Raw genomic sequence first — 72,089 nt, forward strand, 5'->3', positions numbered from 1 at the left:
TGGCAGGCATAACTGTGACACAATCATTGGAATGATGAATACAAAGATCTACAGAATTATGGTTCTTACAGATAGTTCCTAGGACAAATAAAATACTTATATGGACATTTTTCATGCATGTACACAAATATACATACACAGGGTATGGTAGCTAGTTAGTCAAAGATATTGCCCATTAAAAGCTTGGCTGATAAAGCCAGGCTTTCATCTATTTCCTGAATCAGAGGCAGATGATCATGCAGCATTAGTTTATTTTTTAACCAAATGAATAATTTTTTTTCCCCACCAGAGGTTCAATTTCGTAGGCTTTACCTATTAGAGCAAACTTTTGTGTGACCATGGATGGTCCAGCCAAGCATTTTGCTGGTTCGATATGTATCTTTCTGTAGCCCCACCTAGGGGTGTGGCCTGCATAGTAATGAGTCTCCCCCCCACCCATCCCGTCCCTGTAAACCAACCCACTGAAAAAAATAATTTTATTGACACAGGGCGGGGAGGCTGAGGAATAAAAGGAAACCCCACCTGCACCTGTGGGGCAGAGTGGGGGGTTTGTGGATGGTGTAGACAGCACTAGAGGAGATGAGTGCTGTGTCCAGGATTCCTGGCCCTCTCCGCATTCAAAGAACCCCCCTCTCTTATTTGGACACACCCTATCTGATAAACAGGGTATCCAGGAAATACCACACCATTAACGTAAGTCAAAACTTTTACTGTCAACCAGAAAACTAAAAGAAATATAAATGGGGTAGGGAGGGCAACAAACAAACAGGGCTCTGAACTAGGAGCAATGATATGGCAGCATATATCAAATTAGACAGTGTAACAAATAGTATTTGTTCAGGCATAAATATTAGGCGATGGCAAACAGCTCATGCAATATAGTAAATAACCTTGGACTGCAAATGCATAAACTTAGGCAGGTAATACTAATAAGATAATTAATCAGCCCTTTTGTGATTGCTATAGCTTAAAATCTGACTACTCAGGAATTCAAACACCCCAAAAATCCCCAGTCCTGTGCACATAACAACTGGGGTCCGGCTTGCAGGGAGATTGTAGACACACAATGGGTGAGTGTTGTAGCTTGCACGTTGGTTATCTCCCTAGGAGAAACCTCAACCTTTTATTTTGTCACTACAGCCACCAAATATAACTCCAACTTCCCTCAGCAGAGCACTGGTCACCGAGACCTGTCTCTGGGCTGCCTGACACAGCAACTTGTGTTTCAACAGAGTGTACACTGGGCAGCTGGAGCAGAAAAGTTGAAAGACACACTTACCTTCTTCTCAGCATATCTCTGTGGAAGTTTATTTTACTTATCTCTGTCTTTCTTTGCAGAAAATTGAGTTCCAAGGTTTAGGATTTCCTGGAGATATCCAAGCCTACCCACAGCCCTTCTCTCCTCCCGACGGTTTCTTGACTCCCAGGATGTAGCTCCTCTCTCTCTCTCTCTCTCTTGAAAGCTAGCTTCCTTCCTGCAGCTCTCTTTTGCAGGCTGTACTGACTGGATTGACTGCGCTCTGGTTCTCTGTTCAGACCCCTCAGTCAAACTCTCCTGCTTCTCTTTCTCCTTCGTAACTGAAATCTTTCCTCAGAGAGCCCTTATAGAAACATAGAAACATAGAAATGACGGCAGAAGAAGACCAAACGGCCCATCCAGTCTGCCCAGCAAGCTATGCACTTTTTCTTTTCCCTCTTACTTGTTACGCTTGGCTCTTAGTACCTTTTAGTTCTATTTCCCTTCCACTCCACCATTAATGTAGAGAGCAGAGTTGGAACGGCATCTAATTGAATATGTAGCTTAGTTAGGGGTAGTAACTGCCTCAATAAGCAAGCTACACCCATGCTTTTGTTTGCTCGACTGTGTAATTCAGTCCTTGTTGGTTGTTGTCTATATATAGATCCTCTTTTCTACATTGCCCCTGCTGTTGAAACAGAGAGCTATGCTGGATATGCATTGAAAGTGAAGTAACAGACTTCTTGTCCTTCAAATCCCATCTCCTAAAGTCAAGTGTTCTCTCTAAGTTAGCCACATGGTGGAGTGACAACAGCAGGGGAACAGCCATGTTGAGGTTGTCTCAAACTGTCTCCAACTCAGTAACGACCGGCAACCATGCTGTGGGTGCTGACTCAGCAGTACTGCCTTTAGTGTCCTGGCTGCTTCTCCATGCCAGCACATAGAACCAGGTAGGAGGGTAAGACTTTTGTTTTTCATCTCTTCTTCCTCCCCATTTCTGGGCATTAAGGATTAGATTATCACAGCTCCACCACTGGGCCTGTGACCTTTTCTTGGGAGAATAATGCAGAGGCTTATCAATGCCTTCTGTAGCCCACAGCACCTGGTCTTTTCCCTACCCATTTACCAGCCAGGTCTGGCCTTGTTTAGCTTGTGAGATTTCAGACAAGTTCAGACTCTTCCAGGTCAGTGCTGCTGGGGTTACATAGGTACAGGGTTACATAACACGACGATCATAATTTATGAATAGAAATATCTGCAAGGAAAGCAAGACACTTCCAAAAGAAACACTGCTTTAGCAGAGAAACATCAGGTGGCATTCTCATGCTCCATTAGTTCTTCAGCTGTGGGTTGCTGCAGGTGGCCTCTGGCCCTCATTGAATAGCTGTCCAGGAAAAATGATTAACGCTTGGAGAAACATATTATTTTAAAGGAACATTTTTAAAACTAACAGATTTTAAATGAAACCTGTTTTGAACATCCAATTATATACAAATGTAAAATAGAATAGTTACAGAATCTCAAAAACTGTAGCACAAAATTGTCAAACTTTTGCCACATAATCTGTCTATGGAGCGTGGGGGCCTTCCTTATACTCTAGGATTGAATTATTAATGAACCAACAATGGAACCTTCCGGAAGGCAAATATAACAGCAACCACAACTTAATAACTAATTTACAGCAGTTCACTTTCTAAAATACACAGAGGATATCTTTCATACTGGCGTGCTGGTGCACATGTACGCAATTATGCCGGCTCGCACTATTGGACGCGGCCATTTTATAACATATGCGCGTATATGTGCATGTGTAGGCTGTACGTGCGTACATGTGTGCGCAATTTTATATGGCCGCATGCATGTGCATGCAAATGCTGCCTCTACCATGTAAATAGGATTTTGGTAGAAACGCATGCCAATGCAATTACCAGTTTTCCCAATCTGTTCCCAATTTGCCCAGTTAAAGGATAGGACTTCCTAACTCCCCTAATTAATAAGCTTCCCTTTTATATTTTTAGCCCCCAACCCTTAAAACCTCACTAACTAGCCTCATTTTTTTTTTGTTTTATTAGTTACACAACATCCATAGCAGAAGTAAAGTTTTACGGATAGGGACCCGATGAGCACTGGTACACGTAAATACTTATTCTCTGGTTTCATTCATATTTTTTGGAATGCCCATGCTCTGCCCCTTTTTTTGTAAAAAAAAGTTTTGTGCGTGTTCTAGAAAATTCATGCGTACTCTATTGCTCTTTAAAATCCACGCAGCATGGATTGACCTGACTTCTACGTGTATCTTTCGGCTTCGACGTGCATAGAGCTTTTAAAATTTGCCTAACAGTCAATATTGTCAACATTAAGCCAACAATATAGTACATAACGTACCAATGTTTTACACACTATGGGGTAGATTTTCAAAGGATTAGGTGCATAATGTACATGCATAACCCTTTAAAAAAAACCCTGTGCGTGCCGAGCCTATTTTGCATAGGCTTGGCGGCATGCACAAGCCCCGGGACACATGTATGTCCCAGGGCTTTGAAAAAGGGGCGGGAAAGGGGCAGGGCCATGGGCGTGGCTGCGGTCTTGGGGTGGTCTGGGGGCGGTCCCGAGTCCTCTGGCACAGCGGCTGTGCTGGGAGATGGCGCGCTGGCAGCTGGCTGGCACGCGCAAGTTACACCTGCCTCGGGCAGGCGTAACTTAGAGAACAAAGGTAGGGGGGATTTAGGTAGGGCTGGGGGGGTGCGTTAGATAGGGGAAGGGAGGGAAAGGTGGGGGAGGAGCGAAATAAAAGTTCCCTCCGAGGCCGCTCCAATTTCGGAGCGGCCTCGGAGGGAACGGGGAAAGCCATCAGGCCTCCCCTAGGGCTCGGCGTGCGCAAGGTGCACAAGTGTGCACCCCCTTGCGTGCGCTGACTCTGGATTTTATAAGATGCGCGCGGCAGCGCGTGCATGTTATAAAATTGGGTATACATTTGTGCGCGCCGGGTAGCGCGCACAAATGTACCCTGCGCGCGCTCCTTTAAAAATCTGCCCCATGTTACCTTAGACATCACAGAAAAAGGGTTGATCTAGTGGCTAAATCCAATGCTGAGAGTAAAGAACTCGGATTGCTATATTAGATCAATCATTGATGCACTCTCTCCGACTTTATGCAAACTACTTTACTACTTTACATTTTTTAGGCTCACATTTCAAAGCAAGTATATTTCATAGTTGTAATCACCTTCACCAATACAATAAAATGAAAAGATTATAAGATATATAGTATAATATCAAATCACAAAAACAATATTGTATATTTTAAATATATCTCTTGGGACTGAAACTGGAGGACATCAAGACCTGAATGCAGCTAATGTACCAATTTGAAAGATCATATCTGAACTTGCTCTAGCCTTCCTGCAATACCAAAAGCAGCAAAACTAGTGCAGTATAGCACTAATGAATTACACCAGGGAGGGTTGTGAATGGAGTTCTGTCATCTCATATAATAACAGATGGAAAGCCATTATCAACAGAACAGTAATTTGGGGATCCCTTGATATCTTAGATAATGCCAGCAAAGCTCAAGTTGTCATAAATGATATAAAACCCCCCACTGATAACATTATTTCATATTATTTTTATAGCAATGGATCCACAGTGCTCAAAATGCTCACATATTTAGAAGAAAAACATGTACAGAGCTTATTACATTGTCTTACAGTCATTATTGGTGTTTTTAAAGTGGTATTCTCAATGCACATCAATAGAAAACTGAACATATTTTTTGACATCAGAAACAAGGCTGGAAAAGTGTACTCATGGAATATACATAAAGCCCCCAACTCAGTCAACTTTTGGGCATGGGGGAGGAGGCACACAAGGTGGGTCATGGACTGGGCATGGCCCCAAAACCTCCCAGGGTTCCCACATGGTGGTTGGGAAGAAAGAAGCCTTTCCAGGCCCTTAGGATTTTTATTCACATTGGGGTTCTTTGACTCTCCACTCATTCACTCCAAAAATCACCAGACTGATACTCAGATTATTGTTAAAAAATAAAGTCTTTACTGAATATGATGAGCAGATGTAACACAAAGTCCAAAAACGGTACACCAGTTGATAGAGCACTGCAGTAACAAAGTACAAAAAATAACTTCAGTCTCTTTCCATACAACTCCACAGACTTCCCAAGGATAATCAGTTCTTAGGGGAAGGTACCTGTAAGGGATTTTAGTCTTTCTATTAAGGCTGTTACTTCCTCACTATGTATGTTTGTACTCAATAATCACAAAAAAGGTGAGGAATAACAAACTACTCTCATTATGTTAAATTCTATTTTTTAAACACGGGAATTAGTATCAGAATACTCTGTGCTCAGTCGTTTAGCTCTTGCCCACGAAGGGCTGCAACCAACTTCTTGGTAGAAAAGCACTTTATTTAACCTCATTTACTAGTTCCCAGTTGCAGATAATTTTTAAATTTTTTTCTTTCTTTTTTTCTTTCTTTTTTTAAATTGCGTGTCAATTCACTTACCTTAATAAATGTTCTACGAAGCTACCATCACCTCCATTTTCCTCTTATCGTGACTCCAAATCACACTTCAGTATACTCGCGATTAGCCCAAACATTGATTCATACTGTTCTTTTTATTTTTGCGGCATTAAAAACCTCTCCGACCTCCCAACATTGCAATGTTTCGGCGGCTAATATCGCCTGCTTCAGGGGATTCTTCCTAACGATAAAAACAAAGCACACTCAATAGTACTCTACCCCCTCAAGTTATTTTATTCTTATTATATATTATATGGCATCATAACAAACGAGACTCACTCATTTTTTCGGCCGCTCCCTGCTCAACCCTGCAGCACAAAGACAAACGGCGCTCCTCGCTCAGATTTTTTTCTCTCCCGGATGTGCCGCTTTTAAACAGCCAGCTTACTTTGGCTTTGCACCAATCAAACCTTTAACATTACCTTTAGACCAATCAAATCCCTCATTGCATGTATACTGACCACTCTACTTCCTTATTCAAACCAGCCGGGTGCCTTGTCTGTAATTTGAAAATCCACTTCTGTTCCCTCTGCATTAATCTTAGATCTAAATTGCCACCTCACTCATCTTCCTTCAAAGCCTCTAACACTGTGCATTTCAAGCTTGTAAACGCATGGCCCTTCTCCATGCAATGTCGCACCATTGGAGCTTCCTGCCTCATACATTTCAAAGCGCTTTTATGTTCTATGAAATGGGTTTTTAAATCCTCACAGTTTTCCCAATGTAGAACAGATTGCATGGGCACCAAATCGTGTATACTGCTGCATGAGTGGTGCAGGTTGTTCTTACCTTAGGTGTATAAGATTTTAACTTAGGAATCGGGATATCAATATTTGAATGTGCATTAGCACACATGGTACAGGCATTACAGGGGAAGTGACCTTCTTCTTCGGTAATCTTCTGCTGTGGTGTTTTAAAGAGAGCATGGACCACCTTATCCTTAATGTTAATCCCTCTTTTAAATGCCATCCACCTGGTGCCGTTGCAGAATATGCCAATGATTTTTAATACTGGTCACTACTTCCCCTATGCCCACTGAATATGGTAAAACACAAGTTAACGTGTTCATTTTAACCCTTTGCTGGGGGGTTAACAGCAACTCCCTGTTGTTCCATCGGGCCCTTTTCATGGCTCACCGTACCACTTTTGCTGGGTACCCTCTGTTCAAAAACTTTTCACTCATTTCTTTAGAGCGTTCTTTGAACTCTTCCATGGTTGAACATGATCTTCTTAACCTTAAGAATTGTCCAAACGGTATACTGTGGATTAACTGTTGAGGGTGATGGCTCGAGTAACCTAACAGAGTATTTCTATCTGTCGGTTTTTTATATATTGTAAAAAAGAACTCACCGGCTGTAACAGAGATTAAGATATCCAAAAATGGTACCTCTTTATTACCAAACGTGTACGTGAATTGGAATGATGGATCACAAGTATTTAACCAGTTTATGAACTGGACAAACAAATCTTGACCTCCTGACTACACTATGATGATATCGTCTATAAAACGATGCCAAAAAAGGACATTAGTTTTATCTGCTACTGGGAACTAGTAAATGAGGTTAAATAAAGTGCTTTTCTACCATGAAGTTGGTTGCAGCCCTTTGTGGGCAAGAGCCAAATGACTGAGCACAGAGTATTCTGATACTAATTCCCGTGTTTAAAAAATAGAATTTAACATAATGTGAGTAGTTTGTTATTCCTCACCTTTTTTAGGGATTTTAGTCTTACATGGTTCATCTGACATTTAAATTAGATAAAATAAGGCCTCAAGTTAATTTTAAGAGAGCAGAATGTCTACACCTTTCTGAAGGTTGAAAATGATAGTTGCAACAGTTTAGGCATATAATGGTTTCATGCCATAGATATAGTTTTAAGTTTCTGGTTTAATTTTACAGAGTAAAGCACTGTTATAGCACAAGTTATGCAAATATTTCTACATTAATTCAGATTCATCTTGCATTTGTCAATATGCAATGCCAACTAATTATCCCAGTTTATCTCACCCTCTGCCGTTGTGGTCACACTCTCTGAAGAGTTCAGGATCCTGTCTTAGCTGGAGAGCAGCTCACCAGCTCATCCTCCATGCAGGCAAACAACAGGTATCGTCACATTCTCAGGGAAGCAAAACCCAGAAGACTCACATTTGTCTCTTTGAACTATGCCGGCATGAAAAGGGAGAACAGCTCACTTTACCAGGGTTTAGACGGTGCAAGACCATCAAGCACTCCACAATTATGGAGCAGGGCTGGATCGAACTTCAAACCCAATCTTCAATGCTGAACACCAGCAAGGGAATAGAAAGAAAGTTTCTTAGTTTAAAAGTAAACAGCAGCAGTTGTCCTGGGAAAAGGTTCCACAGTCTGCGTGGTCCAGAGTCTTTTTCTCTGCTCGGGACTTCATTGTAAATTCAGATGCATAGCGCCCAAATGTTGATCTTGATTGGCTGTTACCACCATCCATAGACATGTGATTGGCGAGCTTCGGGTATGACTTCATCTCAGTCAGGATGCACATGCATATTCTCACCATTAGTAATAAGGGTATAATTGGTCGTTTGCTGAACAATGCCCACTTCATGGTTGGATACAAAGTTTCTGTGAAGGCCACAGCTTAGCAGTCCATTTGCCCATTGTACCAGTTAAACTGTATGGGCCAAACAGTACCTCAATGTAATACTCTTTGAAATGCCTGAGAAGCAGAATATAAAATTTAAAAAAAAGGTGTCCAATAGAAGACCAATAAGTTTCTTCTTGTTGTCTCGTTTCTCTGTAGAAGTCATCATATAACTTGGAACTCTCTTTTGTCTTGCCACTTAGGCCTGCAGGCTTTTGGTTCTGTTTGTGTCACTCAGGCCTATAAGGTTAGGTACAGCAGTGCAGATCCTTTTAGGATGCCTGCTTTATGCCCTGCATACCCTTCCTCCCTGTGCTATCCCAGCATCTGGTTGGTAGAGCAGGCTCACTTCCTTTTGCAACGTCTATTTTCTTTTGGATAAGCTTCAAATTGAAAACCCCTCCTTGAATAGCGCTCGCACAAAATTATTTTTCCCAATAGCAGGACAGCTTCTTCTCTCAGTTCTTCCCTGGGATAATTGAGGTTTTTCTTTTATTTCCAAGCTTCTCTGTAAGGTAAAGTCTGAGCACCTCTGTCTTTGGAGCCATGCACCCACCCTGGTCCAAACTATTTCTCTTCCCCAGGCAGAATCTCCTTTCCTCGGCCATCCCTGTGCAGACACAGGCCCAATGGTGCCCCTTTGTGAAAAGGTAGACATGCTGGACTCCCAGATCTGGAATCCTCCTTCTCAGCTGTCTCTGCTCCTCATCACATGGGTGCAGGAGTTTATTAATTCAAATGACCCTTCCCAATGGGGAATGCCACACTTCCCTAAATATGCCTACCTACCATGAACTCATAAACAGAGACAAGGTCTGGATGATATCGCTGATGCATACTGAGGGACAGGGTACTCAGACCAGCTGAGGCCACTGCTGCCATAACAATAAGAGGCAAAATTTCATACCCCTTACAAAATTTTCAAAGGTATTCTTTACTTCTAGCACTCATCAGGAGCAAAATGCACTCACCATGTACTCCCACCTTTAGCTCAACTCCTCCTATTATTTTTTTAAGGATATGGGTAGCAGGGATACATGATGAGTATCTTTCTTCCCTGGTAAGTGCTTATAACCCCCCCACCGCCCACACACACTCCATCCAATTCTGGTGCAGTCCTCTTCTCTCATGCAATCTCTGATACAGTTATCTCCCCACCCACTCACTCACCTCATTTCATTTGTTTTATTTATAAACCATTTTTATAAATTATAGAATCTAAACAAAGTGGTGTACACAACTTAAAACAAAACATAGTGATCATAAAAACATATGTCTGGATTGGACAACAAATTAATGCCTAAAAAATGAAACTTTTATATATCTCCAATCTCCTTCCACCTAGCCGCATACAGTAACAGCCTCTTTCAAATATTTCCAACCAAACAAGCTCAGGGACCTCTACAATCCATCAACTTCCTATAGCTTCTGCCCCACTGGCTGATAGAGGTAGGAAGACCATGTTTGCCTGGTTTAGTGACATCCATTGGTGCTACGGGTCCAGGTCCATGTCCGGATGGCACAATAAGGCACATTCATAGTCACAACTCACACTCTAGACAGAATATCAACAAAAGGTGCCAAACTGTCCAGAGAAGGAGCAAGGAAGCCAAAACCAAGACTCAAACCAGTTTCCATCCTTATAGTTCTTGCACTGGAAGAGTAGGAAAAATCAAACGAGAATCCAAAAATGGTGTTCAAAATAAGGTTTTTACTGCAATTTAAAGAAAATGATCCAAGCCAGAATCACAAAAATCAAAATTGGCATAAACAGATTAAAGTAGATGTCCTCACAGCTCTCCTACCTATTGCACCATCATCCATAGAAAATATATCATCAACTGTGAGAGTGGGATAACTAGAATGTAACTCCAGCTTCAGCATAAAACAGGTCAGAGCAAAAAAAGTAAAAAAAAAAAAAAGTCAAAATACTTCAACTGTAATCCAAACTCTCAAAAATCCAAATTTCTTGAGTTCTTGGCTCAAAAGCCTTATTCCTTCTCTTCACCCTGCCTGTTGACTGGTTTTCTAGGCAAAAATGATTTTTGCCTAGGCAACCTTCCCTCTGGTACTGGTCAATCAAATCCAAAAAATCTTTCTCAATATCTCTATAATTAAATTACATCATTGAGATCCTGTGGAAATCTGCAGCTTTCCACCCACATGAACATAAGAACATAAGAAGTTGCCATGCTGGGTCAGACCAAGGGTCCATCAAGCCCAGCATCCTGTTTCCAACAGAGGCCAAACCAGACCATAAGAACCTGGCAATTACCCAAACACTAAGAAGATCCCATGCTACTGATGCAATTAATAGCAGTGGCTATTCCTTAAGTAAATTTGATTAATAGCAGTTAATGGACTTGTCCTCCAAGAACTTATCCCAACCTTTTTTGAACCCAGCTACACTAACTGCACTAACCACATCCTCTGGCAACAACAACATGGCTTTGAGATCTTTGGAGAATCTCTAGCTCTCCCATCCAATTGCTTGAAATCTTGGAGGAATCTCTAGCTCTCTACTTCCTCAACTTCTAACTCACTCTCCAACCCACTCCTTGCCCAGTGAATTACTGGGCATGGTCCAAAGGATGTTATACCCCCTTAAAGTCTTTCTCCCCCCAAAAGGTGGGACTATAGCAAGGAATAAAAAATGTCAAAACTCTTCCTTCTGCCCCTAACTAGCAAAACAATTCACACGGAGTATTGTTAGTGACTGGCATAGCTCCATCACAAAGGGCTCAGATACTCACTGGAGAATGCTGGGGTCACATTCTGACCCATGAGGCAAAAGGAAAGCTAGATAGCTTGCTTTGAAAAGGTGTGAGAGAAGTATGATTGATCTGAATAGGTGTCAAAGTTGTTAAACAGGAACAATAGTTGAGGGTCACTCTGGCAAACTAATTGAAGTGTGTATCATCAGAGGGGGTTTGTTAGTAGTAATTTGCTTTTGAAGAGCTCAGTAACTCAATCCTGAAGAGCAGAAGAAGATTTTGCGGGTGGCTTAAGGGGACTGGTGAGTATTGCTTTGCTGGGTAAACTTTTGGGGACTTAAAAGTTTGTGGGCGAGGTAAAATTGTGGGTAAATTAACTTTTATTTTGTGTACTAAAAAGGAAAGGAAGATTATTTTTAATTGTGTGTGTCTGATCAGAAGAAAGGTAGATAATTTTTTTGTGTGTATTTTTTTCCCTCCCACCCACCCCTAAGTGTATTCTTTGATTTATAGGCACTTATCTCTTATAAGAGGACAAGAGACATTCTCACACCAAAAATCAGAGATTTATCTAAAACAAAGAAATGACCTATCTCTTATCAACAGATTCATTATTGTCCCCCTACATGTCATTGCCAAATTACCATTAAATACACCACATAAATTTTAAGGACTTTAATTTACGCATCTCTACTTCTTTAGCAACCTAAGGGGGTCATTTTTCAAAATGCGATAAGGCGTTTTCGCATGCGTAAAGCCCTGTTAACGCATGCGAAAACATGTTTACTGCATGCAATCGCACCATATCGTATGGTGCGATGCAAATTCCAAAAATAGGAGGAGTTAGGGCTGGGTTAGCTATCACACAGCCATAATGCCAATTTTAACTACACCTCTTTCAAATGCATTAGGCTGTGTGATCAGGTTTCATTGCCATGTCTCCTGTAAGTCCAGCTTCAGGAGAGAGAGAGAGAGAGAGAGGCCATAATATCATGTCCCATAGGCAAGTATTTGTGTCCCTATGGTAGGCCCGCCTAGTAACTCGAGGTGGGGATTAGGTAAGAGTGTAGGGGGCTGGGACCACTTTGACATGCTACGTGACACCTACGAACAGTGGTCTCTTGTGAAGATTTGCTGGCCTTCGGAGTGAGGAAACTCACTCCAAGATGAGATTTGTGCAAGGTTCTCTCAACCTAGCTTGATGGACTCTCTACCTGGGTAACATCAAGCTAGGTTGAGAGAACATTGCCCAAATCTCATCAAGCTAGGTTGAGAGAACCTTGCACAAATCTCATCTTGGAGTGAGTTTCCTCACTCCGAAGGCCAGCAAATCTTCACAAGAGACCACTGTTCTGTTCGTAGGTGTCACGTAGCATGTCAAAGTGGCCCCTAACCCCCTACACTCTTACCTAATCCCCACCTCGAGTTACTAGGCGGGCCTACCATACGGATACAAATACCTGCCTATGGGCCATGATATCATGGCCAGTCTCTCTCTCTCTCTCTCTCTCCCTCCCTCCCTCCAGGAAATACAACAGGTCTGGCAGAATCTGAAATGGTATCATGCTCTTTGCAATAAATGCTATATTAGCATAAAACACACCCCTTTTGCTATCGCATGCGGTACTTACCGCATTTTGATAAATCCACCCCTACATTAACTAAGAACTCAACAATATGAAAATGCAGACAGCAATCCAGCAGCGAGATGGTGGCATTCCAGTCTTTCGCACCAAGGGCCACATGTATGATTATTATCTACCAGTTGCTGAGAGTTTGTATATGTGTACCCAGTGCAAAGAACTCATGGCCCTCAGAGAATGAGTCCAATCTCTGTAGGCTAGAATAGAAGACCTGAAGGAGCTGATGCAAAGAGGTATATAAAGGAGACCTTCAAGCCAAGTCCCAACTGCAGTTTGACAACCACTGTGCTGCCTCAGAGCTGCAAGATCACCTGGACAGAGAGCATCATCTTGGTGTAGCAGAAAGTGATCCTATAGTTAGATTTATCATCCTCTTGCACTGAAGATGGGTCTCCAAGGGCTGTACCCAAGAGGGAAGGGTTAGATAGGCCATCATAGATGGTGATTCAATTATTAGGAAAGTAGATAGCCAAGAGGCTGGCAGATGTGAGGATCACTTACTAAATGGCTTACCCAGCTATAGTCAGCCTTTTTCTGGCTAAATTCTAGCTGGCTAATAAGTTAGGGACCTATAATTTAATCAAATAAGTTAGGGGCAGTCCAGGGACATAACTGAGAGGAGTTGAGTAAGCCGGCTAAGTTAACTGGCTAATTCCGATATTCAGAGCTAGCCGGATGACTTAGCTGTGTTAGGATTTGTGAGTATGTGGGCCCTTGGGCCGAGGTGAGAGATGGTACCGCCCATGGGGAGGAGCCTCGTGAGCCTCACCATTGGGAGGCAAGGTCTCAGCTAAGGGTGCACAGAGCAACAGGTGCTGGAGAGAGAGAGAGTGGAGAGGAGAGGACTGGAGAGCTAGAGATGGTGACCCCAGGGGGGTGGAGCCACGGGACGTCAACCCGGGAAGCTAACATCAGTTCTAGCTAGAATGTCCTTGAGTCTTTATTAAAGAAACAGAGTGACACTGCCCACGAAGTGGGGAGTGAAGCAGAAAGTCACACAGACACTGAGGTGCCACAAGTCTGTGCAGTGGGGTATACCCACGGAGATGTCCGCAGTAGAAATGAACGGTGATGGTCCGAAGAGAGGGGTACACTGGTGAGGGTTCCTCAGTAGCACAGTTACGACAATGGTCCACAGAGCGGGGTACACCGATGAGGGTCTTCAGTAGCATTGGTATGGCGTGGTCTGCGGAGCAGGGTACACCGAAGAGGGGTCCTCAGTAGAGACGGTGCAGCATGAATCAGCAGAGTGAGGTATACCGGTGAGAGTACCTTAGTAGCGTTGGTACAGCAATGGTCCGCAGAGCGGGGTACACTAAAGAGGGTTCCTCAGTAGTGAAGGTACAGCAAGGATCCGCAGAGCGGGGTACTCACTGTAGCAGAGTGAAGGTTCCAGAGGAAGCCTGGGGATGGGGCAGGTGCCAGTCCAAGATGCAAGGCCCTCTGAGGAGTGAATAGCCAGAGACAGGATAGGGTCCCTGAGGAGCGGGTACCTGGACATCTCTCGTCAAGGAAGCAGGAGCTGGAACACAGGTCCGAAGTGAGTGGATTCAGCAATGAGGGAACTTGTTGCCAAGTTGTAGGCAGGCAGGGCCAGCCGGCTTAAATGTCCAAGAGAAATAACTTCATCTGGGGGGGACGCCCCTGAGGTTCCCGCCATGATGTGAATAAGAATGGCCCGGGGGCGTGCGTGCGCTCCTAAGGAACTCCCAGGGCAAGATGGAGGTCGGTAGCGTCCATGCCGTGCGGAAAGGCCCAGGAACTAGGGCGTGCAGGCCGGCGATAGCTAGTGGAGGCCGCCAGTCTCCCCAGAGGAGTCGATGCAGGAAGGCATAAGGTGATCAACAGCGGTCACAGCTGTCTGCTACTGAAGCGCGTATCAAGCTGGCTAAGTCTGGTCGCGTCATAGAGCTGTCCTATAGTTAGCCGGCTAACTAATTAAGAAAGCCAGCTATATTCAATAGTGTGGCTGCATTGTTGAAAATGCCTCCAAATTTAGCTATCCAGACTGTATCTGAATTTGGAACTCTTTCTTTCTTCCTGGAAACCTTACAAATCTCAGTTCAGCTCTAATTTCCTTAGTCAAGCTGTGCCATAATATAGGAGATGCCACCAAAAGGGCTCTGTTCCTATTCACAGCACACCAGATTGTTTTTATTGTTGGAACTCCCAACCACCATTCACCTCTCCCCCTCTCTCCCCCTACTTACCTCTCCCATCCGCCTCTTCCACATCCTCCTTTGTCAAGCCCACCCTCTGTCTCTCTCTACATTCTTCTCTCTCTCCCATTCATCCCCTTACCTGCCCTCTCTCCCTTACCCTCATCTTCTAATGTTCATTACTCATTCCTTTTTTAACTTCCACTCTCTCCCACCCCATTCCTCTATTCGTCTCCTTCCTGTTGCAGTATTCTCCCTGCTCCTTCTCTACAGCTTGCGCAGCCTGTGGAGACCTACCAGCTTTGCTGCTCCTGCCTGCAGCTCCTCCTCCTCTTCATTCTGCAGGGCCTGGGGGATCCCTGCTGCCCCTGCTGCTTCAGCCTGCTGCTCCTTCTCTCCAGCTTGCAGGACCTGGGGGATCCAAACCAGTTCTGCTGCTCCAGTCCAAGCTGGTTTCTCCTTCTCTTCAGCTAGCAGGGCCTGGGAATCCCTGCCAACCCCACTGTTCCATCCACTGGTCCCCTCCAATCTTTCTTTGGCTGGCGGGGCCTGGGCCACCTTGCTAGTAGCCATACTGATTTTGCCTCCCGCTTCTCCTGCTTACTCTCCATTTGTGTCCTTGTACTGACAGTTTGCATGTGTAACTTTCATGCTGCCCGCATAACAATATGTTGCCAGGAATGTTATGTGCATAAACTGTCCTTGCGTGCATAGATAAAAAGTTAGATGCCATTGTGAGGAGGACAAGATGTTCCCACAATACTTTACTGTAAAGAATGACTAACAATAGGAGAAAAAGACATGGATGACCCTATCTTGTTATGGGAATAAACGATCATGCATATACAATAATAATATATCTACATTTCACATTAGGCAGACTATCAATCATGCCTCTTAAATGTCTTTTATCAGAAGTGACATTCTTCATTTCAAACCTCATTTACCTTCACCCCATATCTTTTTTTTTTTACTATAAATTGCCACCAGCAAGGCTGATTCATGACACCCAGGTTTTGGTGGATAGTATAGGATTCGCTGTGCCCCCCTTATCATCCGAAGCTTCCTCCTTCAGCATTTGAATTGTGCGCTGGGATGTGCACGGAAAAGAGTTTTAGTTTGTTTCATTCTTTCTATTCTTTTGGCTTGGCGATTCATTTCTTTCAGTTTGGGCTCCAAAACGTCATCCGTTTATTTTGCTCATTCATTTATTTTCCATTAGTCGACGGAAGAGGCAATGCATCCTGTTTTGGGCTGTAACCTTGGGGGTTTTCTATTCAAATTTAATGAAACTTGCAGACAGGCATCAGCAGCAGAGGGAAGAGCTCTTCAGGGCACCAAGAATGGAGCAAAGAAGCGCCAAGAGGGGCATGACCAGCACAAAGCACCATGACAGGGAAAAGCAGGAATAGCCCAAGACACTGTGGACAGGGCCGGTGCAAGGGGATTTGGCGCCCTAGGCGAGCCTTCTCCCTTGCACCCCCCGGGTCGCGCCGCCACCCCCTGGTCTCGGCCCCGACTCCTACCTCATTCTCGATCACGCCCGCCGACTGTGTGGTTTTCCGGGTCACGAGCAGGTTGGGCACCGCTCGCGGCCCGCCAAATCTCCACTCCTCTTTGCCCTCGCTTGTGGCCCCATATGGCTCGCACCCAGTGGCGCACCAAGGGTCTCCAGCGCCTGGGGGCCAATGCATTTGTGTGCCTCTCCAGCATCCCCCGCCCCCCGTAATCCTTCTTGTACTAATGCTTAAGGTCACAGAAAATCAGTGGCGCTCTCTAGACAGAAGAATTGTTGGGGGAGGGGGGAGACAACATAACATTTCTTCATCACACCCACCTCTATAGCATGGATCCTACTTTAAAATTGATTATAAAAAAAAAGTGTTAATAAAAAAGTCCAAAGTGTCTTCTGCGTAATTTTAAAAAGCTGGCCAGTTTCACACTATAAAATTATTTGATAGCCTCATTCAACTAATTCTATATGGCTATGAGAGTGAAGTCTGGAATATATAGGAAGGAACAGAATGTCAATACAAATCCTGCACCTCCAGTTCTGTAACTCTGTGCATCCACTGAAATTCCCCCAAACAATGGAGCTTGGATGTTTCCCTTACAGCTCATCATACTAAAAGATATTTTCAAATTCTGGTGTCGCCTCACAGTAACAGCAGCACAAACACCTTCCACTGCCAGACACATTGTGAACCAACACAAAATCCTGCAAAAAAGACACTCAAAATCTATACTGCAATCCCATCATAATAGATTTCCAGTCACCCTGATATTGTCGAGGATTAGGATGCTATCCTCTCTCTCTCTCTCTCACACACACTCACATTTCCATTCTCCCTCACACATACACTGTCACATACATACACATTCATGCACTTATACCCACCATAACCTCTCGCTCTCACAGACACTGACACACTCTCAGGCTCTCTTTCCCCCTCCACCCCCCCCCCCCACAAACTCTTACTCCCCTGGATTTTCTCATACACACTCATGCTCTCACTCTCACTGGCTCCCTCACATACACACAAACACACACACCCAAGCAAACTCCCAATCATTCTCACACAAACACACACACCCAGGCAAGCCCCCAGTCATTCTCTCACACACACACACACACACACACACACACACACACGCACACACACACCCACACACACTGACCCCCAGGCAGGCTCCCATTCATTTTCAGACCACTCCCTCTCCATCCCCCAGGCATGCACACATTCATTCTCACACATACAGGCCCCCAGGCAGGCACCAATTCATTCTCTCACACACATACACCACAAACAGGCAGGCACCTATTCTCACACATACAAACCCCAGGAAGACACCCATTCATTCGCATACACAGACACACCCTCAGGCAGGCACCCATGCATTCACACACATACACCCCCAGGCAGACTCCCATTCATACACATGCACACACTAAAGGCAGACCCCCTCTCTTTCTTTTGCCAGCAACCTCGGAGCCTCTCTCATTCCTCTGCTGCCACTGTCACTGCTGCCACATGACTATTGGGGAGGCACTGATTGCTGCTACTGGCACTGAAGCCCATTCTGCTGCCTCCTCTGTGCAGGTCCCGTGGGTTTCCACTTCCTCCATGCTGATCTCGTACATTGTGAGATCCGCATAGAGAAAGTGCTATTCTTGCACATTACCAAAGATTACATGTGCCAATCAGTAAAAAGTAATTTATTTTTTTTTTACCTTTGCTGTCTGATCTTAGTTTTCTAATCGGTTGGTCACAGGCTTTTTTGTTCCACCTTCCCTTTCTTATTGTTTTGCAAATTCCTTTTATATTGTCTTTTTTTCTATTTCTTTTCTCTCCATCTATCTTCTTCCCTCAAATATACAGTCAGGTTCTCATTCTCACATGCTTTCTCTCTCTCTCACACACACACAGACTCTCACTCTCACATGCTCTCTCTCATACAAACATTCATACACACAGTCTCTCATTGGCACATGCTGTCTGACTCTCACACACACAGGCTCTCACTCCCACATGCTGTCTTGCTCAAGCACAGGCTCTCACTGTCACATGCTCTCTCTCATTCAATCATTCATAAACACAGCCTCTCACTGGCACAAGCTATCTGACTCTCACACACACAGGCTCTCTCACTCCCACATGCTGTCCTGCTCAAGAACAGGCTCTCACTGTCACATGCTGTCTCTCTCACACACACAGGTCCTCACTCCCACACACAGTCTCTCAACTCACTCTCACACCACACAGTCTCTCAACTCACTCTCACACCACACAGTCTCTCAACTCATCTCATACACACACACAATCTCTCAACTCATCTCATATACACACACTCTACAGGCCCTCAGCCTCTCTCTTGCCTCTGGGCCTCCTCTTCTACGGCAACGTTTTCTTCCGGGGCTACGTGGGCAGGAAGGAGGAGGAGCACCTGCAGGTTTGGACACAACGTTTTCGTCGGGCCGTGATGACATGAGCTCCACCACGGCCCTGCTGATCTTCCTGCTGTGTGTGTCCGGCACACAGCACAGCACAGCGGTAGTTCACTGCTCAGCCGCCAGTGGGATGAGGTCCACCGGCGGCCGCATTGGCTCCCCCTGACCTCCCCTCGGTATACCGCTGCTCGGTGCCCCCTAATGCTCGGCACCCTAGACCCAGGCCTAGTGCTTCCACCAGCCCTGACTGTGGAAGGAGCAAAGTACCATAAACTGTGGCAAAGAACACCCTAAGCACATAAGAGGGGCAAAGAGTGCCAACAACATTGGCATGAACATCCTCAGGTAGCATGACAAAGGAACAATGCAGGCAAAATATAAACAATTTATGCAAACATATACCGATGACGCCTATTGTGCATTAGGGTATTTTGAATGTAGCCTTTGCTAATGGGTTCTTGAACAATATATCGTCATACAGATAAGGAGGATCATTTGCAAGTGTGTAAAGAAAATTTAGTACCATTAGTGGCAAAAAAACCACCAAGACACTGTGAAAGGGGTAACTCAGCACCAACAAAAGTGATATGAAGACCGCCCAAATCACCAAAAGAGAAGCAAATGGCACCAAATGTGACATACATACCCAAAGGCAGCATGAGAGGATGTGAGAGCGATATCACTGTTTGATTGGCGGCCTGCTGTCTTTCCTCTAGTGAATGAACATGGGTCCTCTAGAACTGCAGTGCTGCCATGCCTCTAGCGTCTTGTGGCAACCCCTCTCCCTCTGGATTCTTCGGTGCTGATGCAGGGACTGGAGCCGAGGGTCAATCCAACCGCGGGTTAACAGTGCGGTCCGCCAGAACGCACTGTACTGTATCGGCCTGTGAGTGCTTCCCTCTCCCCACTGCTGGTGCCGTCCACTGTCTCTGCCTTCTTTGGCCTCTGCACTACAGGGTACTATGGAGGTGGGAGTGGGCAGCTGCTCTTCCAGCTTCTCATTCCGTCTTGCATCTCTAGCTGGTTTCCACCTCTTAAAAAATTTCTCTCCTTATCTTAGTCAGGGGACTTCTGATCCAGTCTTTGCTATCAGTGCTGCTTGTGCTGGTCCTGTGGAGGGTCAGCTTTTCCTCTTCTGTTCCCATTGCCACGTTTGCCCTTAGTTGCCAGTGGCATGATGGAATTTGAAACAGGGACTCTTAGTGTTTCAGTGCACATACAATGCTAATGTGGAGATGCACACAGACAGCAGACCAAACACAGGCACTCTTGTTAGAAACAAAGCACATGCTGCTGTGTCTTTGCTGACTATCAGGCCAATTCAGTATGGTGCGCTCAGGCCGAGCGCACCGTTAGCCCCGTTTGGACGCGCGTTTTTGACACGCTATTATTACCCCTCATACAGTAAGGGGTAATAATGCGTGGAAAACGCGCGGCCAACCCTCCAGAAACAAATAGCGCGCATCACATGCAAATGCATGTTGATGAGCCTATTAGTTAGTCACGCTCAATAGAAAAAGTAAAATGTGCAGCCAAGCTGCACATGTTACTCTCAGAAATTAACTCCTGCCAAAGGAGTACTGCTTTTCTGTACACCCTCCGACTTAATATCATAGCGATATTAAGTCGGAGGCCCCAAAAATAAAAAAAAATAAAAAATCTTAAAAAAATAAAAAATCTGCCCGCAGCCCACGAGTTGGAAAACAGACGCTCAATTTTGCCGACGTCCGTGTTCCGAACCTGTGGCTGTCAGCGGGTTCAACAACCGACGCTGGTAAAATTAAGCGTCGGCTGTCAAACCCGTTGACAGCCGCCGCTTCCGCCAATAAGGAGGCGCTAGGGACGCGCTAGTGTCCCTAGCACCTCCTTATTAGCGCGGGCCCTCATTTGAATACTGAATCACGTGCCCAGGAGAGGGGCCTGGGCGCGCGTTGGGAGAGCCAGCGCTCGCCTCGGAGCGCCGGCTCTCCCGCGCACTTTACTGAATCGGTCTGTGTGTATGGACCTATACTAAGTGACACTTTGTGGAAGAGTAACACATACTATACCGAGTCCTTTACACAGAGAACAGAGAGTAAAGGCTGCTGTACCTGCCTGTTAGAGTCACAGTGAAACACGGATTTCTTTCTCTGTGCTACATATAGATTGTGCCTGTCTGCAGTGCTGTTACCCCTGTTTGCACTACAATCCTGTAATAGTCAGCAGAGCAATTACATTGTCTTCTGTGACATAGTGATAACAGGCAACAGCCCACCTGGCTCTCGCCTTCCTATCTAAATCTTTTTATACACATTTTCAAGCTATATCTCCTCTCTGTCTAAAATCCAAGAATAACTCTGTAAAAAGCACTCAGAGTTAAGTTTTTCTTCCAGTTTCAGGTTAAAAAAATGAGGAAGTCATGCTAGGATAGACTGGGTGAAAAAGTGATTCACCTCCTGCTCCTTGCTTGTTCGTTCCTATCCCTGTGCTAGGGTGAACCCCAGGCAGGGACTTGCACCAGGGTTCAGTACAGGAGTCCTAACCCTCAGACCAGGTGGGAACCAGAAGAAAGGGGAAACAGCCCCCAAGGCCACACCTCTAGGCATCATGGATTGGCTGAAACTCAGTCAAAAAAAGGTTGCAGAAGAACAGGAAGTTGTTTGCAGCAACCCGTAGGCTGAGTTGCCCTCTTGCTATCAGCGTTGTTATACACCGAACTCAAACCCTGTAGACTTTTTGTGTCAAAATTTTGGCGCCCGTCTATCACTACATTAAGTACATTCTGGTAGTGCCAATGTGCTTCTGTTGCAAAGATCAAGCCAGCGGTGCTGTTCGGGCGATAGTCCCCGAGATTGCCCGATGCTGACAGTTTTTCAACGTGTAACGTCTGCTTCAGGGGCTAGAGGGTATGTGCATTAATCCAATTGCTCTTCTTGGCCATCAAAGATCAGGTGCACCACTGACTTGACCTTTTCAACAAGTGGATTAGACAACAAATGAGTGATTGATATAAACATGAGAAGGAGACAATTACATTTTTAAGAAAACATTTTATTTGCAATAACATAGAGAACGGAGACGATCCTTCCACTCCATGTAATAAACTTCCCCCACAATTTGGGTTACTAAAAGGCCGCAGTTTATTATAACCAGTACCCGAGCCCGACAATTTAACAATAAAATCAAAACACCCCTCCATTTACCCCGCCCCTCCAAAGCCAAACGCCCCCCCACCACGCTCCAGTGGAAGGGCTAGGCATTGTCCATCACTCGGCTTACCCCGCCTCGTCCCAGAGGAAGTAAGCACGCGGCCTTGAGCATCGGCCCCCCCCTCTCGCACGTTGGCCAGCTCGTATAGCAGCCCCCAAACTACACGAGATTCCCCACACACACACACACAAATACCCCTTTACAGTAAATCACAATAACTTAATAACCTTGGGCTCGGGTTTACCGCCCTTTCTGCAACAAATTTAACCAACCAGATAAAACATTTAATCAAAAAGTATACAACACACAAATTAGGGAGGAGGGAGAGAACAAAAATTGCCACTGCTGCCTCAGCTTGCCCGGACCATCTGAGGCGCGAAAGTTGGCTCAGCCTGTCTTTATCGGCGTGCACCCAATCACAAGGGAGCATTTCAAAATGCCTCCCTGCCATTGGGTGCCACCGTTGGGCACCCATCGGATTACCTTTCCCCCCATCCCCCCCATCCTATGCTTAACCTGTTGGAGTCGTGGACCCTTGGGCCGATCGGAGCCAGAGGAAGAGCTGCTGTAGGTGGTTGCAGCAGCGACCCCGACCGGGAGGCGGCAAAGACAGACTGGTGGCTGGCCGAGGGTGGAACTCTGGGAGCCCTATGCGACCAAGAGCTCTGGCGAGGAAGGAGGTGATGGTGGTGCTGGCACTGTGTTGAGAGGACCTTCGCCCTGGAAGCCGATCCTCCCCCGAGAGGAGCTCGTAGGAGTTCGGCCGCTGGGACTTAGGAGATTCACCCTGGAAACCGGAGTCCCCCCAGGAGGAGCCCGTAGGGACCCGGCCGCTGGGACTTAGGAGGACCCGCGAGGGCTGAGGCTGTTGAAGTCCAAGTGCCGAAGAGTTGTCGCTCGCCAGTCCAGAGTCAGGAACCAATGGATCACCGAAAGCCAGTCCGAGGTCAAGAGCCGAAGAGTCAACGTAAGCCGGTCCGGGGTCAGAAGCCAGAGAGTCAACGTAAGCCGGTCCGGGGTCAGAAGCCAGAGAGTCGTCGTAAGCCAGTCCAGAGTCGAGAGCCAGGGAACGTCGTAAGCCAATCCGGGATCAGGAAGCACAAAGAACAAGAGGACAAGAGAACGCAGCAACTGGAAGCAGGAAATACCTGGGAACCTTGTTGCAAGGCCAGGAGCAGGTCTCGTAGCAGGGTTTAAATACCCTGAGTGCGTCTGACGTCATCCCGAGGCTGGGCTGCATTTTCCCGCGCTGGCCCCTTTAAGAACCGGGGCCTGCCTCGCGCGCGCGCGTCTAGGGGGCGGAGCTAGCCGCGGCTGGACGCCGGCTGCTCCGACGCAGCGAGGACGACGTAGCAGGGGAAGCTGCAGGCCCGGGCGAGGCGGGCAGACGCCGGGCCTGCGGCGGCAGGGGTCCCCGAAGGCCCGGGGACCGCGGACTCAACCCGGAACCGCGACGGGGTAGGTGGCGATTCCGGGAGCGCCCCGGAATCGCAACATAACCCTCCCGCTCCCGTGGCACTCCTCTTATGTTACTATCGGCGACACACCACGGGGGTGCACCACGTTGATTAACATAGAGAATGGAGACGCTCCTTCCACTCCATGTAATAAATTCCCCCCCTTTCCTTTACAAAAGACAGTACCTCAATTTGGGTTACTAAAAGGCCGCAGTTTATTATAACCAGTACCCAAGCCTGACAATTTAACAATAAAATCAAAACGCCCCTCCAAAACCGCACACCACTGCACTTGAAAATAAACCACAAAACCGCAAGACCCCGTCGCGTCCGAATACTGCCTCATCCTGCATAATACAGGCTCCATTAAAGGACTCCAAAAATGATGCCCACACTCCCAACTCATCTTTCACCCAACGGGTCACTCGAAGATAATGGTGACCTGCCCGCATACCTACGGTGCGGAAGACAACCTGCGAATAAATGGTCTACCCATAGGAATCACTCAACAGGCAAAATTAAGCGACCCTATCAGGGATTGCATCTGTCTCAGTGTCACCCTTTTTGCCTCTTTAACTAACTGCGCCAAACTTTTCAGCTTCTCCACTTTTTCAGCAGGCAAGCGTGTTACCATGTTAACTGAATTCAATTCAATGCCCAGGAAGGTGAGTTGTGTTACTTGACCTTCCGTTTTGTCGTGGGCAATGGGCACTCCCAAACTCCCTGCCACTCGTATGAACCCATCTAACTGCATCTCGCAAAGGTTTGACTGACTGGGCCCCACAAACAAAAAATCATCTAAATAGTGTAGCAACCCCGCATTTCCTGTGCATTGTTCCACCACCCAGTGCAGAAAAGAACTGAATGCCTCAAAAAAGGCACATGAAACCGAGCAACCCATGGGTAAGCACTGGTCGACGAAATAGTGTCCTTCAAAACGAAAACCCAACAAATGAAAACACGCAATAAATTGGCTTTTCGTTTATAAGCAACAAACGAAAAGCCAATTCAATGTCCGCTTTTGCTAACAGCGCGCCTTTCCCCGCTTGCTTGACTAACGACACTGCTCTGTCAAAAGTCGCATATCTCACTGAACAGAAACTAGGAGGAATGAATTCATTTATAGAAGCACCCTTCGGGGATGATAGATTCAGGATAAGTCGGAACTTACCTGGGGCCTTCTTTGGGATGACCGCCAGTGGTGACAGATGCATGTGAGCAAACGGCTGATGGAAGAACACACCAGCTATCCTACCTATCTGAATCTCCGATCAATTTTATCCCTGGCAATATCAGCATAAGAGGACGTTGACTTCACGTTCCTCCCACTTCCCCAACCCCCGGGCCCTGGTATGGAATGATAAAACCCTCCCTAAATCCCCAGTTTAAGAATCCCGCTATATCAACCAAAGGGTAATGCTGCAGCCACCTCCTCAATTCTAGGAGCACGATTGGAGATTCAGCTTTGGACAGTAGGATAGTCTCATTTGCCCCCTTTTGAAAGGGGCAATCCAGCCCCTTGCAAACATTTTGTGGCGGGATGTGACCATTGCATATGGAACAAACGTGTCGGAATTTACAGTCCAGAAACAGACAGGCGACTTTATTAAACCACCAACACACATCATTTCCCCCTGTTGTGGCTTTGCCTCCCGAGACCTGATTGGTGACCTGCCCAGCAGCTCGAAAGGAATTGGCTGCTCCGCCCCCTCCTACTTGCGCCTGTGCGCCTACCGAACCACTGCTTACCCCGCCCCCACTCTTGCTAAAACGCGCCCCTTTGATGGTCATTTGTGTGAGGCACAAATGGATATCCTGGCTACCCCACGACATGTAACGGTTGTCCGCCATCTTATCTTGAAAATTCTCATCATAGTTGAGCCAGGCCCAACCATCATAATCCCTGAAAGCCCCAACAATGTTATCCGCAGGGGCAAGCAGCGGACCATATTGTGACGGGTCGTAATGCCCAACTACGCTTGCCAAGCGTAAGAAACTCCGCCCCCAATTCACGATATTCTTAGGGATTTTAGGACCCTCCTTCTTCCCCTTCTTCTTTCCTTTTTTTGATCTACGTTGGCCCTCGAGGAGCCTGAAAATATGAACATACTTTCTCTTACGTATGCATTTTCTAAGCCGCCTAGGAACGCCCTCCTATAATTCCGACAAGGATGCAACTGCTGCATGCCCTGCCCCCTGCTTCGGTCCCTCTTCCAAAACTGACCTATATACTGATCCTGAATCAGAAGAACTGGATGACCCTGATGCGGAGGACGAGGAGCTGAGAACTTGTGCTGAACGGTGAATGCTTTCTTTTTTCTCGCGCTGGCATGGCACTTGCCATCTCCTGCTCATGCTTACCGAAATCTGGCGTCTCTATGTCGTCACCTTCGACGGCTGGCTGCAGACCGGCGATAACTGCTCCCTAAACCTCCGTGCCGGTCCACGGGAGACTCGCGATCCCTCCACGCTTCCTGTCGAGACGTCCCTGGCTGCTCATCCTCTGCTGTCTTTGAAAAAGAATACTGCCCCCAATCCATGCTACCTTGCTGCACCATGAATCCCACCCTTTGCCCTGCCTGCTCCCTAGCGGTGGCAGGGACCTTGCCTAGGTGCCCGACTGTCCTAGTGCCCTTGCTAAAACTTAATAAACCCTGGCTGGCCAGCACAGAGGGACTTGACTGACTGGGGGCATCCCAAACCGGCCATCCTCCAAAGCCACTCCGCCCATCTAACATACCTGCGTAGGCTGGGGTCTGCTCCAATGCATCTAGCTCACCTACCCCTCGGGCGCTGGCCTTTCTGCGGTTGGCACCTCCTCGGCTGGTGCCTCTGGATTGCTGGGCCAGGTGCACAAGTTGCTCGCTGGCAGAAACCGGCGCCCTGAGCGCAGGGGGCACCCCGACACTAGTGGGGGGGGGGGGGGCAACGCCGCTTGAATGGCAGGACGGCTGCGTCTACCCTTGCTTACTGGGCCACGGGCAAGCGAAGGGCAACGCCCTGTGGGTGCCCTCCTGCCCTGGGGGGGGGGCCACTTTCAAAACTCCTGGAGGGGCGCTAAATGCGAGGTCTTACGTTTGTTACGAAAGTGCACGGCCGCTCCTGATGCCCTGTTCCTTATGTGGGTCGTTGAAATGGAACACGTATCAGCCTGCCCAGCCGGGGGGAGATGTGTGTGGGGGGGGGCCACTCCCAGGACTGCTGCGCCCCGCCTGATTCAGGGCAGAAGCCCTCGAGTGGGAAGAAATCCCTGTTCGAGACATTCAAAGAGATCTCTGCCTCTGAGCCCGGAGAGACGAGGACGATGGGCGGGTGCTCGGGGGAGGGGGAAGGAGCCTCACACTTGACCTCAGCCGACTCCGGGCCGCTCTTACCTGATTCTGCCCAGACACGGGGGGGGGGGGGAGCGGGCTGCAGACGCCGGGGGGGGTTTGGGCCGCCGGGAGGAGGCCTACGCGGGGGGGGGGGGGGGTCCCGATGGGGTCATGCGGCGGAGACTGTCTGAGAAGCTGGAGGAGCCTGAGGCAAAGCAACAGGGGGCCCCGACGATGCGCCGACGGGGCACAGCACTCCAGTGCGGGATGAACAGTCCATGGTGCGCTTGCTCATGGTGGGCGGGAGCATCAACAATATACTTAATGCTAACAGGTAATGAGGGTGGGGAGGCAAAATAATGCTGGAATAGTAACGGGAAAGTGATGAGATAAACTCTTCAGGTAAAATATTTATTTAACTTGACATATGCGACGGAAAATGACGAGCAGGCACGCAAAAACAAAAATTGCCGCCGCTGCCTCAGCTTTGCTGGACCGTCTGAGGCGCAAAAGTCGGCTCAGCCTGTCTTTATAGATGAGTACCCAATCACAAGGGAACATTTCAAAATGCCTCCCTGCCATTGGCTGCCGCCGTTGGGCACCCATCGGATTACCTTTCCCCCCCATTTTATGCTTAACCCTCCCGCTCCCGTGGCGCTCCTCTTATGTTACTAACGGCGACACTCCACAGGGGTGCGCCGCCTTGATTTAAAAAAGAAAAAATAGTAAAAGAAATAAATGCAGTCTTCATTTGAAGCAGATTAAGAAGTTAATACATTTATTAATATGGTGCTTCTCCTGGGTTCTAGCTGAAGAGAATTCTGTGGCTATTACCAGATATTCACAGCACCAGACAAAAAAACTTTTGCCACAAATGGTTATTCTTCCCGTAGTTTGTGTTCTATAAATATTGTACGAAGGGGTTGATTTACAGGATTTCCCAACCTGTGCCTGACCCAGCTTATGTGCCAACACCTGGGGCTTGACCTGTCTGAGCCCCGTAAGTACTGCCTAAAGGGTGGGAACCTGACACCCGGCTCTACTCTGTCTGACTTGAAGAGAAAAAAACTGTAGCTTCCCTTGCCCCATAAACTATAGTGAATCCAAGAATGAATGAAATTAATTTTTTAAAAATATTTTCAGATGCATCAAACTGAATAGAAAATTGACTTATTTGTCAAGTTTTACCCTTTTGTTTCAAACAAATGCTGTGTTCCTCTATATTTTAAAATCTAGTACCCCATATTTGAGCCTTGGTAGGCTGAGATGTATATTGACAGTAGCTCCCATACAGGGGCAACTGCTCTTCTGTGCAGACCATATCTAAGGTTTTTCTACAGTAATACAGAGATAATCTTGTGTTAAACCACATGGCTTGCTCTAGTGCATGATATAGTGGAACAAGCCAAAAAAATAAAACAATAAACTAATAGAAAAACCAGTACTTGATTGTGCACCAGTGTGTCTCCCCTCTCACTATTTCTCTTCTCCTATTTAAGTCCAATTTCATCACGTCTTCCTCATTGCTTGTGGGTGCTCCTTGCGGTTCTGGCTGTTCACATGCCTTGGTTTGTTGTATTACATTTTACTTAGCCTGCAAAGCGTTCTGGATACATAACTGAAAGGCATTGTAAATTCTAATTCCACGGCAGGATTGTATTCACAGTGAATTAAAATAAGTTTGACTGCTAGGTCTAGAGCTGCTGATCCCATTAGCATTCTCTTGGCTGCAGTAGCAAGACAAAAGAAGTCTAACCTTCATTAGTACACTTCCTTGAGGCACAGACTTGGTACAGCACTTTAAACACTAGGCTTGTGGAACGTAGAGACAGAAAAAAAGCGGCTTAACTTACTGGTCTCCTTTAAGAGACTTATTTGCTTTTATTTTTAGGAGGCTTTCATAGTCTGGTCTTTTAATCAGGTTTTGGCTGACCCCTTGCTTCCTTTATACATGCTTATTTTAAAATGATGGATGGACATAGTGGACATGGACTCTTTTTTAAGTTGATATCTCTTTTGATTTTATTGTTTATCTGTATTTCTTTATGGTTTTTTTAAAATGCTTGTTTATTGATTCAAAAGTTGTATGCTCTTTTAGTTGTCTTGAAACTCCATCACACTTCGCCTTCAGCTCTAGAAGGGCAAATCATAAAGACGCTAAATAATTAATTAAATAAATTCAGAATAGTAAATAAATAATAGCAGCATCCGCCGTTTGCCACAGATACATAATTTGGCAAGTCTTTGCACCATTAAGGGTAAATGTGGAATGGGCCGCCTAATTGGCAATGTTATGCCCAATACTTCCCAGCCTGCCCAAACCCAGCCAACTTTCAGACAGAAAGTAGCCGCGTACATGCTTGGAGATCAGCTCGTTGTGTGGCTAAAAGCGCATGCAATGCAGCAAACACATAAACAGAGTGACATCATAGCATAAAATTAAATGCATCAAAAAGCACCTTTTTTCCTATGTGGTCAAAAATCTGAATGTTAAACTACACATTTAGAGGTTAATATCCAGCCGAGCAGACACCAGATAAATTAACTGGATAACTTATCGGGCTATCTTATATCAGATATTCAGCAGTGCAGGTGTGCCACTGAATATACCCGGCTATTGGGAAGTTAGCCAGATAGGTTTATCCAGCTAACCTTACGACTGCTTTCAGGTAGTCCAAAGTTGTCCAGTTACGGAGTAGCCTAGTGCTTAGAGCAGCAGGCTCAAAACCAAGGAAGGTAGAATTCAAATCCCTTGTGACCTTGGGTAAGTCACTTCACCCTTGGTTGCCTCAGGTACAACACAGACTGTAAGCCCTCTGGGAATAGGGAGAATACTTACTGTACCTGAATGTAACTTACCTTGAGCTACCAATGGAAAGGCATGAACTAAAGACACAATAAAAAACAACTACTCTGCCTCCAGGTTATCTGGCTAAGTTTTATCCGGCTTGCTACTTAGCCTGATAACTCAAAGGCATTCAGCGCGCGGCTGCTTGTCTGGCTATGTCCTGAAATTAGCTGGGCAAACAGGCTGCATAATGACCTCATGCTTCCCAGTGGCTAAAAATGCACTTAGCTGAATATGGCAGATTTAGTAAAGGCTGCCTAAGCTTTGGAAAATATAACCTTTAAAATACATTACAAACAGTATCCGTGCCCAATTTAGTCTGTCTGCATGTCAGCGGCAGAGATAATGTTTTCTCCTTTTCGCAACATGAAGAGCTTGAATGATTGCACAGCAAGCAGAGTACAGGAGGTTTGCAACATGGATTCTATTAGTGCATAGAGTGCAGTAGTTATGAGAAGTGGGCAAAATAAGAGAACATAAAACATGATTCTTCCTCTCCACGAAACGGAGATTTGGGTCAGTAAATTCAGATTCTTTGCAGACTGTGATACTTTTTACCTAAATAACATAGGGGTAGATTTTAAAAAATTGCGCGATCGCGTACTTTTGTTCGCGCACCAGGAGCGAACAAAAGTACGCTGGATTTTATAAGATACGCGCGTAGCCGCACGTATCTTATAAAATCCGGGGTCGGCGCGTGCAAGGGGGTGCACATTTGTGCAACCTGCGGCGCCGAGCCCAGCGCGCGCTGCCTGTTCCCTCCGAGGCCGCTCCGATTTCGGAGCGGCCTCGGAGGGAACTTTCCTTCGCCCTCCCCCCACCTTCCCCTCCCTTCCCCTACCTAACCCACCCCCCCCCCCCCGGCCCTATCTAAACCCCCCCTTACCTTTGTTGGCAGATTTACGCCTGCTAAAAGCAGACGGAAATCTGCGCGCGCTGTCACCCGACCCGGGGGCTGGTCCGGAGGCTTCGACCACGCCCCCGGGCTGGGGCCATGCCCCTCCCTGCCCCCTCCCCGCCCCTTTTACAAAGCCCCGGGACTTACGCGCGTCCCGGGGCTCTGCGCGTGCCGGCGGCCTATGCAAAATAGGCGCACCGGCGCGCAGGGCTTTTAAAATCCGCCCCATAGATTTCAGCGACCTTGAGATCATCGGAAAGATAAGTAATAAGATTTTGTCTATTTGAGAAGCAACTACGACTGGGGTAACTTTTTCAAGGTTAAGAATTGTCTCTATATTATATAATATTTTTCTTTTTTAGCTATGCCTCACACAAAGGGGAAAGCTAAACTGAAAGAGTTTTCCTTATCTTCAACTCCAACCGTGAGATCAGATCAACCCCGGATAGTGGATTGCGTCCAAAGAACCTCCTCATTTGCACCGGATGGAGTCGCAGGTAGTTTTGGCCAGGAGCAGGAGCCGAACTACCAGGCATGTGAAATATTTCTGAGTCCCGGTGCTCCAGAAAAACCAGACCTCCCATCTGGAAAGATGGATTTAGAATCTAAAATAAATTTAACAAAAAATGCATTGGATTCCCAGAGAGATGCCGAGGGATCGGTAAGCATCTCGGAGGACCTAGAAGAACTTGGTCCCAGGGAATCAAATGAAGTATCTGCACCTTTCTCAGATGAAATTGGTGGGACTTTTGAGCAATTAAGAGTGGAGAAGCAACTGCAAACAGGAACTATTAAGGATATTCCTGCAATTACACCGAGAAAATTTACAATTGAAGAGCTTGGGACTATGATGATTCTGATGCAGAAATCCATAAATAATCTTACTTTTACAGTTCAGGAAGCTTTAAATAAAAATATTTGAGTACAGAATAAGATAGAGAAAATTGATAAAAGTATGAATCTGTTAGAAAAGAAAGTTGAGGAGATACAAAAAATACAAACTAATTTAATAAAATCAGAGAAAATGCAAGAGGACAAATTTGAACTATTAGAGAATCAGTTTAGGAAGTTTAACCTTAGAGTATTAAATTTCCCCAAAATACACTTAGGGACGATTTTAAATGCCCTGCGCACGTAAATCCGACTGGATTTATGCGCGTAGGGCCCTCGCGCACCGGCACGCCTATTTTACATAGGCCGCCGGCATGCGCACAGCCCCGGGACGTGCGTAAGTCCCAGGGCTTCGTAAAAGGGGCGGGGGAGGAGGCGAGTCCGGGGCGTGTCAGGGGGCAGGGGGCAGTTCGAGGTGGGACCAGGGGCGTGGCGCCAGCCCAGGGGCATGGTCGAGGCCTCCGGACCAGCCCCCAGGTCGGATAATGGCGCGCCAGCAGCCCACTGGCACGCGCAGATTTACATCTGCTTTCAGGAGGCGTAAATCTGCCAACAAAAGGTAGGGGGGGTTTAGATAGGGCAAGGGAGGGGAAGGTGCGGGGGGGTGGAAAGAAAATTCCCTCCGAGGCCGCTCCGATTTCGGAGCGGCCTTGGAGGGAACAGGCAGCGTGCGCCGGGCTCAGCGCACGCAGGTTTCACAAATGTGCACCCCCTTGCGCGCGCCGACCCTGGATTTTATAAGATACGTGCGGCTACGCGCGTATCTTATAAAATCCAGCGTACTTTTGTTCGCGCCTGGTGCGCGAACAAAAGTACGCGCTCGCACAAATTTATAAAATCTGCCTCTTAGTGTCTCCAACAGATTTATTTAAAAGTTATTTGAAAAATATCTTAAAATATTCAGAGTTATCTATTCCTATACTGTCTAGGATTTATTATCTGCAGCCACCCCAGACTTTAGAGGGTAACCAAAATCAAGAAAATCTGGATAAAGTAGATCTTAATCTTACTGATTTTCTAGAAAAATCATACGAGATGAATATTGATTCAAGGGCCACCTTGATAGTTCAATTTTCTTCGTTGTTAGAAAGAGATTCTGTATTGAGGTTACATTTTAGATATCAAAATCAAGATTTTTATGGTCAGCACATAAGGATTTTTCCTGATATAGTATGAGCTACCCAATTAAGACGAAGGAAATTTATAGCTATGAGAGCTGAGGTACTAGAAAGAGGGGCACAATTCTTTTTAAGATACTCATGTAGGTGTTTTATTAATCATCAAGCCTCGACATATGTTTTCAATCAACCAGATCAGCTGCATACATATCTTGATACACACTCTTAGAGTTTGCTCAGAGCTGGGAAACTATTGTTTGATGTAGGAGTTAGACAAATTTGTAATAGAAAATGATTATTTCTTATTATTACTAGAGATGTACATTCGTTTATCACGAATTAGGCAATTTGAACGAAAACAAAAAAATATCACCCCAACCCTTCACATTTACTTTCTTATAACCCCCCCCCCCCCCCCCCCACCATCCTGATCCCTCCCCAAGACTTACTGAAAGTCCCTGGTGGTCCAGCGGAGTCCCGCAAGCGATCTCTCCCTCCATGCCGTCGGGCTCTCGGGCCTGCTATGACTCAAAATGGCGCCGATAGCCTTGCCCTTACGATGTCAAAGGGGCTACCGGTGCCATTGGTCAGCTCCTGTCACGTGCGGGACTCCGCTGGACCACCAGGGACTTTCAGAAAGTCTTGGGGAGGTATCAGGATGGTGGGGGGGGTTATAAGAAAATAAATGTGAAGGGTTGGTGTGGGGTATTTTTCCGATTCACGCCGGCCGTCCAGTGCTCCTACCATGTGACAGGGGCCGGCCAATGGCACGGTTACCCTGTCACATGGTAAGGGCAAAGGGCCATCGGCGCCATTTTTATTGGTGGCAGCCGACGGCCTGAGAGCGGGAGATCGCTCCCGGGGCCCACTGGACCACCAGGTAAATTTAAAACGTTTTTTGGGGGGGTCGGGAGGGTGGTGGAGGCTAAGGGAGCGGTTTTAAAGGGTCTGGGTGGGTTTTTTGTTTATCGGCCGACAGCTCGAGCGTGAGAGAATGCTCCCGGGACCCCCGCTGGACCACCAGGTAATTTTAAAACGTTTTTGGGGGGGTCGGGGTGGTGGAGGCTAAGGGAGCGGTTTTAAAGGGTCAGGTGGGTTTTTTGTTTATCGGATTGGGTGCAGCCGATAAAAAAAAAAAACGATCGGGCCGGACGAAAAAAAATGCACGATTTGAATCGGAACCGGAACCGAACCGATTCCGGTTCTGATTCACATCTCTAGTGTTTATCCCATTCCCCTTTGAAATCCTTCACAGTTTTAGTCTTCACCACTTCCTCTGGAAGGGCATTCCAGGCATCCACCACCCTCTCCGTGAAGAAATACTTCCTGACATTGGTTCTGAATCTTCCTCCTTGGAGCTTCAAATTGTTACCCCTTGTTCTACTGATTTTTTTCCAACGTAAAAAGTTTGTTGTTGACCATGGATCATTAAAACCTTTCAAGTATCTGAAAGACTGTATCATATCACCCCTGCTCCAGGGTGTACATATTTAGGTTCTTCAATCTCTCCTTATAGACATTTTATGAAGACCATCCACCTTTTTGGTCGCCCTTCTCTGGACTGCCTCCATCCTGTCTCTGTTTCTTTGGAGTTACGGTTTCCAGAACTGAACACAGTACTCCAGGTGAGGCCTCACCAAGGCCCTGTACAAGGGGATCATCACTTCCTTTCTCTTACTAGATATTCCTCTCTCTATGCAGCTCAGCATTCTTCTGGCTTTAGCTATCACCTTGTCACACTGTTTCGCCGACTTCAGATCATTAGACACTATCACCCCAAGATCTCTCTCCTGCTCCGTGCACATCAGCCCTTCACCCCCCATCAAATACAGTTCTTTCGGATTTCCACATCCCATATGCATGACTCTGCACTTCTTGGCATTGAATCTCAGCTGCCATATCTTCAACCACTCTTCCAGCTTCCTTAAATCCCGTCTCATTCTCTCCACTCCTTCCGGCGTGTCCACTCTGTTGAAGATATTAGTATCATCCACAAAAAGACAAACCTTACCTTCTATCCCATCCGCAATGTCGCTCTCAAAGATAGTGAACAGGACCAGTCCCAACACCGATCCTTGCGGCACTCCACTTAACACCACTCTCTCTTCAGAGTAAGTTCCATTTACTATCACACATTGTCTTCTGTCTGTCAACCAGTTTGCAATCCAGGCCACCACCTTGGCACTCACTTCTAAGCTTCTCAGTTTATTCACAAGCCTCCTCTGTGGGACCGTATCAAAAGCTTTGCTGAAATCCAAGTAGATGACATCGAGCACCCTTCCTCAATCTTATTCCCTAGTCACCCAATCAAAAAAGTCAATCAGATTTGTCTGACAGGACCTTCCCCTGGTGCTGCCTCTGGTCCAGCAATTCTTCTGACTGTAGATGGTTCACTATTCTTTCTTTCAGCAGCGACTCCATTACTTTTCCTACCACCGAGGTGAGGCTAACCGGCCTGTAGTTTCCAGCCTCCTCTCTGCTCCCACTCTTGTGGAGTAGAACCACCACCGCTCTTCTCCAATCACTCAGCACCACTCCCGTTTCTAGGGATCTATTGAATAGGATTACACAGTGGACCCGCCAGCACATCTCTGAGCTCCCTCAGTATCCTGGGATGAACCTCATCAGGCCCCATGGCTTTGTCCACTTTTAGTTTTCCTAGCTCTTCCCATACAGTCTCTTCTGTCAATGGAGTGACATCTACTCCACTCCTCTCCAGTTTCTTGTTAACTAGCAACGGTCCTTCTCCAGGGTCCTCTTTAGGGAACACCGAACTGAAGTATTCATTTAATATTTCTGCCATTTCTTCATCTGACGCCACACATTGATCCTTTTCACCTTTCAATTTCAATATACCACTTTGGACTTTTCTCCTTTCTCTGATGTATCTGAAAAATGTTTTGTCACCTCACTTTACCTCTTTAGCAATCCTTTCTTCCACTTGACCTTTTGTCGTCTTGATTACTTTCTTTGTCTCCCTCAGTTCCACCAGATATTCTTCCTTGTGCTCCTCCCTTTGGGATCCTTTATATTTCTTGAATGCTGTTCTTTTAGCCTTTATTTTGTCAGCCACCTCCTTTGAGAACCAGATAGGTTTCATTTTTCTTTTGCTTTTCTTTACTTTTCTAACATATAGATTAGTTGCCTTGGTAATTGCTCCTTTTAGTTTGGTCCATTGTTGTTCCACATCTCTCTTGTTCTCCCAGCCTTTTAGTTCTTCCTCCAGGTACTTCCCCATTTCATCAAAGTCCGTGTTTTTGAACTGCAAAACTCGGGTCTTCGTGCTTCGTCTCCATATCCTGTTTGTGATATTAAACCATACCGTTTGATGATCACTGGTGCTGAGGTGGGCACCCACCTGGACATTAGAGACATTATCTCCATTTGTGAGCACTAAATCGAGTATAGCTCCCTCCCTCGTGGGTCAAACCTGAGATCGAACCCAATATCATAAGAGAATTCAACAAGTGAAACATTTCTAGATAATGTTTCAATTTAGATTTTGGCATTAGCTGTAGTTTTGGGGGTGCTAGATTACTGTATTGGGTTGCTAGTGGGTTACTTGGTAAAAAATGTTACAACTAATTCAGAACAGTGTTGCACGGCTAGTTTGTGAGAACATAAGAACATACCATACTGGGTCAGATCAAGGGTCCATCAAGGCCAGCATCCTGTTTATAACAGTGGCCATTGCTAATCCAGGCTACAAGTACCTGGCAAATACCCAAAAACTAAGTACATCCCTTGCTACTGATGCTAGTAATAGCAGTGACTATTTTCTAAGTTAACTTGATTAATAGCAGATAATGGACTTCTCCTCCAAGAACTTATCCAAACCTTTTTTAAACCCAGCTACACTAACTGCCTTACCCACATCCTCTGGCAACACATTCCAGAGCTTAATTGTGTGTTGAGTGGAAAATAATTTGTTTTAACTGTGCTATTTGCTATCTTCATGGAGTGTCACTTAGTCTTCCTATTATTTAAAAGAGTAAATAACTAGAGATGTGAATCGGAACTGGAATCTGATCGGTTCCGGTTCCGATTCAAAATCTTAAAATTTTTATCGTCCGGCTCGATTTTTTTTTTTATCAGCTGAGCCCGATCTGATAACAAAAAAACCCTCCCCCACCCTCCCGAACCCCCAAAAACCATTTTAAAATTACCTGGTGGTCCAGTGGGGGCACGGGGAGCAATCTCCCACTCTCGGGCCATCGGCTGCCACTAATAAAAATGACGCCAATGGCCCTTTGCCCTTACCATGTGACAGGGAATCCGTGCCATTGGCCGGCCCCTGTCAAATGGTAGGAGCACTGGATGGCCGGCGCCGGGCAATTTCATTGGCACGTCTCTGCATCAATAAAGTGTTGGAAAAGATTTAGGCATCTATTTTTTGTGTTCACCTGACGGTATCATAGATTGCCTACCTCTTTGTTTTATAGGTATTTGGGGAAATTTTATAAACATTTTATGAGGTTTTAAATTGGATGTTCTATTCATTAGTTTTTAAATATTCTTTTTATTAGTATGGTTTTACTTTTATGATTGATGTTTTAGATGTCTTTGTTTTATTGTTTGTTGGTCTCTTATTTTGCCTTTGATAAGGGTCTATCTGTGTTCTGTATGTGTGATCGAGGTGAGAGATTCTGCTAGTTTATAGTTTCTGGGGGTCTATAGCAGTCTGTCTTGTTTTGTTTTCAATAGGAGGTGTATTGTAATATTTGTGGTGTTGCTCTTTCCTGGGGAGGGTTGTTGCTGTTGAGTCATGGGAGTCAGTGTTGTCTTGAAATGACAGATTTGTCTCTTGGGATAAAATATATTCTTGGCAGGCTAGGATAGCTTCTGAGGGCCAAGCCCACACCCATTACATGCTACAACAGGCCCTAATGCCAATATCGGTTCTCTGTGTCTTTTGAATCTAGAGGAAAGGGGGTTGAGGGAGCGAGTCTGCTGTAAACCAGGGGGTGTGGGAGGAGAGAGGGGACTGAGGGAGCGAGACTGAATCCCCTTGCTGCATGCCACAGATTACTGGGAACAGGAAAGTTGTTCCCAGCAACTTTATAGCTGCTGACTTGTGCTGCTGAACTGGCATGCTGGATCCGAGACGTCTGGTGCTGCTGAACTGGCATGCTGGATCCGAGACGCCTGGTGCTGCTGAACTGGCATGCTGGATCCGAGACGTCTGGTGCTGCTGAACTGGCATGCTGGATCCGAGTCGCCTGGTGCTGCTGAACTGGCATGCTGGATCCGAGACGTCTGGTGCTGCTGAACTGGCGTGCTGGATCCGAGACGTCTGGTGCTGGTGAATTGCTTGATGCCTGGAGCTGTTTGCGAGCGTCGGATGTACTTGGATATTTTGACCTTGGGCTGGACCTGTTTGTGAACTGAATCTGCTTACGTCTACCTGGAACCAAAATCCCTAACCTGTCGTGAGTCCTTTACAGTCATTGAACTTGTTACTAAGATACTGTGAGCAGCGCCTGCTCCATGCCCTGTGGGAGCTCACATTTGATTTTTGAACAACTGTGGTGAAGAAAACCTTTGTGTCTGTTTCCATTAACCCTGTTTAAAATAAATCCTGCTTGGAAAATTGAAAAAAAAAAAAAAAGAGAGAGAGACGGTGGTTTGCATAAACAGAGGCTCAGAACCTGACTGTTAACAATGAAAAAAAAAATAATAATAATAAAATGCCCGGGATAGGTTAAGAGAGGAGAGATAACCTCAGAGAGAGACGAGGGAATGAGAGCAGTTGGAGAATGGCTGGGAGTCGCTCCATGATCGAGTGAGATGGTAAGAATAGAAAGTAAAAGACGACCAGGACAGAACCAAACAAGGGAACGAAAAGAGAACAAAAGCAAAAATGAGCCAAATTCATACCACAAAGGTTAGAAAACTATTTGGGGGTGGAGGAGGGGCGATTTTCAAAAAGCCCGAGGATTTTATGCCAGTTTTCAAGGCGAAATTACCCAGGCAGCTCGAGGGAGGCGAATACGAAGGCATAGCGCCTGCTGTTTGTGCAGGCGGCTGAGTCGAGATCAAAGAGCGTGGGCAGCTCTCTGGAAATCACACGTACAGGTGCCGGTTTTCTTCCCCGAACTAAACACGCCCAGAGGAAGGTTACGCTTCTCTTTTTTCCCGCGACTACAAAAGCGTGCACGCCATGAAAGCCCATGTGGACTTTTAGCGGGGCAGGCGGGCTGGGAAATTTTCAGCCAGTTTACCATTCTCTAAAGGGAAAACATTGTAAAAAAAAAAAAAAAGTAAATAAAACGTGGAAAACAAGCAAACGCTGCTCTTGTAAATCAAAACTGAATAGTTCTACTGTGTCGGGGGGGGGGAAGTCAAATTTGGAATGAGGTGGATATTAGACTGCACGCAAGACTGCACCCGTAGGTTTCAAAGATGTGCTCAAACGCAATATCGGTCCTCTCGCTGGGGAAATAAATTAAAAGGAATATTGCTGATAGTACACAGGAAGTTATGTCTCATCTCAGTGATTTTTTGGAACAAAAGATGACAGACAACTGCTTTTGTAACAGCCTGGTTTATCCTTCCTTTTATTTCTGAGCAAAAAAAAAAAAACTGTCAAGATGAATGGGAATTATGTGCATTGTAAAATCTTGCAAGGCATCTTAGAAAGGGAAAGAAACATTCTGTGATTGTACTCCTTGTACACCCAGAGTGCATTAGAAGAGACATTGGAATTAATGATGTTAACACTGATTCATTATCTCATTAATGTTCCCAAAGATGGTTATTTTCCCCTGCTACAGAATTAAAAAAAAAAAAAATCAGAGCCACTGGTGTTTTCCAGTATGTTGTTGGGGGCCATCCGATTTGAAGCAAGGAAAAAGTTATAGCAGCCTTTCCTGTAAATGTAGGAGAAAAGCAAACTGCGAGCAGCGTGTGGAAGGAACTTGCAGTCAGTGCTATGCAGGACCAGCTTTTCTCAATAGTAACTCATGACTTTTACAAAAATGTATAGAATTTTAAAATAAACGTAGGATGCTTTACAATATACCTGCTTCCCTGGGCAAACTGGGAAGCGAGGAAGAGTTTACACTGTTTCTAATGCTAGTTAAATAAACAAGTGTAATCTGAACTGGGATTAAACATAGCAATAATAGATTATCGGCATTCAGTATCACAGTATACTTGACCAAATAAAGAACATGCAAGAGGTCCAATTCACTTTTCCAGGCTATCCTAGCAATTCCACTTCCAGCACTAGCTTCAGACAAATAAGCAAGCAGTAATGGTGAAGAGCCAGCCAAATGGTTCAGAGGCAGTGCTGTGCAGCACTACCATGCAGAAGACCTGGGTTCCAGATCCATCCGAAGGAATGGGTGAGACAGGTGGCCCCCCTAGGATGCCATCACACTTCATCGGGGAGCGGGTCCCCGGCATTTCATACCGCCGCTCTCCAGGAGTCTCTCATACATCCTCTAGCCTGCGGCCACGTCATCGGAGGGGGAAGCCTAGCTGGCCGCATTATCCGAGAGGCCTTGCCACTCCCTTGCAGCCGGTCCCGCCCCTCCAGACTTCCCAGGTCGTCAGTTGGCTTGGCAGTGGCCCAGTCGAGTTCTGTTCCCAAGCCCGGGATTCTACTTCTTGGCCTAGGAAGGCTGGGGAGAGGGAGTCCCCGCAATTAAAAAAAATGGCAACAACTAGTGGCCAAACTAAGGATGTCTGAATACCAGGTCTCAGAGGGCGGCACACTGAGTGGAATGACCAGGGATGTGTATTTATTTCAAAATGAAAATGAAAAATGCAATGAAAATGGGGGTTTGTGTTTTGTTGGCAATGAAATGAAATAGCGCTACAAACACAAATGTTTTATTTTACTTTATTTTGTTTTGTAGCCATTAAAATCTATGGGGAAAGCCTTAAACATTCATTTTGTTTTTTTCTTTTTACTTAGTCTCAGACAGCCTGGAACCAGTGGAAGATGGGACAAAGAGTAGGGCCAATAACTTGCAAGCAGGTTTTCAACCAGCCTACCCTCGCATGTCTCTTTTTTTTTTTGTAATTGAAAGTGAAATAAAAAGTAATGCTTGAACAGGTACTACTCTCAGTCAGTTGGGTGACTGATTTTCAGAGAGCCAACACCCTGTGTTTTCAGTATGTGCTATGCAGTGACTGTGGTATCTCACTCTCTGTCTAAAGGTGGCAGTTGTTATGCCCGTCAGTCGCAGACGGCTGCGACTGCGCTTACTTACATCCTGCACCGTTCTCCAGCCCTCCCCGGGTCTGCTCGCGGCACAGGCCAATCTCTACCGCCACGTTCCCCATGGCTCCTCGTGGCAGCTGACACGCCGCTGCCATCTACGTCGTCTCCGGGCCTTCCTAGGTGCGTGTGCACGTCACCGGACCCTCCTTTGAAGCCTTTTCGGGGGCGTCCTTGTTTGATGATGTCATCGGATCAAGGTATTTAAGCTTCACCTTCACCCTCAGCTAGCCAGCTTGACAACAAGTTCCGTACGTCTCTACTAGCTCCTGCTTCGTGTTCCTGTGGCTACGCTATTGGACTCTGTTGGACTTTGGACTCTGTCTGGTACCCGCTCCTTGGGGGACAGTGGGCGCTCTCTACGGGGACCTTGTCTCCTGGCCTCCCCCGCTCCTCGGGCTGGCCCTGCGCTTCCTGGAGTCCTACTTTGCAAGGCTCCCCGCTCCTCGGGGCTGCCCCCTGGAACACCTTTACCACTCAGGAGTTTACTCTTATGCTTCCCCGCTCCTTGGGGTTGTGCCTTCATGCTGTATTGGACTGTCAGCACTTCCCCGCTTCTCGGGGCTGTGTCCTCGTACTTTACAAGAGACTCTCAGCACCGTCCCGCTCCTCGGGGCAGTGTCCTTGTGCTTCACTGCGACTGTCCGCGCCTCCCCGCTCCTCGGGATCGTGCTTACGTGCTACTAGACTGCCAGCACTTCCCCGCTTCTCGGGGCTGTGCTTCTCTATCATACAGGGACTGTCTGTGCTCCCCGCTCCTCGGGTTTCTACCTACGTCATCATCGGAGACCTGACTTGGGCTTCCCTACTTCGTGGGTTGGCCTATATCACTACAGCTGCACTTCCCCCGCTCTGCAGCTCCGCCCCTCGGGGGTGTCTCTCCGTATACCTCCTGCACGCCAGTCTCAAACCTTCCCACTCTGCAGCCTGCCTGGCGCCTTCCCCCTCGGTGGCCTCAGTCCAGGTATTGTCTTCAGCCTGCTTGTCTACTGGGGAATTCCTCCTGACTCCTTGGGACCTCTCCACAGTCTCACCTAGAGCTCCCTGCTGTGCCTGACCTCGCCTCCCGACGGTGTGGGCCTGTGGGGCTCCTCCCCACAGCTGGTAACAACTCATACCTCGGGCCAAGGGTCCACATACCCACAAACCTTAACAGATGCCTCAATAAATCGGTTAGGCTATAAGGTGCCACCTGCCTCATGTCATTTTTGCTACATCAGACTGACATGGCTATCCCTCTGAACACCTACCCGCTAGTGATCTGTTTCTTAAGAAAGTCCATCATGTCGGTGGCATTAGGAGGCTGACATCAGAGTGGGAGAGGACAGAAGTCTGCTTGAAGGATGTGGAGAGCATCTGTGTCCTCGGGTATTTTTCATCTTTGGGAAGCAAGAACCATTGTGGCTTAGAGACCCCCATCCCATCCTGGGAGCCTTCTTCCTGAACCGAGGAAGGACGTTTATCCTAGTTTCATCCACACCAAGAGACACTTACACACGGAAAGCGGGATTGAGATCATGGATATATAACAGTGAGGAGTTGTGTTTGATGCAGCTGAGAACCATTGAAGATATTCTGCAGCAAACTTTATTTTTGGAACACCCTCCTCTAGTGTCCTGCCAGGTTATTTGCTTCTGGTACAGAGAACTCCCATGATAAAATATGTTTCCCCCTACGCTGTGAGTACTTTAGGTCTGTTCTCCTCCCTCCTTTCAGTGGGATCATGCCCCAGGGCTATAGGGATGTAGTAAGAGCTTAGGCCTGGTACTGAGTGTGGCACCTGCCTTCCCAGATAAATACCAGAAGAGGGGCTACAGACAGCAGAATGTGAAAAATGTATAAGGATGTGAAGAATTTTACAAGGCACCAGATAATCATTTGCCGTCTGGACTTTTTTCAGAAAACTAGCCGTGGGGCTGCACAAGAAAAGGCTCGTCTAGAGCTCCCCTGCAATTTTAGCTCCGAGAGGGGTGGAATCTAAAGCAAAGACTCCTGAGCAGATCAGAAATCCTGCTTCAAATTATAGCTCTGTCAGCACTCCTTTAAACAGAGAGCATCTGAGTTATATGGGGCTTTCATATGTCATAGAAATCATTTTAAAGTTGCCCTGCAATGCCTCAGCTGGAAGAAGGATCTACCCTCACTCCAGGGGGGCCAATATTTTGTTCATTTTACAAGGACTCCGGACCAACCTGCTCCTGAAAAGATGGAGTGAGCCCGGTGAGGGTTGCAAGTGAATCATGTTTTTCCTCTGACTGAAAATGAGCCTGGCCTTAATTTCAAATGTAGCACAATTTCACAGCTGGGACCTCAGCAGTTGTGTCACACTGCTGGGCAAGTGGTAATCTCTGATGCCTGACAAAACAGAGTATAGTTGAGAAGACTTCATTGGGGTTAATTATCAGATTCAGCAGGTGAGCCTATGAAGTCACTGAGGTATAGCAGAGAGGCTTACCAGTTACAAAAGGAGTTAAAGAGCGCATACAGAAGAATTAAAATCATAAAAGTGAGCTGGCAGAGCTAAATCAAAAAAAGGTGCATTACCAGGTGTTGAGGGTCAATTTATCAGGCTGAGTTCAATCACTTTATATTAAAGCCAGTGCGGGCTTCATTTAGTTTGATGAGGTTTATTATAGGATTTCAGAAAATCCATTTTATTGAGAACCATACTCATCTCTAGGGGACGTAACCACTGTGTACAGCACACATACGTTTTCATTATTACTGAAAGAATCACTGGGGAAATTAGAGGTTTACCATGAAGAAGGGTTATGGCTAGGTTCATTGTCTTTGGCAACTCCCTACTTGCATATCGCAATAATATAAAGGAAGACGGTAGGACTCTGAATTAACCCTTATGTTGTCTTTATATAGCCAGAAGTATTCAAACCATATGCAGTAGTAATTAGTGTTGCAAATGATGTTGAAATGAACTCAGCATTTCCTTGTCTCTCATAACTGTAGGTTGGAGAGACAGGAGTCAATCTGAAAGTTTTAATGTACAACATTAGGGAACAGATCTTTGGAGACCACAGCCCAAATGAATGCTGTTTTCCATATTGTTTGATTGCTATCTGATTATTTATATGGCACCTATACCAAAAGCCCTAGGCAGTTCACATCAAAAAACACACACACTGGCTCAATCCACGGTACAAAAACAATAATAAAAAAAACAAACCAGAAAAGAACAAATAACAAGACAAGACTCTGCCAGCTTGGATCAGTCTGACATCAGTCTGCGCTTAGGAGAGGGCTTGTCTGAACAGAAAGGTTTTTAATACACTCTGTTATCCTCAGCTCCCGAGGTAAAGAGTTCCAGAAGGCAGGTGGCGCCACTGAGAAAGCACCGTTTTTTAATGTCAGCTAGTCTGGCCTGGCAAATAGTCAGTAGGGTCCAGCAAAGCTCTTTATGATCATCAAAGTACCCTGAGACAGGTCCGTAAGCATTGCTTTCACCCATGGAAGAGAATTAACAGCAAGCAATTTCTGCACCAATATCGCTAATTTAAATTTGACCTTTCACTGAATCAGAAGCCAGTGGAGGTCAAAATGAGCATAAGAACATAAGAACATAAGAAAATGCCATACTGGGTCAGACCAAGGGTCCTTCAAGCCCAGCATCCTGTTTCCAACAGTGGCCAATCCAGGCCATAAGAACCTGGCAAGTACCCAAAAACTAAGTCTATTCCATGTAACCATTGCTAATGGCAGTGGCTATTCTCTAAGTGAACTTAATAGCAGGTAATGGACTTCTCCTCCAAGAACTTATCCAATCCTTTTTTAAACAAAGCTATATTAACTGCACTAACCACATCCTCTGGCAACAAATTCCAGAGTTTAATTGTGCGTTGAGTAAAAAAGAACTTTCTCCGATTAGTTTTAAATGTGCCCCATGCTAACTTCATGGAGTGCCCCCTAGTCTTTCTACTATCCGAAAGAGTAAATAACCGATTCACATCTACTCGTTCTAGACCTCTCATGATTTTAAACACCTCTATCATATCCCCCCTCAGTCGTCTCTTCTCCGAGCTGAAAAGTCCTAACCTCTTTAGTCTTTCTTCATAGGGGAGTTGTTCCATTCCCCTTATCATTTTGGTAGCCCTTCTCTGTACCTTCTCCATCGCAATTATATCTTTTTTGAGATGCGGCGACCAGAATTGTACACAGTATTCCAGGTGTGGTCTCACCATGGAGCGATACAGAGGCATTATGACATTTTCCGTTTTATTCACCATTCCCCTTCTAATAATTCCCAACATTCTGTTTGCTTTTTTGACTGCCACAGCACACTGACCCGACGATTTCAATGTGTTATCCACTATGACACCTAGATCTCTTTCTTGGGTTGTAGCACCTAATATGGAACCCAACATTGTGTAATTATGTTATGGCCTGAAACCAGCCATGCCACGGAATTATGACCCCTGAGTAAGACAGTCTTTCTGCCGAAACAGGGCTACTGTCAAGTCTATGGCACAATGTCTGATTTTGGATATTTTTTTCCTACGTTGAGTATTTTCTTAAATAAAAATGTTCTGTGACATAATTGATTGCTATATTGCATGGGCAGGGTAACTCCGGTCTCCTAGTAAAAAGTATGTTAAAATCCATAAATGGGCAAAATGAGCAGATGAAAGCAGCCGCTCTAACTTTAGATTGTCGGGTAATTTTTTATGCTTTTACCTGCAATATGGGGAAGAAGAAGCGCCAACTCAGGAACCTTTCTTCTCTGTGAGCCTCCTGTGCACTGATGGAGCTGATAAGACTCTTGTGAGAAAGCAGTCCTGCATCCTAGATCTGATGGCATCATTGGAGAGTACAATCTCGGAAGGACTTACAGGTGATTTCCCTCCCAATACTCTCAGCCCGGACCAGCGAACACCTACTCTGCTGCTTCGGATGGTCTCAGTGGGCTCTCTGGCTGATTTGGCTGTTTCCGGAGTAGCACATCTTGAGATGCCAGAGGAGGGAGGGAGCCTTTCTCAGTAAGCACCAGCATCGACTCCTCTGCAGGAACTAAGAGGTCTCGAGCCACACTGGAAGCTCCAGCTCCTTTGTCCCCAGTTGAAGGCAAGAAACTCTCATTGAGTCTGGGAGTCAGAATGAGTTTACAGGCCATTATTGATACCTAAATGAGAGCTCTAAGGAGTGACGAGACACACTGAAAGTGGAAGCATAGAAGAAATTACAATTGATGTACCAACCAGGGGAAATTTCTTTTGGGAATATCTGGAAAGCTATTGTCAACATGGACCAGTGCATTACAGGTTATATTGACACTTCAATTCACTTAGATTTGAAATCGCATTCAATGTCTCAAGAACCAAAGGTTGAAAATATGATAAATCATATACAGATTTTGGAGTGCCAGTGTGAGTGTCTTCAAAACCTTTCTACTCATTTTCTTAAATCAGAAGCCATGTTGCTGGGTACAATTGAACTGCTAGACAATGCAGTTAAAAAAAGAACAAAATGTGTCTCCTTAATTTCCCATGTTTGCCTTGCACACTACACCACACTAGTTGTGTTCAAGAGGCACAGTACTTATTGGAGATTTTAAAAATTCCTGGGGAGGGCATTTCACTTATGGCAAAGACATACTATCTGCCCACAGGGCACCATATGGAAGATCCCCAGGAAGTGCAGGGGGGAGACAGATCTTTGATAGTTTGGTCCTCTCAGTTTTTGGACTCTTCGAGAGAAGTGACTGTGGGATAGAGTACCTTAATTGCATATTTTGCTTCTGAGATAGATAAGAATGAAATTTTGAGATTGTTTTTTCAAAGAAAAGCCCCTGAAGGAAGGAGTTGTCATCATTGCTTAAGGGTCATTTAGGGTCCAACATTGCAGGATTCCAGAAAGAGCCCTAGGGCCGTTGCTGAAATGATCAGATTAGATACGTTGGGGGTCAAAGGGATATGAAATAGGAGGAAGTCAATCCTGTGTACTTGCAAATGAAGGCTCCTGGTGCCAGATCTGATTGAACTGGAAAGAAAAAAAAGGGGAAAAGAGGAAGTACCAGAGAAAAATAAAGCTATACTCTAAATCAGGGATGGTAGCATCCTAGTTCCATGCACTCCTGATTCACAGGCCGATACAGTACAGTATAGAACCCGCGTTTGGATGCGTGTTTTCGACAAACTAGCTTTACCCCTTATTCAGGGCTGATTTTAAATTTATTTTTTTTAATTATTTTTTACTTTTGGGACCTCCAACTTAATATCGCCATGATATTAAGTCAGAGGGTGTACAGAAAAGCAGTTTTTATTGCTTTTCTGTACACTTTCCCGGTGGCAAAAATTAACGCCTACCTTTGGGTAGATGCTAATTTCTGAAAGTAAAATGTGCGGCTTGGCTGCACATTTTACTTACTGAATTGCGCGGGAATAACTAATAGGGTCATCAACATGCATTTGCATGTTGTGGGCGCTATTAGTTTCGGGGGGTTGGACACGCGTCGCTTTCCCGCGACTTTTACTGTATCAGCCCATAAGTGAACATTTGGGATATGTGCCAGCCAAAGGGCATGACAACCTCTAGATAAATAGAGAATTGCCTCTAGGTTGGAGAAGGGTGCCTGCAGGGCCTCTGAGAGTGAGAACTATAGAAGTAGATCTCCAGAGAGTTGCATCTGCATTGAGATGAAGGGCTATAAAAGCTTGTATCATTAGAGAACTTGATAAATGTAACCCAGATTATGTGGTTTCTTCACTTACCAACCAATAGAAATGGAAAAACCATATTGCACACAAGAATCAAAAGCCAAAGGGGCTGCATGTCTGCACTTTCAAAGACAAGTCCAAGTGATTCATAATCAATATTGATGTACACTTTTGTGGTTCATCATACCAAATATAGTCCCTTGACATGGACCGTGCTTTGCCATAGTTGCATCAGGAGGTACGCCTGAATCTGACAAGTAATAATGTCTGCAAAAAACCTAAATATCAGAAAAGTGGTGTCTAATTCGCCTAATGGCAAAATCAGCCCACAGTGAGGCCAATATTAAAAAAAGCCTCAAATAGATAACATCCCACTGAATATCCCTGATTTACTTTCTGGCTACCTGTAGCCAGATAACTTTAAACCTAACCAATTATCTTTTGAATATCATCAATTAGATTTAGAGGTTTCCGGCCTTGTGTGGCCAGATAACTGTAGACTTAACTAGCTATATTCAAAAGAATAAATTTAAGAACATAAGAGCATGCCATACTGGGTAGACCAAAGGTCCATCAAGCCCAGCATCCTGTTTCCAACATTGGCCAATCCAGGCCATAAGTACCTGGCAAGTACCCAAAAACTAAGTCTATCCCATGCTACTGATGCTAGTAATAGCAATGGCTATTTTCTAAGTCAACTTGTTTAATAATAGCAGGTAATGGACTTCTCCTCTAAGAACTTATCCAAACCTTTTTTAAACCCAGCTACACTAACTGCAGTAATCACATCTCCTGGCAACAAATTCCAGAGTTTAATTGTGCGTTGAGTGAAAAAGAACTTTCTCCAATTAGTTTTAAATGTGCTACATGCTAATTTCATGGAGTGCCCCCTAGTCCTTCTATTATCCGAAAGAGTAAATAACCGATTCACATTTACCCGTTCTAGACCTCTCATGATTTTAAACACCTCTATCATATCCCCCCTCAGCCATCTCTTCTCCAAGCTGAAAAGCCCTAAGCTCTTCAGCCTTTCCTCATAGGGGAGCTGTTCCATCCCTTCTATCATTTTGGTTGCCCTTCTCTGTATCTTCTCCACTTGATTAAGTACTAGAGGCTGAAAATAAAACCTAGCCCCACAGCCATGACCTCCTCTTCCCTTCTCCTTCCCCCACCCCAGTGGATAGCCAAATAGGTTGGCAGGCCTATGTTCACCTACCCCTCTCCCCCGGGCTCCCTGTTTTAAGCAAAAAAAGGTATCTGGCAAAAGGCCATAGGAGGCAGGCCAGTTTCCCTCTCTAATTCGGCAATGCCTGTGTTCTAGGGTGGAAGGGAATCCCAAACCCCTCAAGCCACCCTCCGGAGTACCTGATCTCGTGGGCACTCTGAATATGAACAAGCCGCCGGGCCGCAGTCTATGACTACCACTCCTAGCAGCATCAGCAGTTGTCTGGACCACACTGCTGGTAGCATAAGCTGCCAGCATTGCTGTAGTAGGAGTAAACTGCAGCAGTGCTATAGGGACTAGAGTGACAGGAATACCTGTTGTGTGAGGTCCTGTGAGGCGATCTGGCCTGGATTGCTGGTTTTGGTCAGAAAATGAGGTGCTAATCAAGGCAGCAGTCAAGCCCCAGTGTGTCCCATCTCCTTAATCAGGTAACTTTCAATCTCTTGTGAGAAAGATTATTAGTCCCTTTGATGTATGAGAAAGTTACCATAATTTGCCCACCCTGTAGTTAACTATAATTGTCTGGTGTTGGAAAAAAATTAAACCATGTTTAATGCTCTGTAATGCTCTGTGGTCCTTCCTGACTGTCCTTGGGAGTATGTCCAGTTACAAGCCTCCAATCAGGGGCAGTTCTATAATGAGGCAGGGCGAGGCGGCCACTTCAGGCGGCAGAATTTTGAGGCGGCAAAAAATGCCCCTATCAGAACGCTGCTGTGGCATCTGCCTCACACTGCCTGCCCCTGCTGCGGCTGCCTCACATTCATACCCAGGGGTGGATTGGCCTATCGGAGGACTGGGCATCCCCCGGTGGGCCGATGAATCTGGTCACATGATATTTGGTGCCAGCATTTCCTCTGGTGTGCAGAAGGAAGAGCCCGACATTAGCAGCTGAAGGGGAAGATACTGTGGGCCGCCGCCAGAGCCAAGGCCCGGCGGTGCCTAAAGAGCAGAGAAAGGCTGAGGGCCACCACCAGAACCAGGCCAACATCCGAAAACTCTGAGTGCCCTGCTGAGGAAGGCCAGAAGCAGCACGCGCTCGAAGAAGGAGGAACATCGGCACCCGTGCCCCCCGGAAGAAAACGTGAAGCCCGGTGCTGCGCAGCAAGAAAGACCAGGAGGAGCGTTGCCCTCCTCCGCGGGAAACTGACGATGCTGGAGGAAGAGCAACAGTGTCAGGCCGTGCACTGAAAATAAAACAAGGGCAGAGCGGGCTGACGCTACTGGAGGAGGAGCAGGAGGAGGAGGAGGAAATGGAGCACATGTCCTGTGGGCCTGGGGAAAGAGGAGGCTCCTGTGGCTAATGAGAATCGAGGTGGGAAGAGACAATGAGAGTGCATGTGTTTATGGAAGAGGGAGAGAAGTGAATGAGTGTATATGTGTGAGTGCATGAATGAGTGTGTGTGGAAAAGAGCGGGGGAGGGGGGGGCCATCTCATCTCTCGCCTCGGGCAGCAGATTGCCTTGAGCCACCCCTGCCTCCAGTGATATCTGTGGGGCCATTTTCAGACTGCCTACTTTGAGGCACCGTCCTTGGGTGCTTTTTCCTCATGGACTTTGCACTAAGTTTCTGAGAAAAAGTGTATGCCTACCTTCACTTTCCAATAGACCATGGATACAAAGCTCTGGAAGAACGCACGTGCTTTTAGCCGTGCGAGGGAGGGAAAATTTCAGATAGCCATTCATTTCTGCATGTGAATCGCAATTTACCTGTGTGAGTGGCTTTGAGATTTATCCTTCCTATGAATTTATGTGCTCCTTTTCTCTCCCGAGGTCTTCCTTTCCAGGGAAATTCCTCAGAAGTGAAAGGGCCGTTAGAAGCAGGTAGTTGTGCCATTCGTAGAAGAGAGCTGCCTGTGATAGGTGCAGGGCTTGAGGTGCTCCTGGCAATTTCTCTCCCTGCCATTTTCCTGCTATATTAGTCCTCAGTCTGATTCTGTTTAACACCCCATAAACAAGATTGTGGAGAGGGCTAGAAGGAAAGATTTGCCTTTTTGCCGACAATACCAAAATCTGCAATGGAACGGACACCCTGGAAGGTGTGGAAATCAGAAAGAGGTTTCTAGTGAAACTCGAGGAGTGGCCTAGAGCAGTGGTTCTCAACCTTTTTTTGGCCGGGACACACCTGACAGATGGTTCTCACATGCGTGACACACTGAACATGTGACCATCCCGGGGCTAAATGTAAACATGCACTCTGCATCCACGGGAATCCCCTCAACCCCCAGCAATGAGTGCAGAACAGATCCAGGGCATTACCCGTACAACTCGCCATACAAAAAAAAGATATTCTGGTTCTGATGACATCTCAGTAAAAGCAAAACAAACTCCCTTTACTACCAGGCAAAATAGCCTTCCTTATGAAAAGACAGTAATTTACCTCTAATACATATCCTATTGAGAAAACACAACAAATAAGATTGATACAAATGCCTACATGCCAGTAAAATACCTCACCTCAGTCACACACAGAACTGACGTTCACCAAGTACAGAAAGACCACACATTATAAATATGGAGACAAACTGGAATGGAAAACAAAAAAAGCCACTCTGCATGCAGTGCGAACCTGGAGAAACGGAAAGAGAAATATAGCACCTAACAGACTCTCAGGATTTGCAATAATGCACACAAACTAACCCGCACAAGGTTACACCTGCATTATGGAACACACTAAAACAGTAACAACCCTATCTAAGAAATACAACTATTAAACCAGGCCCTAAACACTAATACATTTCCTATTGGGAAAACAGAATAAGCCAAGCTGCTACAGAGCCCCACACAGAAATAATTGTAAAGCTATACTAAAAATGTTACAAAACAGCTGCTGAACAGAATAATATCCAACAATTAAAAACTCATAAAAATTATTAAAATATGTCCAAATATCAATAAAATATTTCAAAACAGCAGACATCGCATAATACCCAATAATTAAAATGGCAATCAATCAAGAAAAATAACCTTAAAAAGCTAGATTTACTTACCCTCTCCAGCAACTCTCCTACTCCTTTCCCTTCCAGGCCAATAGCACTCACCAGAAGCAGCAAGGGCTGCTGAAGCTCTGTCCTCACAGTCCTCTTCCTTTGCGCCCACAACCAGTCACTCACACACACACACACAAACACACCCAATTAGACCCCACGACCAGTCTGTCTCTCTCTCACACCAGTCATCTTCCTGACCAGTCTCTCTCTCTCTCACTGAAACACATCACCACCCTAACCAGTCTCTCTCTCAATCACACTCATGGTCTCTTATATACAAGCTCTCAATCACACACAAATGCTCTCGCACCCATTCACACCAGCTCTTACACAGGCTTCCATTCACACCCACAGACACAAGCTCTCACCCATGCATCCATTCACACCCACAAGCTCTCACCCTGGCATCCATTCACACCCACACACACAAGCTCTCACCCTGGCATCCATTCATACCCACCGACACAAGCTCTCACCCAGGCTTCCATTCAAACCAGCTTTCACTCTGGCACCCATTCACACCCACAGACACAAGATCTCACCCAAGCACTCATTCACACCAGCACTCACCCATGCATCCATTCACACCCACAGACACAAGCTCTCACCCAGGCATCCATTCACAACCACAGACACAAGCTCTCACCCAGGCTTCCATTCACACCCACACATAAGCTCTCACCAAAGCACCCATTCACACCCATGCACACAAGCTCTCACCCAGCCTTCCATTCACATCCACACACACAAGCTCTCACCCAAGCACCCATTCACACCAGCTCTCACCCAGGCTTCCATTCACACCAGCTCTCACCCTGGTACCCATCCACACCCACAGACACAAGCTCTCACCCAGGCTTCCATTCACACCCACAAGCTCTCACCCAAGTACCCATTCACACCAGCTCTCACCCATCTCACCCAAGCACCCATTCACACACCCATACACACAAGTTCTCACCCAAGCACCCATTCACACCCACACTCACAAGCTCTCACCCAAGCACCCATTCACACCCACCCATACATGCTCTCACCCAAGCACCCATTCACACCCACACACACAACTCTCACCCAGGCTTCCATTCACACCCACACACACAAGCTCTTACCCAGGCTTCCATTCACACCCACACGCACAAGCTCTCACCCAAGCACCCATTCACACCAGCTCTCACTCTGGCACCCATTCACACCCACAAGCTCTCAGCCAGGCACCCATTCACACCCACCTACACCAGCTCTCACCCAGGCACCCATTCACATCCACACACACCAGCTCTCACCCAAGCACCCATTCACTCCCACACACCAGCTCTCACCCAAGCACCCATTCACACCCACACCAGCTCTCACCCAAGCACCCATTCACTCCCACACACCAGCTCTCACCCAAGCACCCATTCACACCCACACACACCAGCTCTCACCCAAGCACCCATTCACACCAGTTCTCAGCCAGGCACTCATTCACACACAGATGCATCAGCACTCAGCCAGGCACTCATTCACACACAGACACACCAGCACTCAGCCAGGCACTCATTCACACACAGACGCACTAGCTCTCAGCCAGGCACTCATTCACACACAGACGCTCCAGCTCTCACCAAAAACTTCTTCCTTCACTGCAGGGATGGGCTTCAGTTCCGCCGTGGCTTTACTCCGGTGGGCCTTCTTTTTTCACCACCACGGGAATGGGCTCCCGTGGTGGCTTCGGTTGGGGTCGGGTTTTCTCTTCGCCACCATGGACTGTGGCGGCCTTGCTTGATCGGGTCGGGTTTTCTCTTCGCCGCCACGGGCTGTGGCGGCCTTGCTTAGTTGGGGTTGGGTTTCCTCTTCAACGCCATGGGAATGGGCTCCCATGACGGCTTTGCTTTGTCGGGGGTCGGGTTTCCTCTTCACCGCGTGGCCTTGCTTCATCAGAGTTCAAAAACGTCTATTCCTCCCACCCCACCCCCGGGCATTCTGATGCCTGCCTCACCGGCCAATTAAAGGCTTCCTCCCTTCTTCCTACTCCCACTGGTAGGGAGAAGACTTCCGATTGGCCTGCCGGGGGCAGACAGAATGAAGGAGGCTTCCCATTGGGCAATGGGTTTAGGAAGAAAGGAGGCTTCCAATTGGCCCATGGGGGCTGGAAAAAGGCAAAAGGAAAGTAGAACGGGGTAGTGGGACACCGGGAGATGCGACACACCTGCCAGTGTTTGGTGACACACCGGTTGAGAAGCGCTGGTCTAGAGCCCGGAAGCTAAGATTCAATGCTAAAAAAATGCAGGGGTCAGTACAGAATAGGGGGGTGAGGTTCTGTGCACAAAACTGGAGTGGGATCTGATAATCCTAAAGTGATCAAACAGATAGATAAGGCAACGGCAAGAACCAGAAGGATGCTTGGGTGGGTAGGGAGAAGAATAGCCAGCAGGAAAGGGGAGGTGATGTTGCTTCTTTATAAGTCTTTGGGAAGACCTCATTTGGAATACTTTGTACATTTCTGAAGACAGCATCTACAAACGGATATAAAATGAATAGAATCGATCATGAGGACAGCTACTAAAATAGTCCGTGGTCTTCATCATAAAACATATGGGGACCAATGTAAAAATCTAAACATATACCCTGGAGGAAAGGTGAGTGAAGGGAGAAATGATTGAGACATTTAAATATCTACAAGGATAGGAATAAATCAATGGAGAGGAGGCTCGGAAACAAGGGGTCATAGAATAAAGGTGAAACGGGGTAGACTGACATAATCTGAGGAAATATTTCTTTACAGACAGTGTGATGGACACATGGAGCAGCTTCCCTATGGAGGTGGTGGAGACAAAGACAGTATTGGAATCAAGAGAGCATGGGACAAAGATCTCTGAGGGAGAGGAAGGGACTATAAAGTTGAGCAGATGTAGATGGGCAGGCTAGATGGGCCATATGGTCTTTATCTGCCGTCATATACTCAAGGGAAATGCCTCCAGTATCTGAATATAATCCACTTTGAAGAGCCAAAACGCGGAATAAAAAAAGAAAGAAAATAAAATGAATGGACTGAATTTTAGACTGCAAAGTCTGTTTTGCTTTGTTTGTTTCTTTATTCTTTCCCACCTGGGAAGCTGACTGAATTGCCCTTTGTTTTCAGGGCTGTTTCCCCTGAGCTCAGCTTTAAGTGTAGTAGGCACCAGTGACTCTGGGGTTTTATTATCCTGCATAAATATTTTCATATCCCATTTCTCTTGTTGTGCATAAACACAACTTTAGGTAACAGCATCCTGTTCCATTTTAATTGTAATCTTATTTGATTTCATAAAATATTCTTTTTTATTTGTTTGAGGATGTTTGTTTACGTCTGCCAGTAGTTTGGGCTTTCCTAACAAACGTCTCCTTCCCTCAAAACATTGGACTATTGAACATTTGTGCTTGGCTGGTGTGCCCCTCCTGAGCAACCCTAATGCCCTTGCTGGGAGGAATGATGGAGGTGGAGGTATTGTGAGTGCCATCTGTTACAGAGGGACCTGAACAGGAACATAAGAACATAAGAAATTGCCATGCTGGGTCAGACCAAGGGTCCATCAAGCCCAGCATCCTGTTTCCAACAGAGGCCAAACCAGGCCACAAGAACCTGGCAATTACCCAAGCACTAAGAAGATCCCATGCTACTGATGCAATTAATAGCAGTGGCTATTCCCTAAGTATAATTGATTAATAGCCATTAATGGACTTCTCCTCCAAGAACGAATCCAAACCTTTTTTGATCCCAGCTACACTAACTGCACTAACTACATCCTCTGGCAACAAATTCCAGAGCTTTATTGTGCATTGAGTGAAAAAGAATTTTCTCTGATTAGTCTTAAATGTGCTACTTGCTTTCTTCATGGAATGCCCCCTAGTCCCACAAGGTTGCATACAGAAAACATCTCGAATGGCGAGGAAGTGCTTCTTTGGGTTTTTTGTCCTTTGGCCCTGCTTCTTTCCTCCTGCTCATTTGGGGGCTCCCAGTTTAATGTGAACCTGCCTCTAGTGGACAGCAGCAGCAGCATAAGCCTTCAGTCCTACCTACTGGGGTTTCTCCCTTATTTTTATGGCCACCTTCCTCTCTAGCCCAGTGATAGTTCTTGGTATGCTCAAGTGCGGCAGTGTGGTGTCATCGATGTGTGCAATAACTAAGGCTCCTTCCCCCCCCCAGCATCCCCAGCCCTGGCCAGCTGGAGAAAAAGAAGCCATGTTTGGAAATCGAGCTCAGGTCTTGCACGTGACAGCTTACAGCACAGCCACCAAGTTGCAAGGAAACACAGTTGTGATACCGTTTAGAGATATGTCTGTAGGCAACACAACTGCTTATCATTGTTTAAGTACTGTCAAGTTCATCCACTGCTTAAGAAAACATAGGCTGAGTGAACTTTCTTATACTGCTACCTCGGAGAAAGGGGGATGTGCCAGAGAACAAAACTACTTTTGGTCTTTGATTCTTAGCCTTACAACTCTACAAATCACAATTTCATTACTTGAAGCAATAATTTCTAGGGATGTGAATCGGTACCAGACTCGTTTCCAAAACCGATTTTGGGTAAAAACCGCGGGAAATCTTCGTTCCCGCGATTCTTACCCGTTTAAGTCGGCTGTGTCGTGCCGAAAAAAAACCCCCACCCCGACCCTTTAAATTTAATCCTTTCACATCCCCCACCCTCCCGACCCCCCCCCCCCCCCCCCATTTTTAAAGTACCTGGTGGTCCAGCGGGGGTCCCGGGAGCCACTGCTATTAATTGCATCAGTAGCATGGGATCTTCTTGGTGTTTGGGTAATTGCCAGGTTCTTGTGAAACAGGATGCTGAGCTTGATGGACCCTTGGTCTGACCCAGCATGGCAATTTCTTATGTTCTTATGATCTCCCGCGCTCGGGCCGTCGGCTGCCACTAATCAAAATGGCGCCGATGGCCCTTTGCCCTTAGCATGTGACAGGGTATCCGTGCCATTGGTCGGCCCCTGTCACATGGTAGGAGCAATAGATGGCGTGAGCCAACTATTGGGTTTGGGGTTTATTTTTAAGTGCCCTTTCTTCCCGCCCCCCCCCCCCCCCCCCAAAACTATAAGAGAAGCCCACGAAAAATTTCGTGGGGTTTTCCTATCGGGTTCGGGGGCCCCCCGAATTCTGACGAGTTTGAAAATATCTTCCGATATTTTCAATCGTCAGAAAAATGATTCAAATCCCTAATAATTTCCTACTACCTCTCTCCAACAGAGATGACCATGAGGCCCTTTTTATCTGAGATGACCATGAGGCCCTTTTTATCTGCCTGCTTTCCCTTCCTACCTTTACTCTTGCTGCTCTCCTGTGCGTATCCACGTCTTCTTGAATTCCTTACTATTTTCATTCCCACCGCCTCTCATAGGAGGGTGGTAACATGAATCCATAAATCTGTGTCATTTAGATGCCCTAGTTCCATTTCCAGAGATGCAATACCTTGAACAATGCAGCCCCTCTTGCCCTCCTCCCACCTAGGAGAGCTGGCATTGGTTGCTCATGCCCTTTATAAACAGCAAATTTTGTGACTAAAGATGTGGCTCGAGTCAGTTCAAGAGCAAAAACAGGACAGGAAAGATGTCGATTTTTGTCTCTCCCTGGTGAGGCCTCCCTGCCTCACCAGCTTGCCTTTTTGGAGGGGGGTGGGATTCACTGTGCACAGCCTGCCAGTGGTTCCTAGGTATTTAGATGCAGTATAGATATCTTTGGCCTGAATCCATCTGGAACCTGCACTCCTTGGCTGAAGACCAGTGAGCCCAATCACTCCCTGAATGTGGCAGGCACCTGTGACAGGCTTGACTGTGTCAGGTGTGTGAAGGCTGGGAGAGCTCTCTTGTAAAAGGGCTGGGTTGAACCCTGCTCCTTTGAAGAAGGTCATCTTCTCTGGCTGGACTCAGAGTACAGGGGCTGAAGCAGGGCCGGTGCTAGTTTTTCTGCTGCCCTGTGTGAAAATTTATTGTGCTGCCCCTCCCGATTCATTCAGTGCCTGTCCTGGGCCTATCATAAAGCCCAGCTCTGTCCTTCAATCTATGCTTTCAAAACCTGACAAAGCCCCCCTCCCCCCCTCGCCCCAGAAGTCATGGATAAGGAAGTGTATTAAGTACCCTAGGCAAACCTTACAGCCTTGCACACTCGCCACCCATCCCCCCCACCCACACACCCACACTCTTTACAGAGACACACACAATTCAATTATAAATTTATAACAAATTTTACATAAAAAAGAACATTCAAGAGTACAGGCTTCTGAGGCAAAAATATCACTTACAACATGAGCATTATATTTACATGCACTCCTGTAGTGCCAACCAGAAAACTCTGCAAAAAAGACACTTGGAGCTCCTATGGCATTAGACTTTTTGTAATGCGTATTGGATGTGAGCTCGGCCTTCAGAAAGCCATGAACAAACAGAACTACCATTACAATATAGTAAACCTCCCATACCAAAACAATCCCAACAACCTTATCAAGCCCTAGAACACCAATAAAAACTCTTATTAGGAAACCAGGCTGCTATAGATTCCTACTCAGAAATTACATGCTAGCCAAAATACCTCACCTCAGTCACATATGCAGAACACAAAGAGACATACAAGCTCACACACACACACGTGGTCTCCTGTTATCATCGGGCCATGGTGGGATGAGCTCCACCACGGTTCCGCAGGCCTCCTGTGCTGTCTTCAGGCCGTGGAAGGATGAGCTCCACAACAGCCCCGCGGGCCTCCTGCTGTCTTCGGGCCGTGGTGCCACAGGCCCACTGATCTTCCTGCTTGGGGGGGCAGGGGGAGGCAGCGGAAGCTGTGCACGGGCGTGCGTGCACACATGCCCGTACCAGGAAGTTGGGCAGGAGGCCCGTGCTCTCCCCTTCTTCAGCTGCTGGCTGGTTTAGGCTCTGGTGGCAGACAGTAGCCTCTCCTGCTGCCACTGGCCCACCGCCTCCCCGGGTGTGCTACTCCATGCAAATGCATGTTATGCACATCCGGTTGCGCCGGGCCTGGGCTGATGACCAGAGAGAGACCATTCATTCCATGAATGTGGCAAGCAGCTGTGACACCATGAACAGTAGTCTAGGAAGATTTTGAGTAAGAAGGTATTATCTCTTGTTGTGAGGAGGCTTTTTGGCCACCCCTTGTCACTGGGAGCTTGGCTGGATCAACAGGTTCCTAACCTCAGACTTTTCAATTCGAGGAGTCACTTACGTGGAATAACTAAAGGAGTCAAGTAAGAGCCAAGAGACACCATCTGGATCTTCACAAATATGGGACCAGGATACAAGACTGGATGTTTTGGAAAGACGCTGGACTAGCAGGTAGGATTTTTCCTATGTTAGAAGGGGACACCTGACATAGGAGCCCCAGTTAAGCTGCTGGGAGAGCTTTAGTGCACATTTCACAGCACCAATTGGGAAGCTCAACCAGTTTGCTGAAGGAAAGGACACCTACCCAGAGTGAAACACCCATCATGTGTAACTGCATACTTATTAAGAAATGGACTTTAATTTGTCTTAATTAATCAGTAAATTATTATTTAATACCCAATGCCTAGTCCTGCCTGGTTATTTACAGCATCTCCCTCCAGGGGATGCCCAGCTATCAGATACACAAAGGAATTCACATTACTGTCTGGGTCATAGACGAGAGTCTTCCCCTACAAAAATAATTTCCCCCAGGGATCAAGTCAAACTTGGAATGGAGTCAACTAGCTGGAGCAGCCCCGAAGTTTATAAATTATATGTGTGCCCTAAGGAAATCACCACGCCCAGAAAAGGGGTTACATATATACTGTATATAGAGAAACCAGCCAAACACATAGCTGGTTGATGTGCCAAAGGTTAATGATTATGGCCAAGGCAAGTGCAACCTCAAGTCCCTTCCTTCTGCTGTGAATGAACAGTAATAATAAACCCTAAAGCACATCTAACAAATATTATGCATGCTATTCAGGCTATTCTTGAAGGGCTATGAGTTTAATTAAATTCCTAATGAGGAGGCTTCAAGATGTTTTGGCTTGACAGAAGCTGCCAAAGTGCCTTTTCTGATGTTAGGAGCTCCTGCAAAACCTGTTCTTCTGAACCATGATGACATTGGTCAAAATGGATTAGTCAGCTGGGCAGTCACATTATAGCATTCCAATTCCAGAACTGACTGGCAATTTAGAGAAATGATTAAAGCTACGAGCCGTGAGCCTTGAGAGCTCAGTTTCATCTCCCCCTTCACCACTCTCCAGTTGACCTTCAGTAGATAAATTATTCCCATGGTGTCAAGCGATATCGTAAGCTGTTTGGGGCAGAGATGCTATCGATAGGTTAATTATTTTATAAAATGCTGTGTGCACTGAGGTGCTCTGCATGCAGTATATATCTGTATATAACAATCTATTCTATAAGAGATTGTTTTACCCAGTTTGAGGCTGAAAGGAGGCCATGATGACAAGCTAATTGGAAAAGCCAACAAAATAAAACCCATCCTGAAGCAGAGGCTTTGAGGGAGGCTGAATAGTGACAAATTGGGTGATAGTGATCATACTGGGGCCTATTTCCTAAGATGCATCAATATGCATTAAATACCAAAGTAGATAACTCATATTTAATGTGTGGTAACACACATTAACAATAATGCAAACTCCTTTTTAACATAAGAAAATATTAACAAGTTGCATTTCATGCACATGTATGCAGATCTGCTCAATAATAATAAGATTGCCTTATGTCAATCTTGTTAAACCACATCATTTGCTTTAAACCCAAGAAAGGTAACTATACCTCAGCAGGTATAGTTACCTTTAGTGGAGAGCATTGGCGGGAAACTGTAGCAGCTGATGAGTCAGCAAAGGCCTCCCTCTACTCTCCTAAAAGTGCTATTGGCAGCCTGAAGTGACAGTCCCAGAGGAACACCCCACACAAATCCCCCAGAAACAAATCCTACCCCCTTAAAACAAATTTCCCCCATGGGAGCCCCTGCTAAGCACCCCCCCCCCCCCCACTCACACACACACCAAAGCCCATGGGAACTTCCCCATCTGACAGAAAAACTGCCAGGTCCCCTCTTCCCCATAAACCCCGTCTTCCTCGCAACAGCTGAGATCCCAGTTTCATGGGCAGTAGGCATCCTGCTCGCCCCGCCGTGCTGGCAGCAGTGTTCAAAAGTGACACCACACCTGGATCAAAGCTCCCCTTTGCCTTGCACAGGAGAGGGAGAGGGAGGGATAGATTTTGCTGTGATGGCAGGGCCTTCTCAGGGGTTGGGGGAGATCTGCTTGGGGAGTTCTTCTCCCCAGTACGGTGTATGATACTCATGTTGGGGGAATCTTTGGGCTGCCACCAGGAATACAGATATCATTTGCATGTTACCAGCAGCAGTAATGGCTTAACGTGGTGTATATAAGTGCTTAACACCCTTTAAACCCTTTAGTAAAAATATGTTAATGTTGGTGCACTAACACACCTTAATGCACACTTTTATTGTACTTTATTGAATTGGATCTATAATGAGGCATTTGGGACCTGCCTGGCTCTGAACCGCAGAATGCATTATCAACTCAATACAATGGGGTAGATTTTAAAACATACGTGCGGGCATACATTTGTGCACACAACCCGGTGCATGTTATAAAATCAGGGGTCGGCGCGCGCAAGGGGGTACACAATAGTGCAAATTGTGTGCACCGAGCCCACGGGGAGCCCCACTGACTTTCCCCGCCCCCCCCTTCCCCTCCCTTCCCCTCCCTGTCCCGCCTCCCATCCCTAAAGAAACCCCCGTACCTTTGTTTTGGAAGTTATACCTGCCAGAGGCAGGCGTAACTTGCGTGCAGCGGCCAACTGCCGGCACGCAATCCCCCGCGATGGCCGCTGTGCCGAAGTCCTCGGCCACACCTCCCGGACCGCCCCACCCTGCCCTAACCCCTGCCCGCCCATTCAGAAAAACGGAGGAGAAGGTCTATTAAAAGTAAAGGAAAAATCCCCGGGTAGTTGTAAATAAAAGTTCATGACTCCAGAATCCCAACTGAGCTGGAACAAAAAGGAGAAAGGAAGAACCACTGAAGAAAAAACATTTTTTTTTTTGTTTTTTTTTTAGCAATTCAGTAGTGTGAGCTTTAGGCTCACTGGCGAAGAAAGCATTTCACTTTTCTGTCCACCAGTGGTTATAAGCTGAGCTCTCACACAGCCATGGCTGTTCCCAAGCATTCAGGCCGATTCAGTACAGTGCGCTCCGCGCACTGTTCACCCACGTTTGGACGCACGTTTTTGACGCGCTAGCTTTACCCCTTATTCAGTAAGGGGTAATAGCGCATTGAAAATGCACAGCCAACCCCCCCAAAACTAATAGCACCCGCATCATGCAAATGCATGTTGATGGCCCTGTTAGTTATTCGCGCGCGATTCAGTAAGTAAAATGTGCAGCCAAGCCGCACATTTTACTTACTGAATTTAGCACCTACCCAAAGGTAGGCGTTAATTTCTGCCGGCACCAGGAAAGTGTACAGAAAAGCAGTAAAACTGCTTTTCTGTACACCCTCCAACTTAGTATCATGGCGATATTAAGTCGGAGGTCCCAAAAGTAAAAAATAACTAAAAAGTAAAAAAAAAAAAAGTAAAATCGGCTCGCGGGTTGAAAACCAGACGCTCAATTTTGCCGGCGTCCGGTTTCCGAACCCATGGCTGTCAGCGGGTTTGAGAACCGACGCCGGCAAAATTGAACGTCGGCTGTCAAACTTGCTGACAGCCCCCGCTGCTGTCAAAAAAGAGGTGCTAGGGACGCGCTAGTGTCCCTAGCACCTCTTTTTACCACGGGCCCTAATTTGAATATTTTTTTTACTGAATTGCACGCACAGGAGAGTGGCCTGTGTGCACGTCAAGAGAGCAGGCGCTCACCCGCTCTCCCACGTTTCTTTCTGTATCAGCCTTACAGTAATTAACTTTGAGGTAGCAGAGTTAGTGAGCAAGTGCAGCACAACTGGTCCCTTCACATTCCAGTGCAACGTAATGAAGCGCAAAAACATTTTTAACAAAGGCCGTTCAAACGATGTACAGTGGTATCATCTGCTGCTCTGCTCCGTCACTCCTTATGGCAGGTGGTCTGCACTGGCACTCTGCTCTGTTCACCCTGTCACACGTGCGAAGAACAGCAGACAATAAGCACAAAAAAGGGGATTTTTTCCATAAAGCTCCAACACTCCAGCGTTAAACAAACAACAGGTTTCAAACATTCTTTTGCCCCACTCTCCTGCCTTAGGGAGGAGGCTGTTCACGCTGACACACTTTCATTGTTGAAGGGCAGGAAATGAATTAAAACTTGCATTCATTTCATCCTGCTACACAGATACGCTCAGCCAGTGCTGCACAACACTGCAGCTTGTGCCGACAAAATAGGTTTTGCCTTCCCAAGTTAAGGGCTTCCAATGAGATCTCATCCGCTTTGACCAACATAGCATCTTCTGCCCGCCAGGGGAACAACATCAGTGCTATTGACAGGGCCACATACAGGTGAAGTTTTCAAGACATCCCTACTGGATGTGCATGAGACAGATTTGCATGCAATGGAGGCAGTGTGCATTGCAAATCTATCTCATGCACATTCATTAGGGTTTATCCTGGAAACCAGACCTGTCCTGATTCCTCAGGGACAGGGAATGAATACCACTGTGCGAGCTTCTGCAGCTTTTCCCCATAAGAGCAGAATTCTGGGCTGATCTAGCTATGTTGATCCCACATGCAGTCTACTTCAATCAATCCTTATACCTAAATTATATTGTCACCAAGTCATAATGTATATATGTTATATGCTATAATTTTATTTTTTCCATGTATGTTTGTTATAATTGTTACCACGTTATAATTGTTATCATGTTATAATGTAAAATAGGGCGGACCTCACCCTATTCCCTCAGTTACCTGTAAACCGATGTGATATCTCTATCGAATGTCGGTATATAAAAGAAAATAAATAAATAAAATAAAATAAATACTTACAATTTCAGTTTCTGTTTTGCATTCATTGGTCGGTTTGTTTTCATTTGTTTCGGCAGTATGCGCGTATCTCACAAATGGAGAGTAGGCCTGCCAGGCTCTTGGTATGTGCATATGTAGGCAACCACAGTTTAGGCAAGAAGAGGGTCATGTGGTATTTTGAGTTAACAGTCTTAAGGATAAGGAGCTGTTCTTGTTTTTGTGGTTTCCTCTATTGCTGGTGCCCCTGATAGGAAGGAGGCAAATACCTCTGTGGTCCATGCCCTGGCTGGTGAAGTTGCCTCATATTGTTTCACAGTTTAACTGTAAAGTGTATTTATCTTGTTGCTGCTACTTATCTCTGTTGTGAATCCCCCTCTTGTGACTCATCCTTTTTTGAGATATTTATTGCGAGTTGGTTGCTGGTTGGTACCCTAGAAGAATAAAAGGTTCTAATTTTAACAATTTAGAAATCAAGCCGGGGAGGCAGATTTTATAAATTTGCGCGAGCGCGTACTTTTGTTCGCGCACCAGGCGCACCTATTTTGCATAGCCGCGCGTATCTTATAAAATCCGGGTTCGGCGCGCGCAAGGGGGTGCGCCAAGCCCAGCGCGCGCTGCCTTGGAGGGAACTTTCTTTCCACCCCTCCCCCCCAGCACCTTCCCCTCCCTTCCCCTACCTAACCCACCCCCCCGGCCCTATCTAAACCCCCCCTGCCTTTTGTTGGCAGATTTACGCCTGCTGAAAGCAGACATAAATCTGCGCGCGCCAGCAGGCTGCTGGCGCGCCATCACCCGACCCGGGGGCTGGTCCAGAGGCCTCAACCTCGCCCCCGGGCCGGCACATGCCCCCTGGTCCCGCCCCGAACCTCCCCCTACCCCGGACATGCCCCTGGACACGCCCCCTCCCTGCCCCCTCCCCGCCCCTTTTACGAAGCCCCGGGACTTACGCGCGCCCCGGGGCTGTGCGCGCGCTGGCGGCCTATGCAAAATAGGTGCGCCGGCGCGCATAAATCCGGCTGGATTTACGCTCGCAGGGCATTTAAAATCCGGCCCTTTATGTTTAGCAGTAATGGAACATAACATCTCAAAAGGTGTCAGTTCCCTAGAAAGCACATTTGATATTCCCTAACCCAAAATAAAATGGAAAATCTATAAATAGCCATAACAATCTTGTTCTGTAAGCTCAAATTTTGCTGAAAGGTCTGCAGATTTTAAGAATCTCTTGTCAGAATATAGTTGACCCTTTCGACTCAAACCCAACTGATTCTAGCTACAAAAATAGGGGACCAAACAGCGGGTGAGAACTCCTTATTAAAATCAATAAAAGTCAATGAGGAATAATCTCTATGTCCAGTAAACCTTCATCTATTGAGCGGCCATTATTTAATTGTTAACGCTGTCCTGCTTAGCCATTAAATGTGGCACCCAGGCCAAAGCTCTAAAAGGTTTCTTACCACATCTATCCTGCTCAATTAATTCCCTTTTGCTTAGCCCTAGAGATATGCTGCCAGATACACACCATCCTTAATTGTGCAGCCAGGTAATATTGTTTAAAATTTGGAACTGCTATCCCACCACAGTCTTTTTTAAGATACATGACTCCCTTGAATACTCATGAGGGCCTGCATTTCTAGATAAAACTAAATATCAATTGCTGGAGCAACTTCATAAACTTATTTGGAATAGCAATTGGAACTGTTTGGAATAAAATAGCACCGTCTAGGAAACATGGTCATCTTAACTGCTGCAGAGCGCCCCACCCAGGGGAGGTACACATACCAGAAAAGGTTTTCATGAGTAATGATTCAGATGGACTGAACCAAATCACGGTGAACCTAGAAGATGTGGTAGGCCTGATTGGCAAACTGAAGAGTAGTAAATCACCTGGACCGGATGGTATACACCCCAGAGTTCTGAAGGAACTAAAAAATGAAATTTCAGACCTATTAGTAAAAATTTGTAACCTATCATTAAAATCATCCATTGTACCTGTAGACTGGAGGATAGCTATTATAGGGATGTGAATCGTTTTTTGACGATTTAAAATATTGTCCGATATATTTTAAATCGTCAAAAATCGTTAGGGCCACGTTACAATACCAATTCCCCCGGTTTATCGTCAAAAAATCATAAATCGGGGGAAGGGGGAGGGCAGGAAAACTGGCACACTAAAACCCCCTAAAACCCCGCCCCCGACCCTTTAAATTAAATCCCCCACCCTCCCGAACCCCCCCCCAAATGCCTTAAATTACCTGGGGGTCCAGCGGCACACTAAAACACCCTAAAACCCACCCCCGGCACACTAAAACCCCCTAAAACCCACCCCGACCCTTTAAATTAAATCCCCCGCCCCAAATGCCTTAAATTACCTGGGGGTCCGTAGCGGCGGTCCGTAGCTTAAATTACCCCCGGGTCCGTAGCTAAATTGGGGGAAGGGGGAGAGCAGGAAATCCGGCACACTAAATCGTGGTGTCTTCAGCCGGCGCCATTTTGCAAAATGGCCGCTGCAAAATGGCGGCGGCCATAGACCAATACGATTCGACGCAGGAGGTCGTTCCGGACCCCCGCTGGACATTTGGCAAGTCTTGTGGGGGTCAGGAGGCCCCCCCCAAGCTGGCCAAAAGTTCCTGGGGGTCCAGCAGGGGCCCTGGAACGATCTCCTGCCGCGAATCGTTTCCGTACGGAAAATGGCGCCGGCAGGAGATCGACTGCAAGAGGTCGTTCAGCGACGTATGGCCGGCAGGAGATCGACTGCAGGAGGTCGTTCAGCGAGGGTTCCGGAACCCCGCTGAACGACCTCCTGCAGTCGATCTCCTGCCAGCGCCATTTTCCGTACGGAAACGATTCGCGGCAGGAGATCGCTCCAGGGCCCCCGCTGGACCCCCAGGAACTTTTGGCCAGCTTGGGGGGGCCTCCTGACCCCCACAAGACTTGCCAAAAGTCCAGCGGGGGTCCGGAACGACCTCTTGCGTCGAATCGTATTGGTCTATGGCCGCCGCCATTTTGCGGCGGCCATTTTGCAAAATGGCGCCGGCTGAAGACACCACGATTTAGTGTGCCGGATTTCCTGCTCTCCCCCTTCCCCAGATTTAGCTACGGACCCGGGGGTAATTTAAGCTACGGACCGCCGCTATGGACCCCCAGGTAATTTAAGGCATTTGGGGTAGGGGATTTAATTTAAAGGGTCGGGGTGGGTTTTAGTGTGCCGGGGGTGGGTTTTAGGGGGTTTTAGTGTGCCGCTGGACCCCCAGGTAATTTAAGGCATTTGGGGAGGGTGGGGGATTTAATTTAAAGGGTCGGGGGTGGGTTTTAGGGGGTTTTAGTGTGCCGGTTCACGATTTTAACGATTTTAACGATACTCTAAACACCCAAACGGCGACGATACGATTCCCTCCCCCTCCCAGCCGAAATCGATCATTAAGACGCTCGAGGACACGATTCACATCTCTAATAGCTAATATAACCCCAATATTTAAAAAGGGCTCCAGGGGCGATCCGAGAAACTACAGACCGGTTAGCCTGACTTCAGTGCCAGGAAAAATAGTGGAAATTGTTCTAAACATCAAAATCACAGAACATATAGAAAGATATGGTTTAATGGAACAAAGTCAGCATGGCTTCACCCAAGGCATGTCTTGCCTCACAAATCTGCTTCACGTTTTTGAAGGAGTTAATAAACATGTGGATAAAAGTGAACCGGTAGATGTAGTGTACTTGGATTTTCAGAAGGCATTTGATAAAGTTCCTCATGAGAGGCTTCTAGGAAAAGTAAAAAGTCATAGGATAGGTGGTGATGTCCTTTCGTGGATTACAAACTGGCTAAAAGACAGGAAACAGAGAGTAGGATTAAATGGACAATTTTCTCAGTGGAAGGGAATGGACAGTGGAGTGCCTCAGGGATCTGTATTGGGACCCTTACTTTTCAATCTACCTTATAAATGGCCTGTGACCGACGGCCCGCAAATGCGCAGTAGAGCGCAGCTCTACTGCGCATGTGCGGGCAAGGACGTCGATCAGAAAAAAAAAATGGCGGTGGGGCCGCAGGAGCGGGAGGAGAAGCAGCGGCGCCGCGCGCGCGCGGTGCCGCTGCTTCTCCTCCCCAGATCTGCCGGCAGATCTCGGGGGGGGGAGGGTGTCACTCCCGCGCCCCCCGAGATCTGGCGGCAGGAGCGGGAGGAGAAGTAGCGGCACCGCGCGCGCGCGGTGCCGCTACTTCTCCTCCCCAGATCTGCCGGCAGATCTCGCGGGGGTCACTGCCGCGCGCGCGGGAGTGACACCCCCCCCTGAGATCTGCCGGCAGGAGCGGGAGGAGTCAATGGAGCCGGGTGAGGGTTGCGGGAAGTCGCGCTTACGGCGCCGGGAGGAAATGGAGGTGGGTGAAGGGAGGGACTGAGTGGGAGGGAGGGAGAGGGGGACTGAGTGAGTGGGAGGGAGAGGGGGGACTGAGTGGGAGGGAGTGAGGGAGAGGAGGGAGTGAGGGAGAGGGGGGACTGAGTGAGAGGAGAGGGAGGGTGGAGAGGAGTGGGTGGGGGAGGGGGGTGGTGAAGAGTGAGGGGAGAGAGAATGAGGGGGAGGTGAGAGACAGAGGGATGTAGCCCGTTTTAACGGGCTTTACGGCTTGTATATTTATAAATGATCTGGAAAGAAATACGACGAGTGAGATAATCAAATTTGCAGATGATACAAAATTGTTCAGCGTAGTTAAATCACAAGCAGATTGTGATAAATTGCAGGAAGACCTCGTGAGACTGGAAAATTGGGCATCAAAACGGCAGATAAAATTTAATGTGGATAAGTGCAAGGTGATGCATATAGGGAAAAATAACCCATGCTATAGTTACACAATGTTAGGTTCCATATTAGGTGCTACAACCCAAGAAAGAGATCTAGGTGTCATAGTGGATAACACATTGAAATCGTCGGTTCAGTGTGCTGTGGCAGTCAAAAAAGCAAACAGAATGTTGAGAATTATTAGAAAAGGAAAGGTGAATACAACGGAAAATGTCATAATGCCTCTGTATCGCTCCATGGTGAGATCGCACCTTGAATACTGTGTGCAATTCTGGTCGCCGCATCTCAAAAAAGATATAATTGCGATGGAGAAAGTACAGAGAAGGGCTACCAAAATGATAAGGGGAATGGAACAGCTCCCCTATGAGGAAAGACTAAAGAGATTAGGACTTTTCAGCTTGGAGAAGAGACGGCTGAGGGGGGATATGATAGAGGTGTTTAAAATCATGAGAGGTCTAGAACGGGTAGATGTGAATCAGTTATTTACTCTTTCGGATAATAGAAAGACTAGGGGCACTCCATGAAGTTAGCGTGTGGCACATTTAAAACTAATCGGAGAAAGTTCTTTTTCACTCAACTCACAATTAAACTCTGGAATTTGTTGCCAGAGGATGTGGTTAGTGCAGTTAGTATAGCTGTGTTTAAAAAAGAATTGGATAGGTTCTTGGAGGAGAAGTCCATTAACTGCTATTACTTAAGTTGACTTAGAAAATAGCCACTGCTATTATTAGCAACGGTAACATGGAATACACTTAGTTTATGGGCACTTTCCAGGTTCTTATGGCCTGGATTGGCCACTGTTGGAAACAGGATGCTGGGCTTGATGGACCCTTGGTCTGACCCAGTATGGCATGTTCTTATGTTCTTATTGTGATGTCTTATACTGGCTTGGTCATAAGAGGCCCATAGTTTAATTTAAATAGCATCTTCCAATCTCTTCCTACTTTGACCTCCAGGTATAGTACACTTCCATGAGCTCATGAAAAGAAAATGCAGCCTGCAGATTCTTTGCTTGTTCTGCAGGCAGAGTCACATTTAACAATTCTAATTTTGCCATATTAACTTTTAATTCAGATACTGATCCAGTATCCGATAGTTCCCTAATTAACACAGGCAGGGTCAAGAAGAGTTTAATAATAGTTGAAAACACATTGTCTGCAAATTAAGAAATCTTAAAGGACTTATGGTCCCATACGTCTGCCTAATCCTTTCCGCCAGAGGCTCCAACACTAAAGCGAACAATAGTGGCTTTAAAGGACAGCCCTGTCAGGTTTCCCTTCCCAGAAGAAAAGAATTAGAGTACCTGCCATTGATTTTAACACAGGCTTCTGGATGAGAATAAATTTGTAAACCGTATAATATTCTTAGCACTACCTCATGCACTAAGGCTAAACATATTATTGCATGAGAGGCTGATTTAGGGCAGGTGCTGGATGATCACCAGATACATATTTTTGGTGGATGGCAAAGAGCACTGTCTCTTTTTTAATTTTGGAAAACAGATACAAGGTTTTACTACGCTATTTGACACCAAAAAGGCTGCGTGGGATTTTTCCAGTTGCATCACCTCTCTGCTGGCACAACTGTGGTCTTCCTGGATCAGTTTTTCATAGCTAGTGGGCTTGTGCACAATTACAATCTTATTAGGATATGGTTATTAATCTGATCAAGGAGGTGTTAGGAATATCAGTGCCTAAGGACCCAAAAGTTTTTCTGTTGCCACTGTTTCCCACTGAATTACCTTTGAATATAGTCAAATTTTTTTATTTATTTATTTATAGTTTTTTTATACCGATTTTCCTGCATAAAATGCATATCAAACCGGTTTACAATGAAACAGAATAAGCAGGAAGTAAAATTCCTTAGTCTAATACATTTAAACGTCAATAATGAAATAATTTTAAACAAAGCAAAAAGCTAAATAACATTAATAACATTTAACTTAGACAGTTACGCCTTATTTTATGATTGGATTCTCAAAGAGACTTTACAATTTTCTCAATGTTATTTTTTGAATCTGTTTTCCCTGTTTTCCGTTCTATAACTTGTTATATGTACCGCCTCTTGGCATAATTTTTATGTTTCAATGTAAACCGATGTGATCTGTATTTTAATACAGGAACACCGGTATATAAAAATCTAAAAATAATAAAAATAAATAATAAAAGTTAAATTAAATTAAGAACATAAGAAGAACATAAGAAAATGCCATACTGGGTCAGACCAAGGGTCCATCAAGCCCAGCATCCTGTTTCCAACAGTGGCCAATCCAGGCCATAAGAACCTGGCAAGTACCCAAAAACTAAGTCTATTCCATGTAACCATTGCTAATGGCAGTGGCTATTCTCTAAGTGAACCTAATAGCAGGTAATGGACTTCTCCTCCAAGAACTTATCCAATCCTTTTTTAAACACAGCTATACTACCTGCACGAACCACATTCTCTGGCAACAAATTCCAGAGTTTAATTGTGCGTTGAGTAAAAAGAACTTTCTCCGATTAGTTTTAAATGTGCCCCATGCTAACTTCATGGAGTGTCCCCTAGTCCTTCTACTATCTGAAAGAGTAAATAACCGATTCACATCTACCCGTTCTAGACCTCTCATGATTTTAAACACCTCTATCATATCCCCCCTCAGTCGTCTCTTCTCCAAGCTGAAAAGTCCTAATCTCTTTAGTCTTTCCTCATAGGGGAGTTGTTCCATTCCCCTTATCATTTTGGTAGCCCTTCTCTGTACCTTCTCCATCGCAATTATATCTTTTTTGAGATGCGGCGACCAGAATTGTACACAGTATTCAAGGTGCGGTCTCACCATGGAGCGATACAGAGGCATTATGACATTTTCCGTTTTATTCATCATTCCTTTTCTAATAATTCCCAACATTCTGTTTGCTTTTTTGACTGCCGCAGCACACTGAACCGACGATTTCAATGTGTTATCCACTATGACACCTAGATCTCTTTCTTGGGTTGTAGCACCTAATATGGAACCCAACATCGTGTAATTATAGCATGGGTTATTTTTCCCTATATGCATCACCTTGCACTTTTCCACATTAAATTTCATCTGCCATTTGGATGCCCAATTTTCCAGTCTCACAAGGTCTTCCTGCAATTTATCACAATCTGCTTGTGATTTAACTACTCTGCACAATTTTGTGTCATCTGCAAATTTGATTATCTCACTCGTCGTATTTCTTTCCAGATCATTTATAAATATATTGAACAGTAAGGGTCCCAATACAGATCCCTGAGGCACTCCACTGTCCACTCCCTTCCACTGAGAAAATTGCCCATTTAATCCTACTCTCTGTTTCCTGTCTTTTAGCCAGTTTGCAATCCACGAAAGGACATCGCCACCTATCCCATGACTTTTTACTTTTCCTAGAAGCCTCTCATGAGGAACTTTGTCAAACGCCTTCTGAAAATCCAAGTATACTATATCTACCGGTTCACCTTTATCCACATGTTTATTAACTCCTTCAAAAAAGTGAAGCAGATTTGTGAGGCAAGACTTGCCCTGGGTAAAGCCATGCTGACTTTGTTCCATTAAACCATGTCTTTCTATATGTTCTGTGATTTTGATGTTTAGAACACTTTCCACTATTTTTCCTGGCACTGAAGTCAGGCTAACCGGTCTGTAGTTTCCCGGATCGCCCCTGGAGCCCT

The sequence above is a fragment of the Rhinatrema bivittatum genome, chromosome 1 (assembly GCF_901001135.1).
Source record: "Rhinatrema bivittatum chromosome 1, aRhiBiv1.1, whole genome shotgun sequence".
NCBI lineage: Eukaryota > Metazoa > Chordata > Amphibia > Gymnophiona > Rhinatrematidae > Rhinatrema > Rhinatrema bivittatum.